The sequence below is a fragment of the Equus asinus genome, chromosome 15 (genome assembly GCF_041296235.1).
Source record: "Equus asinus isolate D_3611 breed Donkey chromosome 15, EquAss-T2T_v2, whole genome shotgun sequence".
In the NCBI taxonomy this organism is placed as follows: Eukaryota; Metazoa; Chordata; class Mammalia; order Perissodactyla; family Equidae; genus Equus; species Equus asinus.
In genome coordinates this window covers 49,677,856-49,738,803 of record NC_091804.1, presented here as the reverse complement: position 1 = coordinate 49,738,803, position 60,948 = coordinate 49,677,856, and the positions used below count along the sequence as shown (strand labels likewise).

The window sequence follows — 60,948 nt, the reverse complement described above, 5'->3', positions numbered from 1 at the left end:
GCTCCCCCATGGTGAGCGAGAGAGTGTGAATGGGGAAGAGGATGGCCCAGCACTTCCAGGGTGGGGTCTTGGCTCCGGGGGCATTGCCTGGCTGTGGTGTGTGTGTGGCCGAGGATGGAAAATGTCAGCCACTAGCGGTACAGGAAGTTCCCTGTCCAGCTGCAGACACTTGGGCAGTCCCACCTGGCCGAGGTGAGCCAGGTGACAGGCAGGGAGGGTCACGGTAGGATGACCACCCTGGTTTTCCTGGTTTTATTTATTTATTTATTTATTTTTTTGAGGAAGATTGGCCCTGAGCTAACATCTGTGCCCATTCTCCTCTATTTTACATGCGGGACGCCTGCCGCAACATGGCTTGACAAGTGGTAGTAGGTCTGTACCCGGGATCCAACTGGCAAACCCTGGGCCACTGCCAAAGTGGAGTGCACGAACTTGACCGCTATGCCACCGGGCCAGCCCTGGAACTTTCCTGGGTTTAGACGGGAGCTGCAGCCCCTCAGGAGGCCGGGCCCTGTGCCGTGGGGCCCCTGGTCCCAGGATTTTGGGCTCTGTCTCTCTGCGGACTGACTTCTGAAACAGACGCCTACTTTGCTTTTCTCTCTCCCCCGCAGGCCCCCTGCTCGCCTGCTAGGACCGTTTCTCACTTCTTCTTCCAAATCCCAAGTCACAGGAGGCTCCCTTCACCTCCTGTGGCCTGAATGCCCAGAATCTTCTAGTTCAAACCCCAAGCCCGCTCAGCGGAGAGCAGCTCCTCGGAACCGAGGCCCGCGTGTACATGCTCATTTCCTCCCAGCTCTGACTCTGCCTGATGGTCTGACTCACGGGGCCACCAAACATTTATCACCGCTCGCGTCTCTGCCGTCCGCCAGCCCGGAAGCCTCGCAGGCGCCGGCCTCTCCCTCCACCAGCAGGCGAGCACTTTGCAAGGGAGCGCACCGAGCAGGCGGGAGGGCCGAGTCCTTCCTCCGCTTCTCACCCCCCAGAGCCACCTCCCTTCAGCACGGAGCCAGGGGCTGGCCTGGGGCGCGGTAGGCGTGAGCAGCTCTCGCACACCAGGAAGGAACAGCTGGTTCTTCTCCCGCCCAGCCGGCACCCCCATGTCCGCAAGCCGCGTCTTCCTGGTGAGCCACCTGCCGTTCATGTGGTCTGTGTGCGTGTACAAGCACACGTGTCTTGGGCCCCCCGGGCACAGGGACTCAAGAATCCTCATTGGCAAGCCCCTCCCCTGCCCTGCTCTGAGACCAGCGGCTGGGCCTGTGCCTATGGGAGAAAGCCACGCCCAGAGCGGAGCGGGAGAGCCCCTGCCGCCCTGCCCGCCACTCTGCGTCCTTTCTACTCAGACTCCTGGAGCCCCGGCTCCATCCTCAGAGCACTGGCACGGTCACCTCCTGCTCGAGGCCAGTGTTTCTGTGTGAGTGAATGGGCTCCACCTGGCTGGGCAGAGGGCTCGAGGTCTGGAGTAGGACCAAGTGGCCGCGAATCTTGGCTTTGCTGTCTCCAAAGTGAGTGACCTTGGGTGACCCTGCACCTCGGTTTCCTCATCTGTGAAATGAGGACATTAACTGGGCCTAATGTTCAGGGTTGTGGAGACAATTAGATGGGATAATGCATGTGACAGGCAGAATGATGGCTCCAAAGGATGCCCACGTCCTTCTGCTCGGAAGCTGTGACCCTGCCAGGCTGCATGGCAAAGGGTCAGTGAGGCGGCAGATGGAATTAAGGTTGCTAATCAGTTGACCTTGAAATAGGGAGATTATCCTGGATCATCCGGTGAGCCCAGTCTAGTCACAGGAGTCCTTAAATGGGAAAGAGGGAGGCGGAAGAGAGAGCCGGAGAGATGGCAGTGAGAGAAAGACCTGAGCAGCCGCTGTGGGCCTTGCAGAAGGAAGGGGCCACACCCCAGGCATGCGGCACCACTAGAAACTGGGAAGGGCAGTAGACAGGTGCTCCCCTGGAGCCTGCGGAGGGAGCAGCCCTGACGACACCTTGCCTTCAGCCCAGGGGGCCCTGGGTCAGACTTTGGCCTCCAGAACCACAAGATGATAACTGGGTTGTTTTCAGCCCTAGTTTCTGGTCGTTTGTCACAGCCGCAGTGGGAGACGGGGACACTGCACGTGAGGTGCTCAGCGCAGTCAACACCCATAAACGTCGGCCGTTTGAAGAAAGAAGACCCAACAGAGGAACGGAGCTTCGCTGGAGGAGTATTGATGGGGGGAGGGGGATGGGGTGATGAGGGGAGGGGCACTCCCGGGCAGGGGTCAGCCCGCTTGGCTGGGCCAAGTGGGACACCAGAGTGTGTGCAAGGCGTCTGCGAATCAGCCCATCCCCAGGAGGGCGGGTGGGAGGGGACTTCGCAGGAGCGTGGGGTGGCTGCACAGACATCCAGGACCTCCCAAGTTGGCCCCCTGGGGGGCCCCAGGCAGGCACCTGCAGGCAGGTGGGTAGGGTGCCTGCCCGAGGACGCCCTGGGAACAAGTGTCCCCCAGCCCTGGGAGCTTTGTTACAGATTCCATCAGAGGGGCCCCGCCTGGCTGCAGACCTGTCAGCACCCTGAGGGTGGTGCCCACACCCAGCTGTGCAGGCTTTCAGTGAGGCTGCAGCTTCTCACCTGACTGTGTGTCAGAACCACTGTGGGCACCATCTCAAAAAGGTTACCCGGGCCCTGGGGACCACTCACCCTTGGATCTCAGTGGACAAACGCTGACAAAGAGATTTGGTTTCCATGGGCCGGAGGCCCTTTCCCTAGGGCCGCCTTCCAGGAGCTCCCAGTCCACTGCATGGGGGGCATTAAGGGCAGAGAGTATAGGGTGTGAGCGAGGAGGGCAGGGGGCCTGGCTGACATGGGGACATGATGCGCGGTCTGGGAAGAGTGAGACTGGCCAGTGAGGATGGGGAGGATAGCGCGGGCATGGGGCTCTAGCCCTAGTGGGCTGCAGGGTCCGTGCTGAGGATCCTGTGGAAGGCTGAGCCCCACAGCGCTGGTCAGAGGCTGGTCCCTCTGGGACCCCCGCCCTCTGAAGCAGGCAGGCAGGTGGCTGGGAGGAGGGGCCACAGTGTGGGGACGCCATTGTCACAGTTGTCACTTAGCCCCCCACAGAAGCACAGCCCCTTCCCCTAACCAATCCCTGCACTTCCCAGGTTTGCTAAGTGGAACCCGTGAGAGGACGGCTCCCAACAGTCCCTGTGGAGCAGGGCCGGGGCAGCCTCGCGTGCAGCTGAGCCAACATGAGCTCCACCTGGGAGCCTGAAGACTGCAGAGACGGGCCAGGAAGGCTGAGGTTTCCGAGGAGGCGGCCACGTTGGAGCATCCCCCAGGGAAGGGAGAAAATCCCATTTCCAAGCAGGATTCGCCACAGCCTGTTTCCTGGGAGCTGTTCTTGGAAAGGCTGCCCTGGGCGCTCGTGTGGGGCTGAGCAGGGCAAAGGATGCTTGTCAGACTTTCCTATGAAGTTGCAAACTGACTTCTCCGGACCAGAGGGTTTGAAGCTGATGTGATAAGCACCCCCCGGGGCCATCCCCACCCCGTTCATTTCCCTCCCCCTCCCACCTCTACTCTTTGCCCCTCCCCCCAGGTCATGCTGGAAGGAGGGTCCCGAATTTGCTCTTGGGCAAAAGACAAACGCACAGACAGCACATCCCACGCAGAAGGACAAGCAGTTCTGTCTGTTCAGTTTACAAGGAAAGCAGCATTTCGTCAGCTCTCATCCTGGGAAGCTCAGAGTTTATGCCTCATAAATTTTCGAATTTGCAGTTAAATTTCCAGGCACTGTGAACACATCGGGTGACTTAAAGCTAACAGGTCACATTTGGTTGATATTAGCCTCCGTGTCTTGTCAGGAGAGGTGGGATGGGAGGTTCGTGGACTCGAGCGAATGGTGGCTCTCGACAGCCAGCTGAGGGCTGAATGTCCTTGCAACCTGGTGTGGGGGCGTGAGCTGGGAGAGGGGACCCCCAGTGCGCCTTCCACCCTGGCAGCCCCTGGGGTGAGGCAGGAAGGGGCAGCTGTGTGTCAACGCCTCTTACGTCCCTCCTCCTCCGGGGGAGAATGGAGTTGCACAAACATGACTTCTGACGTTCCAGCTCCTTCTCCAGAGATCCGGAGCGTGCTCCCTTTGTCTATCATCAGGAGTTGTAGTTGCCTAGAAATATTTAAATAGCAAAAAATGCCTCTCATCTCCTAGTGACTTCATACGAGTTCCAAAAATAAAACCTGAACCAGTGCCTCCTTTGTCTTTCTTGCTTTGGAGCTCCGACGGCCGTTCAAGGCGACACCCACGGGGAACGAAGCCGGTGCCAGTGGGGCTGAAGGCAGGCGCCCAGCTTGCCCAGGGCGGCCCCTGCTCCTTGAAGCACAGAGCCTCTGAAGGAAGAGGGTGTCCTGTGGATTCTGACGCGCAGTCTCCACGGCAAGTCTAGGACTCCAGCGAGAGATGGCCGGGCTGGGACCGGGCAGAGGTGGGGTCAGCTGGCATCCCTGTGTCCCCTCTCCACTTTACCCAGACTTTCAGCTGTCTGCTGCATTCCCCTGTGGGCAGGTGTGTGTGGGAGTCAGTCTGGCTGGGGGTGTGCAGAGAATGGGCACCCGTTCCTGTCAGGCCCTCCTCTGGCTTCCATCACATGACAAGTGCTCATGGTGGCGGGACCCCCGAGAGGGAAGCTATGGGGGGACACCCAGCAGCAAGAGAGGAGCCCCTGCCTTGTGCTGGACGCCCCCACTCCCTAGGATCCCCATCTCCCCAGGACCCCCCACGTCCCTGCACATTCCTGGGGTGAAATGGAGCTCCCTGGGACACGGGTTGAGGCCCTGGGACACAGGTTGAGGCCCTGGCCGGGCCCCGGCTCTTCCTCCGGACTTTGTGGTAACATGAGCTCTTTACACCCATAGGCTGGTTGGACTTAGGTCTTTGCCACTTGTCCCCGAAGTGTCCTAAGACAGTCATCTGTGAGCTAACAAGACACCTCCATCCATTATTTACCTCCTATGGGACCAAGATGCTTAGCTGGCTGGGACAGAGGGCCCGAGGGGACCAGTCTCCTCTTGGGGAAGCTGAGTCCACTGAGCACAAGGCCAAGGCCAATGCCAAGCACAAGGGTCTGGGGCCAGCAGGGCGGAACCAGCCCAGGCAGCGATGGGTCAGCCTCTGGGACAGGGCCCCTGAGGAGCGAGCAGAGGGCTCAGATGAGTGAGGTGACCCTCTCTGGCTCGCCCCCTCCCCGTTTAGACACGGAGTCTCTCCTCAGGTGGTAGCACCTGGAAAGAGTCCTTTTCAGTGGCATCATGTGTACGTCCATGACAGCCTTGCCCCTGTAACACGTGCTCCCAAAGGCCGGCTGGGCCCTCTCCCACCTGTACGCTCTGCCCCCGAGTTACTGCTCGCTGAGGGCTCCAAAGCCAGCTTTCCTGTCTCAGCTGTGGGGCCGGAAGTCCAGTGGTCCAGCCCAGGCCTTCTCTCTGGGGAGAACGGCCTTGGCTCCCCCAGGTCCCTGTGGCTGTAGCACTGAGCCCGTGTCCTGGTTGGTGGTCAGTCAGGCCACCCCTAACTTTGGAGGCCTCCCTGTCCTTGCACAGAAGCCTCCAGCTCTGAGCCAGCAACGCCACTTTGCAAACTTCTCATGCTTCCACTTGCCCAGCTTCCCTTTAGCCACATCTCTGACCACAGTCAGAGCAAGTTCTCTGCTGTCAAGGTGTCCCGCGGTGAGACGGTCCCACCCGATAGGCCAGGAGGGTCTCCCTACCTTAATCACATCTGCAAAGTCCCCTCGGCCAGGTCTCACTGCATATGCACATTCCAGGGCCAGCATCAGCACACCGGGTTTTTCGGCTGAGGCGGTCTTCAGAGAGCTGTCTCTGGAGGTGCCTGGGGTTTGTACCCCTGGGGCGATCATATCCTGTGACCTCCTGGTGCCCATTCCTTGAGATGGGACAACCTCTGAGCTGCAACTTACGCCCCAGAGCTCCCCGTGGGCTCAGGGAAGAGGCCCCCCCCCACCGGGGTGCCCTGCTTGCACACGGCGTCTGCTTCCGGGGACCAGAACTGAGACAGCAACCCTAGGGTAGCTGCCCGTTGGCCTTGCTCAGGGCAGGTGAGGGGTGCCCTGGTCATCGGGGAGACAACAGAGTGGTGAGGACTCTGCTGTTTTGAATCAAAACATCGGAAGAGCTAGAAGATTTTAAGGGACCCTTGGCCGCGATGGACCCAAATGCAGACACCTCCCACACACTCAGAGCCGGGGCGCGGGCTGGGGCGCAGGCAGAGCCAGTGCCGGTCTAGCAGGACCCAGAGGTGCTTCTCTGAACTGCTGATTGATGGCTATTGAAGAATGTCTCATTTGGGTCATGTGAGTGTCCAGGGGCTTTGTAACCCGTGACCACAGCCTGGGGGCTGTACTCTCTCGGTCAGCGAATGCAGGGTGTGCACGAAGCCACCCTTTTCTCTGGGGCTCAACGCACAGCAGCGGAGACACACACTCACTCTCGTCCCACTCGCAGGAAGCCCTGAGGGCTCTCGGAGGATGCCCCGCTGGCAAGGGCGAGCGTGGACCTTCTCTCTGTCCGGGTCCTGGGAAAGCCCTTTCCTGGGGAGGGCCGAGTGCTCTGCGGGCTCGCAGACCATCCCCCCGTTGGTGTAATTCCGTGGGGAGTATGCAATGGCAGCACACGGGGGCCAGCTGGTTGTTTTTGCCTCGGAAATCTCTTTTAGTGCACAAGCACAGCTCTGCAATCTGGCTTTTAAAAATATCATCATGGGGGGGAAAGGAGCATTAGCATGCTTGAGGAAAATGTGTTGCAGTATAAGTGAGCAGTTAACATACAGTCAGACCGCACATGCCTCACAGAGGAACGGGATCCGCTGAGATTGCTCCCTCTCTCGTCTCCATAAATACGCGAACACTTGCCTGTGCATACGGGCGATATCGTGGCCATCGTACCAGCTGAGACCTGCTGGACACTCTGTGCTTGCACCGTTCTGGGGGCCTTAACAGGCACCGTCTCCTTGAATCTGCACGCTCCTCCTCCCTCGGCCTCCTTCCCCGCCTCTCTCCACAGGCATGCACACACACACACACACACAGAGCCATAAATTGTATATTAAATCTATGCCCGCATATCATGGGTGTGATAGCTAAGAGCGATGAGCTGTTATTCCATTTTTCTTGAAGAAGAGCGAGGCTGCTAGAAGTCGCCAAGTGAGTAATCTTGCTGTAGACATCCTTAACGGACCTCGAATCTCGGCGTCTGGCTTCTGTAATCTTTTCTCAAATGCCACTTCTGTTTAACAAGCATGCTCCCTGGATGGGAAAAGGCTGCTCCTTTGTTAGTCTTCGCAACAGGCTGAACAGCACTGCTCTGCCGTGGACAGCTGGCCCGGACCCATGGGGGCATGTCTGTTGGTTTTGCTTGTCCAGGACCACGGCGCCCCCTACTCCAGCATGGTGCCTTCTGCTGGGTCACAGGGGTCTCTGTTCCTGAGAGCCCCCCTGTATGGCTTGGGGAAGGCTGGCCCTTGCCTCCCCTGCCCCAGGCAATCAGAGACCCCATTCCCACCGTCCCAGGAACACAGGTGGACACTCAGACTCCTCCCTGCTTGTTGGGAAGGGTGGCCCTGCTCACTGGGTGCTAAGCTGGTTCCAGGCAGATCTGGGAATGGCAAAGGCACAGAGCCCTGATGGCATTTCTCTAACCCCTGATCCTGTGGTGCCTGAAGCTTGCACTGCCTCACACTGCTTTTCCTCCAGCTGGTGTGACTGGAGTTTCCATCACCTGCAGGCGAGCGTTGTGACCATGGGCATTTGAGCACAAATGGACACGCTGAGCCCCAGCGTGGGACATTTCAGACATCGCTCGAGGGTTCTAGCGCCACTTGATTCCCAGATGTTTTTGTCTGTGAAGATGGAGAAATGGCAGAAAAGCGGTGAGAGCAACTCCGTGGTTTCATTTTTCTAAACCAGTTGGAAACGATGACAGTGTCACCTGTGAAAGATCTTGTCTTCTCTGGGAATTTCAAGGCTTGATAATAAAGACATTAGTGCCTGAGACTCTCGGGTCCGCCGGGAGCCGAGTGGAGCTGATGTGCTGCTTCCTGTGACAGCTAATGATCAGCTTCATAGCAGCACGCCACCGTCGCAGACTGATTTGCCTACACAGCCAAGTTACTTAAAGAAAACTATTTTTTGAGAAAACGTAATTCTAGGGCCTTAGTGCTACTTCTTTTGAGATATCCCAGAAGCTTCCCCCAGCACGTTCCTGCTCTGAACACTCCTGAACAGCCCCGAGTCCAGTTCCTTCCTCTGCTCGGGACCCACGGGGTGGCCATTAATTCCTGGGCTTTGTCATCCGGGTCCACAAGGTGCCGGGGTGCTGTCAGCCCATCTGTGGGCCTCCTTCAAAATCAGCGCAGTGGGGAGCCAGCTCTGATGGCCCCGTGGTTAAAGTTAGTCGTGCTCCACTCCAGCAGCCTGGGTTTGGTTCCTTGTTGTGGCCCACACCACTCATCTGTCAGGTGCCATGCTGTGGCAGCAGTTCAAGAAGAAGAACTAGAAGGACTTACAACTAGAATACACAAAAAAGAGAAAAAGAGGAACATTAGCAACAGATCTTAGCTCAGGGCAAATCTTTCCCAGCAAAAAAAAAAAAAAAAAAAAAAAGCACAGTGGAAAATTACCTGGATGCCAACATTTCACTCCATTCCTCTTTTTTTTTTTTTTTCTGGTGAGGAAGATTGGCCCTGAGCTAACATCCGTGCCCATCTTCCTCTATTTTGTATGTGGGACACCACGTTGCCATGGCTTGACGAACAGCGTATAGGTCCATGCCCGGGACCCAAACCCGAAAACCCCAGGCCGCTGAAGTGGAGTGCAAGAACTTAACCACTACGCCACTGGGCCAGCCCACCAATCCACTCCATTTGTAACCCACCAATGGATTGATGAGGGATTTTTGACTTTGCCAAATAATGTTAAAAAAATAATTTGGAAGAAGACAGCAAGTTGATGAGTGTATGAAACCAGATCATGCGTGAGTTGGAAATTGCGGCAGTGAGCAACGGGTTGCACTGGGGTGGATGGCATCTCGCTTGCTCCCTTGTTGGGGCTCTCGCTGCTCCCACAAAGCCCTCCCCGGGCAGAGGACAGAGTCAGCTGCCCTGGGGTCAGGTCCTGCCTCTCCACCAGGTGGCTGGGAGCGTGAGTGCTCACACCCTCTCCTGAGCTCCTGATCCCCCTTGGAAAAGGGGGCAGGACGCTGACCCTCCACACGGGGCCACGGTGGGAACTGGTCAGATCCTGGAGCACCGGGGGGCCGTGCTGTTGCCATCTGTCTCCCTGGGGGTCCCCCAGAAAGAGAGGGGGGACAGGGAGTCGTGTGCCGGCTGTGTATCAGGAGGATACTTGGAAGCAGCACTGGGGGGCAGGCAGGTGAGGCCCGGCTGGAGGCAGCCGGTGAGACAGGCAAGTGGCCACAGGTACCTGAGCGCAGTGCAGGTGGGACCCGGGATGTGTGGACCCCACCTGGGCTTGTCCCACTGTGGCGACTCCTGTCGGTCGTGGATGGAAGGCTGCTCCCGGTCCGATTCACCCGCCACACAGGTACAAAGCAGCCGTGTTACAAAGGGACACAGGTGCTGGTGGAGACGCCAGCTGAGTGCGGGAGGGGGAGGTGTCTGCCCCATGGTCACCTTGCTGCTCCTCAGTGTGGGACGTGCACGATGACGGCTCCCTTCCTAGGCCACAGGACACCCCCCAGTGCCCGGGGGAGCCCATCCTCCTCGCCCTGCAAGGTGCTGTCACCCTGACCAGAGAGGGCAGGGTTGGTGTACACAGGCTTTGGGTGCTGACAGCGTAAAATTCCCTCTGCTTGGAACACAACAGGTGTCCCTGTGGCTTGGGGAGCATCGGGGTCCCCACATCAGCCTCTGTGACTTTCCAAGGTTTGGAGATGGCCTTCTGGAGAGTCCTGGGGGTCTGAGACCACAGGACGTCTTAGGAAAGGACCCAACCTCACAGGAGGGGAGAGTGTGGATGTAGATGCATCTCAAGAGGAACTGCTGAGCCAGGGGCCCCCTCTGTCACGTCTCACCCTCTGCTTGTCCACTGGAGGCCTTTAGTGTCTGTGTGTCTGCACGTCTGATGTCCTTGGTGCCTGGGACAGCATTCGCCCTGTTCCAGCTTCTCTACAAACCCTCCTGCAATGAAATGAAGGACGGATGGAAAAGAAGACACGCATGTGCATGTCCTGTCTGCCCAGGTGACGTCCCTGCAAGAGATGCACCCAAGCTGGCCACGGTCCAGGGAGTGGCTCCAGGTCAGGAGAACCAGGCCTCGGCTTGCTTCTCTGAGGACCCCAGCTCTGTCACTTGTGGGAAGACTGGGGGCATTGCGACGAAGCTGGTTTTCTAAACTCCTAGACAGATGCGCTTTCACACTGAGAGAAGTGCTCCTTTGGGTTATTTGAAGGAATTCATGTTTCTCAGGAAGCAACAACCCTCCCTCCCCGCCAGCCTGGCCCCCAGCCGCCCCCCAGACCCTGAAGTCGTGTCTTCCCTACACTTGGTGCTTTTGTTGGGAACACCGGGGTTGCCCACTGTTGGCATCACATGGGGGGTCCTTCTGTGTGGCAGCTCTGGCTCTGGGTGCGTGTCCACCTTCCAGGCCTGGGCGCTATGAGCACCTGCACTGAGCGCCGTGCGGGTGGGGGCCCGGCAGAGGTGCAGGAGGCGGGAGTCGTCCCTCCATGTCCAGGCGTCCTCCCAGGTGGCCTGTGATGTGGCTTAGACTCAGCCCTGCCCTTGGGGTATGGAGTCTGGCCGAGAGGTGGCCGCGCGCCCAGGGTCCCCGAGAGGGTGGAGGAGGGCTGGGGAAGGGCCTCCTTTCTCCAGGGCCGCAGTGGTTCTCACCGCTGCCTCCTCACCTGCCCCTGCCTGGCTCACTGGGCTGTAGGAAACACTCCCTCAGTGGACGGTGGGGCCTTGTCCTCAGCTCCCCGACCCCCCCACTGTCCTGGCCCTGGGTGGGCATTGCACTGTTTCTTTGCTCTCCTTTTCCGGCTGCCTCCTTCCCAGGTCTCGGCTCAGATGTCACTTCCTCCCCAGGCCCCCCAACCCCTGTGGTGTACCCCTCCCTGCCCACCCACTTGGTGGGTGTCAGCATATGCTCTTGTGTCGGTCAAGGGCGCTAGGGGCCAGGGGCTCCCCCATGTGGCTCACGGCTCTGTTCTCAGCAGCAGTGCAGGGCCTGGCATCTAGAAGACTCTCGGCATGTGTTTGTTGACTGACCGAGTGCACTAAGGCACACTGCCTCCTGTGGCCATCTGACCGCAGCTGTCTTCATGGACTTCTGCAGCACTGTGGGGCGGAGCCAGAGCCCAGCCCAAATTAGGAAGCGAAATGAAGACATTTGTCTTCCAAGGTTTCCAGGTCCTGTTTTGGGGACTCTTCCTGTAGATGGTACCCCCTCCATCTGCCTTTTCTCTTTGGCCCTATGTACGCTGCCACCTTCCTCCCTCCCCCTGCACTGTCCAAATCTGCCCTTAGTGAAATTAGTGATACTATTTCAGACTAAAGGGTAAATGACTGCTAAGGCTTAATGTACCCTCTTTTCCTTTATATCTTATAACAAAAAGGCTTTTATTTAGAAAAAGGAAACAAAATAAAAATCTGACTGTGGAATGATGGCCAGCTGGCAGAGAAGGTGTGCTGGGGTCAGAAGGCCCCCAGGGCTCAGAAATGCTGCTTGCTCTTCAGGCCACATCTGCCCCTTCCCACAGCTGGTGGAACTGGCACCATGTCTTCCACCTCTCTCCCCGCCTCCGCCCTTGGTGGAGCCGAGTTTTCTTCATTCCAAAGCCGTGGAACACGACGTGCCATCACAACTGGGATGCGAGAAGAGTAATAACCCCCAGCCGTGGTCCACGTTGTCCTCGGTGCACAGCGGGAGGCGCCTGCCCCGCTTCTCAGCTGCGAGGGGGGAGAGGCGCATTCACGCGGGTCGTCCTGGGAACAGCCTTCCAGACGCCACCTGTCGTCCCTGCCCGGGAGCTCCTCACGGGCCGCACTCAGACTGAGACAGGGCTTTGCATCCCCATCATCAGCTCAGTGTTGGCTCTACGCCCCCAGCACAGACCACTGCCAGAGGCGACTGGGAACGTGACCCGGGCTCTCGGAGCCCAGAAGCCCTCTCACCCCCAAGGGCGAAGGGCGCCGTCCCCACAGCTCCGGCCGTGGTTCAGGAGCTCTGCCTCTCGGCGGTGCTGTCGTCAGAGATCGGAGGGGCCGGGCAGGAGACAGGCAGCGGCCCCATTTACAGTCCCCACAACTGCAGCTCGGAGGAGGGGGAGGGGACTGGGGGGGAGGCAGGCTTCCCCAGGGGCCCTCCTTTCTGGGCGAAATTGCCCAGCCTTCTGGGGAAGGCTGCGCTGTCCTTCCTCGTGAGGGAGCAGGCTCGTGTGCACGTTCCCTGTAAAGCCTTAATTTTCAACGAACGCCCTGGTGTCCCAGGACGCGGACTCCAGCCTCTGCCATCCTCGTCTTTGTCTTGCTCTTTTGTGCCCTGGGCCTTGCAAACAGATGCGTTTCTTTCCGGAGGAGAAGGCAGGTCTTCATCCTCCAGAGAAAAGCTGGGGCTTGGAATGTGGACCAGACGCCCCCCATGGCCTTGGAGAAAGTCCAGTCAGAGAACTCCCAGTGAGCCTCCCGCTGGGTCTTCAGCCGACTTCATTCTTTCTCCTTGAGACCAAACAAGAAGACGCCTTCATTCTTTCTCCTTGAGACCAAACAAGAAGACGCCGTACTCTGTGAGGCCGTGATAGACAGAGAGCAGAAGGGGACCCTGTACAAAGTGACCCCCATGGGCCATCTCTGGGGAGCCAGGCCAGCTAGGGGGGGAAGGGGGCAGCAGTCAGGTCCCCTCCCCGTCCTCCCATCCTCCCTTCCCCCACCACATCCCCTCCCCCCTCTCCATCCACCCTGGCCCTACCCACCTTCCCCACCCCAGCTCTGACCCACCTCTCAACCCTCACCCAATCCACTCCCTCCCGGCATCTGTGCCGCACCCCTGTTCCCACCCCTCCCCCAGCACTAATCTCTCATTCTCTCCGACCCACCCTCCTGCCCCCTCCTCGGCAGCATCCTTTGCTCCAACCATCCTTGTTTTATGATCGTTGCTAAGAGAGAAGAGTGGTCACACACGCCGCGACCTGTGTGCCCTGGCCTGACCACTGGCTAACCCTGCACTCATTTCCAGCCTCTCCCTGGACGGTGCCGCCAGAACCACAGGGGCTTGTGCGTGCTGCCACTCCAAGCTTTTCTGGGGAAAGTGGGAAATAAATACACAAAGCACTTGTCATTTCTGTCGTTGTGCTTGTTGCAAAGACACAGTCATTAGCTGCAAACCAAATTCACGCCGGGCCTCGGTCGAGAGATGGGGGATGGGGCTGATTAGATCCTAATGAGTGACTCCCAGGTGTGTGATTGCGCTGGCTGGGCTGCTGTAATTAAAGGCGGAGGGCCCCTACGCGCTCGAGGAAACAGTGACTCCACCGCGTGGCTGAGGGCGTAGGATTCGCCCGCGTGCTCTGGAGGTTGGAGGGCAGGGGCTGGGTACGGATCAAGCAAACACCAGCAGCTAAACCTGATGACAGCCCAGCTGCCTGGGCGCCTTCAGTGCAGGCAGCAAAGACCCTCTCAGAGATTCTGCAGCGGCTGTGTGAGGGCCGTGGATGCTGCCTGTAAAAGTGGGTCTGAGTGGTTCTGGTGGAGGTGTCGCCAGACCCCGGGAAACACCTGCCTGGCAGACAGACTTCTGGGGAGACCTGAGGCTCCAAGAAGACCTGAGGCCTGGAGGGATGTGATGTTCTGGGGGCCCAGACGGAACGTTATTCTGGGGGTGTCTGGGAGGGTGTTTCTGGGGGAGCTAGCGTTTGACTCGGTGGCTGCAGAGAAGCCGATGGCCGTCCCCCATGCAGGCGGGCCTCGTCTGACCCGCTGAGGGCCAGGATAGAACAAAGTGGGGAGGAGCATTGTGCCCTGCCTGCCCAGGAGCTGGGACGTCCGGCCTGTCCTGCCCTGCCCTGGGAGGGGGACTCACACCATCGCCCCCCCACCCCGTTCTCAGGCCTTCAGACTCGGACTGAACCACAGCACCGGCTCCCTGGGCCTCCAGCTCTCAGACTGCAGATGGCAGGACTTCTCGGCCGCCAGCATCGTGGGCTCATCCCTCGGAGTGAACGCGTCTGCACGTCTGCACAGCCTCTGGGCGCCGTTCCCCTGGAGAAGCCCGACCATGCAGGCTGGTTTCTCAGCTCTGCGTGCCTCAGCTTCCTTCCCGGTTGAGCAAGGATGGTGACGATTTTAATTGTTTAATAAACACTTTCCTGCCCTTGCTATAAGCCGGGTACCCCAATCCTCTTAAGCCCCAATGAAATTGGTACTGTAGTGTCACCTCCGTTTCAGAGGCGGGGAAACTGAGGCACGGAAAGCTGAGGTAAAGCGCCCAGGGCCACATGTGTCTGAGCCCACAGGGTCCACCCAGGCCCTTTAAACGCGCTGCGGGCCAGCCCCTGCCTCGTGGGCATGTTGGAAGTGAAGTGTGAGCACTTGTCGCTCTCTGAGTTGTGGAGTTATAGTAATAACTGTAATATTGTAATAATTCACCCGATGTTAGATCAGCCTTCGCAGTTTTCACTGCCACCCTCAGGACCCTTCCGCTGCCCCAGAGCCCGCTCTGCCGGCTTCCATCCTGGCCCAGAGTGGGGAGCTGCCTGCTGGGAGCCCCCCGAGCCAGAGCGGAGGGCACGGCTCCTTCCGCGCAGCGCCCGAGAGCCTGCCGTCCGACCCAACACAACTTGGAATAAATGATCAAGTAATGAATTAAACATCGCGGAATGTAATTACTGCAGGAGCCCGCTGAGAACAAAATGGATTAGACGTGTAACAGTCATTAGACGGTTATCGCATGTGCCTCAGTAATGTGCTGCCGATTAAAACAAATCTGCACATTACCACGGGGAGCGACTGCTCTGCATGGTTCATCTCTGTGCCCTGAGGAGCCGGCCTGGAGAGGAAGTGTCTCGAACCGGGAGTCTTGCCTGTCAGCACAGCCGGTCCTCCGGCTCCAGCCTTAGACCGGAAGGCGGCCACCTCAGGGCCTGGAGCTGCCGGATGACAGCCATCGAGCACCGCTGTGGCCAGGGGCATCCTCGGAGCTCCGCAGAGACGAAGCGATTCATCCTCACGCTGCCCCCTGAGCCCGGTCCCCGCCGGGGCCCCTGACGGATGGGAGAGCCGAGGCAGCAGGGCGACATGACCCGCCCAAGGTCAAGCCACTTGCAGGTGCCAGAGCCGGGATGGGAACCCACTCCAGGATCAGGTTTGAACCCACCCTTCACGGGCACAGAACTTTAAGAGTGAGTGGGTGTGTGTGTGCACGGTCACGCGTGCACACACGCACATGTGCACACACAGGCACACCCGCCCTATGCCTCAGTGGGGTGATGCCCCAGGTTTCAGCAGACGCCCCAGAGTCCTGTGAACTCGTGCAGCTTCCCCCGAGTCCCCTGGGGGAGACCCTCTGCAAATAGGAGGCAGGGAATTATGGGAAGGAAGAGCCTGGCTCCCAGGACCCAGGAGCCCCACCCACCCCAGAGGGAGGTGTCCTGTGAACAGTCTGCTCGTCCCCGACCCAGGGCTCCCACCAACGTGGCTGACAATGGGGTGCCCCCACAGAGCCTGCGAGACACGGGCTCTCCAGGTCACCGGTCACACGCCAATGCCGTGTCGTCACACACAGCTGCTGCAGCAGAGAGATTCGTAGGAGAGGGGTGACCCCCAGCCGTGGTCCCCCAGTGTCTCTGTTCACCTGGGGCCTCCATCACACAACGGACCACTCCACCACCTGCCCTTGTCACTCATGATGTATCTTGGGCTGTTTTCCACATCAATTCACACAAATTTACTGGCGGTTTTTGACTCTTGCGGAGACCTCCATCATGATTCCTTTGACCCTCTCTCATCAAAGGACAGTCGGCGGTTCCGCCTTTTCAAAATTATAAGCAAGGTGGACGCCAGCGTCTTGGGGAGGGCGTCCTCCGTTCTGTCCCGCTACTTCCTCTGGCGGCATTTTGGGAATTGACACCCGGAATCTGTGCCGGTCTCTCCTGGAGAGCCCCATGTTTAACTCCCGGCAACGGGCAGGACCCAGGACAGAGCTGCTGGCCGGGGCTGGTAGGGAGGCGAGGGCTGCCCCCGCCCCATTGAAGAGCCAGCGGAGGCTGGCCTATCCCCTGGCAGTGGGGCAGCGGGTCATCTCTGGGCGACAGCTGGGTGGCATGCTGGCCTTGACGTCTCTCTTTGTCTGAAAGGTCTTTTCTCCATCAGAGGTGTGGACGTCACATGCCTGACCTTTCACAGACCCCCTGGGAGTGGCAAAGGAAGGGCAGGACAGTGAGCAGCGCTGCCCGAGGTGGAGAGTGGGTGACAAATGTCAGTTCTGCTACCAGCGGGCCAGGGTGGGACACGGTGGGTGGGGAGCCACCAGCCCCCGTCAGCTGCTCCTCGTAATCCTGGCCATTGGGCGGTGCTGGCTGCCGCCTCACGGGTCCCACTCATCATCTAACAGGCACTCCTGAGCGCTGGCTGTGAGCCAGGCGCTGTTCTAGGTGAACAAACAGATCCCAGCCCTGCGGGCACTTGCTTTCCAATGACAGACAAGACAGTGAATTACACTGCAGTTAGAAGGTGCCGGATGCCTTGGAAAACAGAATGACAGAGCCTGGTCAGGGAGTGGAGTGCCAGATGAAGGGGACATTTGATCAAAGCCTGAGCGGGAGGCAAAGGAGGAGCCATGGGGATGTCTGGGAGGAGGGAGATGCCTGTGCAAAGGCCCTGGGGCAGCGGCGTGCCTGGTGTGTGTGTGGAGCCTGTCTGTCCAGGATGAGGAGTCAGGGTGTGGCCGGGAGTGTGAGGGACTGGTCTTTAGTCCCTCCTTTCTAAGAGGAGGTGTGAGACCTGACTGCGTTGACAGATCCTCTGGCTGCTGGTTTTCAGTCCAGATGGAGGTGGTGGAAATGTTGCGGATCCCCTCCCACCCCCAAAATCTGCCTGGTTCCTCCTCCTGGTTTCTCTGGGGTTCACAGGAGGTGCGATAGAAAGCCTCTCGGCTGGACATCTTTCAGCGGCCACCAGACTGCTCTGTCGCAGGGAGTTCTCCCCGAGGCGGCTGAATCCTTGTTCTCAGACGCGCCGTTGCTGCGAGAGCCTGGCTCTGGGTCTGCCTGAGGCCCCCTGGCTGCGTCTCCCCCAGCCCCTCACCGCTGCCCGTCCGGCTGGACAGGCACAGAGGCTGAGGCGTGGCAGTCTCCGTCACGACGCTCCCCGGGGAGACTCCGGCTCGGTGGATGTGTGTGATGTTTGGTGAGTACTACCTGATTTGGACTCTCAGGATTTCTCTGCTTGCTGTTTCAAACACAGTTTGTGCCGATTAAGCGCTGACACTCGCTGTCAACAAGGAGGGGCTGTTTTCTGCACTCTAGGAAATATCCTGTCTTCCAAATTTGCTCAAGTCTCAACTTTGTCCACAAATGGGGCCTTTCCCTCTGCATTTTGGTAAACAGACAAGCCCATGGTGTGTTGAGTACTCTTTGCAAAAAGGGATTTGCTCCCTTCTATACCGGCCCGGACACTGCAAGGCTGAACAAGGGTTCTTTGACCGGGGGTGGGCTCCAGGGTATGGTGGGGGTCTTCTCCCCTCCAGCCCCCTGGGCACTGCTCATGGTGGGTGCGCAGGCTTTGCCATGAGGGTCCCTTGCTCCCTCTCGAGGGCTGTGGTGAGGGAATTCACCGTTTCTCCAAGTAGGAGCACTGGGGTGGGGGGTGGAGGCCAGTGTCCAGATGCAGGTTCCTGGCCCCTGAACCCTAATCCTGAGCTGGCTCAGATGTCGGCCCCTCAGTGCTTCTCAGGTGACACTGTCGTGCTGCTGAGCACCACGCAGTCTTGGGAGGAGAGCCACTGGAGACGGGCTCCGTCTTCAGGTTCTGCTTAGGGAGGAACAGGGAATGTTTGGCTCGGGGACAAGAAGGACGGGGAGCCCGACAGCTGCCCATGGTTCCCAGAAGGGCTGGCGAGCAGCAGAAGGGGGCTTTGTGCCCCAAGAGCAGGGCCAGGGGCCAACGGGAGGAAGATGTGAGGTTTGCTGCCTCCAGGCAGCCTCGAGAGTGAGAGGCCAGGATAGCCGCTCGCCTCTCTGCCCACCCCGTGAGCGTTTTCTGTCCTGACAGTGGTGGTGGACGCATGAGCCTGCACAGCAGCAGAGTGCCTGTGACTCAGTGCACACTCACACACAAGAGAGGGAGACGGAAGGACTCTGAGCAAGGTGGACGGATCGTGTCAGGGTTGATGTCCTGGGCGTGGTCGTAAAGCAATTTTGCAAAACATCCCCGTTGGGGAGACTGGACAGAGTGTGGGGATTTCTCAGTTATTTCCTAGAACTGCGTCTGAGTCTATAATTATCACAGCTGAAAGACAAGAGGAGGGAATATTTCCCAACTCATTCTGTAAGGTCAGCACTACCTTGAAACCAGAACCAGAGACAGACAGTACAAGAAAATGAAACTGTAGACCGATATCCTTCACGAACACAGACACGAAAATCCTCAGCAAAATATTAGCAAATTAAATCCAGTAACGTATGAAAAGAACATAGTACCTGACCCAGCGGGATTATTCGGGAACGGAAGGTTGGTGTGATATTCAGAAAGCAATCAGCATAATCCACCACATCCACAGGCTGAATAAGAAAGACCCTATGACCATATCAACTGATGTAGAAAAACCATTCAACAAAATTCAATGTTCATCGTGATTAAAAACCAACAAAAACCTCAGCAAACTACAAATAGAAGGGAAACTACTCAGCCTGCCAAAAGGCTTCATACAGCTAACATCCTAACGGCAGGAGACTGACCATTTCTGCCCGAGATCAGGACCGAGGCAGGGACGTCCTCGTTCCCCACTCTTAGCACCGCAGTGGAGGTTCTGGCCAGTGCAGTAAGGCAAGAAAAAGAAACACAAGGCATATCGATTGGAAAGGAAGAAATGAAACTGTCCCCCTTCACGGATGACGTGGCTGGCTGTGTGGAAAATCCCAGGAAATGTGCACAAAAGCTCTTAGAGCAAACAAGTGAGTTTAGCAGGTGACAGGATGCAAGGTCAACAGGCAACTATCAATTCTGACTCTGTGTACCAGAGAAGAACACCAGGAACCCGAAGTTAAAACACAATGGCAGTTATCTGTAAACATAAATCAGTTGCTGCTGACAACTCTGTGGGTCTGACCCTTGTTGGGGTCCCTGTGAGCCAAGCCCCAGTCCTCCCGTCATGCCGGGATGAGCCCTCTGCCCCGCGGGCTCCCTGCAACGGGGCTCTGGAACAAGCCCTTAAGACCCTCAGACTCTTGGTTTAACGTAGAGGCTCCCTGAGGTGCACCTTAAGACCCGTTGGGGGCGTCTTGTCTGTTTTAAAGGGTCTGCGACCCCCTACCTGGATTTTTTCTACCATCTTAACAAAGAGTTTACAGCCGTGTCCTTGGCTCCACTTTGGGCCGTCTTCTCCCGAGTGCTCTCTGGCCTGAGGCCCTTTATCAGCTTGAGACCCTTCGCCACCTGGAGACTCTTGGAATAGGAAACAGTTGATTTTAATTTTACTTTTTAAACTATCACGCAGTAAAATTTATTTCCTTTTTGGTGTATGAGTGTAAGAATTTTAACACATGTGGATTTGTGTAACCACCACCACAGTCAGGACTCACGAGCACCATGACCTCCCCCCAAACTCCCGTGTGCTGCCCTTTTAAAGTCACACCTTCCCTCGCACCCCGACCCAGGGCAACCGGTGGTCAGTGCTCCATTCCTGCAGCTTTGCCTTTGTTGAGGATGACGCAAAAGTGGAACCACACAGCGTATAACCTTTTGAGTCTGGCTTCTTTCACTCAGCATAATCCCTTGGGATCTATCCGTGTTGTTGTGCATATCCTCAATTCCTCGCTTTTTACCACCAAGTAGTATTCCACTGTATGGATGTACCACAGTCTGCTTATCCATTTGCTCGTTGAAGATATTTGGGTTATTTCCAGTTTTTTGATGATTATGAATAGAGCTGTTATGGACATTTGTGGACAAGTCTTTGTGTGAACGTAATTCTTCACGTCTCTAAGGTAAATACCTAGGAGCAGGATTGCTGGTCATATGATAAGTGTACGTTCAACTTGATAACAACCTGCCAGGGTGTCCTCGAGTGGCGGTGGCATTTTTCCTTTCCACCAGCAGCAGAGGAGCGTTCCAGTCGCTCCGTATCCTCATCAACCCTTGGTTTTGTCAAGAGTTTCTTTCTTATCTTAGTAAGTCCTGGCTTCTTTATATTTCCTCTAAATTTTGCTTGAAAACTAAAGTTTTTTTTTTTTTTTTTAACTCATCTTGCTCTCTTTTTGTTACTTGCAGCTAAGAGAAACCCGTTGGCACTTCTGTGTGGAAATCCCCTCAGCTGGATCGCCTGGGCACTTGGTACGTTTTCTACTTTCTATGTCACAGGAGGCCACAGTGTGGCCTGACTTTCTGCTGCTCTCTTTGCTCTAGTTTCCGTTAACAATTTATTTCCCTTCCAGCTTTCACTGATAGCGAGGCTCAGGCTTAACCAGCACTGATGATTTATTTTTCTCACGAACCTGCAGTTTGGGTGTAGCTCAGAGGGGAAGGCTCATCTCTGCTCCACGTGGCATCAGGTGGGAGCAGCTCAAGGCTGGAACATCCAAGATGGCGCACGTCAATGGCTGGTGATTCACCTGGGGCCATGGACGTGGCCTGGGCTCCTCACAGCACAGTGGCTGGGCTCCAGGGCAAGCATCCCCCGCAGGCCAGGCCAGCTGGAAGTGGCATGCCCTCTACTCATCGAAGCAGAGTCACGAACCCCTGCCCAAGTTCAAAGAGCGGCACAGTCCACCTCTTTATGGAGAAGTGACAGGTGCTGGAAGGGCACGTGGGGTGAGACATATTGGGACACATCGTTGTGGCCATTATTGGAAATACCGTCTGCCACAGTGGAGTGGGAACATATGATCTCAAAGGCTCCTCCTAGGGAAGTCGGGGGGCATCGTCAGGCAACTGGACACAGGGCCCACACGTTTCCCTTCCACGGAGGTGCGGTCACAGAACAGAGTCACGGCACATTAACAACAGGAGGCCAGGGCCCCTGCCTCATCTGCTGATATATCCCCAGGGTCTAGGGCAGTGAATCACACATGACAGGCGCTCAGTTACATTATTCATTTAATAACAGCTTTTTGAGATATAAGCCACATACCAAAATATTCTCCCTTTAAAGTGAACAACTTAGTGGTTTTTAGTATCTTCACAAGGTTGTGCATCTATCACCATTACCTAATTCCAGAATCAGAATTTTCGTCACTCCCCCCAGAAAATCCTGTCCCCATTAGCATCATTCCCCACTCCCCTCCCCAGGCCCTGGCAGCTGCTAACCTGCTTTCTGTCTCTATGGATTTTCCTGCTCTGGACATTTGGAATCACACATGTGGCCATGTGTGTCTGGCTGCTTTCACTGAGCACCGTGTTTTCAAGGTTTATCATGTTGTAGCACGAACCAATCTTTTGTTTCTTTTTACGACCAGATAATATTCCATTGTGTGGATGGACCACTGCTGTCTGCCATTCATCAGTCGATGGGCGTCTGGGTGTCTCGGTTTTTGGCTGTTACGAATGTGCTGCTTTGAATACTCTTGAACGAGTTTACATGGTTAGATGCTTTCATTCACACGAGGAGCGGGACTCTGGGGCACATGGTGACTGAATGCTTAACTTTTCAAAGAACTGCCAAACTGTTTCCAGAGTGGCTGCCCCGTCTCACCTCCGCCCAGCACTGCCCGAAGCTTCCAGTCTCTCCGCCGACACTCGTTTTCTGTCGTTTCGGCTTTCACCGTGCAGGGGGTGTGAAGTGGATTTGACCTGCATCTCTCTCAGGGCCTATGACGTGGAGCTTCTGTTCACATCTTATTGGCCATTCAAATGTCTCTTTTGGAGAAAGTTCTATTCAAGTCTTTTGCTCATTTTTAAATTGGGTCGTCTTTTACTTGTTGAGTTGTAAGGGTTCTCCATATATTCTGGACTCAATGACTATTTTAAAAAAGCGCAAAGATAAAAGGAACACAGTCCCCAACCAGAAGACACTGAGCCATTTCAGATCTTTACCTGTGTCTGACTCTTGGAAACCAGCTTTTAATTCCTGACCCACAGGAAGGCTCTTCGTGGTCCCGATATTTCTTGCCCCTGCAGCTTCTCCAACAGAGAACCAAGCAGGTCCCGGGGACCCTGGAGATCCCGTCTGTCCTACCACCAACTCCCATCTTTCTTCTCCCTGTGGGCAGCATGGCCCTGTCTGCTGTGCCCTCCTGCCCGATCTGGGTGGCTCACTCCCTGTCCCCAGGGATGTTGGAGGGCTGCCCCCAGAGCTACCAGAGGGGAGGGGAAGCCACAGGAGGAACCAGGCCCACGGCCTGAGTGGACCCGCGGGCGTGGGCAGCGTGCACGTGCCTGCCGGCTGCACGCCTGTGATCCTCGAGACGCCTGCAGGGCTATGGTTGCGTCAGTTCTGGCCTCTGTGGTAGGACTTCCCACACCGTGAGTCACGCAGCCCCTGTCACCATGGCCCAGGGTGCCAGGGCCAGAGGCAGGCCTGCTGTAACCAGACTTCTCTCTCCCCGTGTTCCGGCTGCCTCTGCAAACCGTCTGCTCCGTCCCTTCACTGGATCTGGATCTGGAGCCCAGCGAGCTTCAGTGAGGAAGGCAGGGGGTGGCGCAGAGGCGGCCCGGGCTCCCCCCCACCTGGCCCGGAGTCAAGGTGGGGTGGTGGCACTTGGGAGCTTCAGAGACCCAGGGCTGGGGCCGCAGCGCAGTGTCGGCTATGAGGAGGCCCTCCTGGGACCGTGGGCAGGAAGCTGGGCTCGCCCACCTCGTCAGTGATGGTGAAGTGTCACCACTGCAGGAAGGCGGACTGGACGTCATAGCAAATCAGCTCTCTCCCCAGTCCCTGGCCGCTCTTGCCCCAGTCCCTGGCGGGCCAAGCAGCTTGTGTGTGCCCCTCTGCGAACCCCCCGCCCAGGTCGTGTGCACTGAGTCAGATCACTCAGAGCCTCTGCCCGCTGCCGTCTCAGCTCAGAGCTTGGGTTCACTGTGCAGACATGGGGCTCTCATCTCCCTCCCTCTGGCCTCCTGCATCCGGAGGGCAGGGCACTGGACCAGGACTGGACGGGTGGGCCTCAGAGCCGGCAGACAGGGGTTGAAATCCTGCTGCCTTATTCGGCTTGAGGTGCCACGACTGCAAACAACAGACACTTGTCTCTCACAGACGGGGGGCTGGAGGTCGAGTCAGGGTGCCGGTGCGGTCGGGCTCCAGGGAGAACCCTTCCTGGGTCGCAGGCCGCTCTCACTGTGTCCTCACGTGGTAGAGAAAGAGAAGGCTCTGGGCTCATCCTCTTCTCATGAGGGCTCTAATCCCATCATGGGGGCCCCACTCTCATGGCCTCATCTAACCCTGCTCACCTCCCAGTACCGTCTCCCTGGGGGTCAGGGGTTCCGCACAGGACTCTGGGGGCGGGGACAAACATTCAGTCCGTAACTCGTGCCCCAGCCGATTTATCGCTGTGGGACCACAGGGAACATGGCCAGGGCCTCAGGCTCCCAAAGAATGGGGACAATCTGACCACCTGCGGCTGGGAGACAGACGGCCCTCAGCACAGTGTCGCACAGCAGGGTTGGGGTGCCAGGTGCTGCCCCTCCGCCCTCCCCGTATGCACTGGCTCCTCCCCGACCCCTCACTCCTCCCCATTTTCACGTGAGCAGCTTCCTCCTCCTGCCCCTTGTCCTGGGGTCCCCCATGGGACATCTCCACCCAGAGCTTTGATGCCATACAGCTCCTGCGGGACTGGGGTGACCTCCAGTGGGGACTAGGCTGGTTTTCCCGACTCACTCCTGTGATGGGAACACGTGACAGTTCGCATCCGTGTGGTATGAACAGTGTCACCTGCGTCTGTCTCGGGAACTCCGGGAGGAGCTGCATGTGTTCTGCCCAGACCTTCCTTCTCCTGTCCTCGGTCCAGCTGCCAGGAGCCGAGGCTGCCACTTGGAACAGGGGGCGAGAAAGCTGAGCCTCAGGATTGGGCTGCGATGAAGCTGGAATGGCGAGGTTGTCCGGGCCCACAGCGCTCCTCCGGGGTTTCTCGTTGGAAGCACGCTCCTCTCCAATGGAGGCTGCCGTTCTTCTTCAGCACGGAAGCTCACCCTCCGTGCCGACCCTGGCCCTGCCCCTCTGGCCTCGTCTCTCTCTCTCTCTCTCTATCTTGCCCACAGCCGACAACTCCCCTGGGCTGCCTGCAGGGTTTCCAGCTCCACACACCAGCCTCACTTCTGTCCCGAAGCTTTGTCTCCTTTTGGGCCCCGGTGACTGCTCACCACCCGCGCCACCCTGCTCCTTCCTTTTGATGTCACCTCTCCAGGAAGCTTCTCCTGCCCCTCCGGGCATCTGCCCCTGCTGTTTGCCTCCTCAGCGTCCTGTGCCCCGTGCCCCTCCCTGGCTGGCCCGGCCCAGCGGTCTCAGCAGTGAGCTTGGCAGGCTCCCCTCGTGGACCTCACCGCCTGGGAGTGCAGCCGACAGGGCGGGTGCAGATGCAGCTGTTGGGACCGGCAGACGGAGGGGGAGTATGTGCGTGTGTGTGTACGTGTGTGTGTGCTGTGTATATATGGGTGTGCATGTGGGGGTGTGTGCTGGGTGTGTATGGGGGTGTGTGCATGTGCATGTGGGGGTGTGTGCTGGGTGTGTATGGGTGTGCATGTGGGGGTGTGTGCATGTGCATGTGGGGGTGTGTGCATGTGCATGTGGGGGTGTGTGCTGGGTGTGTATGGGGGTGTGTGTGCATATGGGTGTGTGTGTGCTGGGTGTGTATGGTGTGTGTGCACATACAGGGTGCTGGGCATCCTCCCGAAGGACCCCCGGTTTCACCAACCAGGAAGCACAGAGGAAGCCTGAGCCAGGTGCGAGTCTGACCCGGGCACGAGGCCTGCCTGGTGGAACCTGGAAATGGAAAGCGGGTGATTCCTGGGCTGAAAGGGCGTCCTCCTGGGCAGGTGGAGGACGCTCGTGTCCCCCGTGGACACTCCAGTGTGGCTTATGGTCCGAGTCCTGTTGGAGGGTGTTATCCTAATTCCAAGGCCCCAGCGCTCAGACGTTTGCATTTCAGCCTGGAAACAGCTGGGAGACGCCAGGGACCTTTGCTTCCTTAAATAACGTGATCAGCAAACGAGGCCTGTCCGCACGGTGGGACATTACTTGACCTTAGAAGGGACTGAATGAAGCGCTGACACACGCGACACATGGATGGGCCTCAAAACAGGAGGCTCAGGGAACGTAGCCCGACACGGAAGGCCTGAGTGCGATTCCATTTATAGGGAACAAATGCCCAGACCAGGCACAGAGACAGAACGTGGACCAGCAGTTGCCAGATGGCCATGGCTCAAGGGGTCCGTTTGCAGTGAATAGAGCATTCCAGTCAGCCGTGGTGATAGTTGCACAAGTCTGTGGACATCTCACAGCCCCCGAGTTGTTCACTTTAAATGGGAGAATTATGTGGCGTGTAATCTATTTCAATAAAGCTGAAAGGAAAGTGGGCTTGAACAAGCACTGCCCAGCTCGGACCCTTTTCAAGGGCAGAGACGAGAGTGAGGGGACCCAGGAGCATCAGCTGCTGCCAGGTCCGGTCCCACCCCGCAAGCGGGCCGGGGGATCCTCCGTTGGACGAGGGCGTCAGGGGTGCCTGGTGCTGCCCGTGGGTCAGTCCCAGCAACCCGGTTGAGCCGTGAGTCCCGGTCCCTTTTGCCCTCCCGCCCGGCCTGGGTGTGCTATCGAGGCTCCCAGGGCAGGGCCTCAACCGTCCCACTCGCCCAGCACAGCCATGCAGCAGGTACTGGATGAATCCTTGAACATCGTGCACAAGGCCAGGGAGGCTGTTTGCTTCCTGCTCCCAGCGTAGCCCCAGGCCCTGCCCAGCTCCTGGCAGGTGGACACGGCCAGGTCCGACTTGTAGAAGGACTGGCATCCAGTTCACGTTCACAGAAACATCTCCTAGGGGAGAGGAAGGAAGCAACGCCCCGTTTTGGCTTGCATTTAGGGGGACAGGATGCTGCTGGGAACAGGGACTTGGGTCCACCAGGGCCCGCGGCAGGAGGGAACCCTATGCCCAGGACGTGTCTGTGCTGCCCCCCAGTGCCCACAGGCTGCAACTGCGGATGCTCTGGGCTCCCTGGCCGCACCAGAGGGGCCAGAGCTGGGGTGCTGGGTTCAGGGCCCAAACCCAGGGTTGGTGCTGGGGAGCCCCCAGGTCAGGGGCTGGAATCCAGCCAGCTGATTCGGCCCCATGCTGGAGAAGGTAGGGCACCTCCCAGGATCCCCCACAGCCGTGATCCTCCGGTCTTCATAGACCAGCCCCAGAGGACAAGGTGGCAGGTGGCAGAGGAGCCCGACACTCTGGGCAATGAGACAGGACGGCGTTTGCTCAGGGTACCTGGACGGTGGGGTGGACGGGCACGGCCTTTGGCATTGCAGCAGCTCGGGGCCGGCATTGGTCAAACTGGACCGAGGCCCTGGGGCACCTCAGCCGGCAGTGCCACCAGAGGATCGTTTCCATTTCGCTTCCATCATTGCTTCTCCCCAGAAACGTCTGGGAGCCTCGGATTGCCACGTGTGACCTCCAGGAGACGAGCAGACAGGGCCCTCACCCAAGCAGACGCCATGCACACTGGTCCTCACCAACGTCACGTCCGGGACCCTGAATGGATCCCAACACTCCAGGTCATTCACAAAAGGGGCGGGAAGGGGGACCCTGGTTGAGGACCCAGGCCTACCTGGCGCTGGACCCAGGAGGGAGGAAGCTCCTGGGTGACAACGAGGGAGGGGTCCTGCAGGGGTGAGGCAGGGACACCCACCCGGGAGGACCCGGGCCAAGCGAAGGCTCATCCTGGGGCAGCCAGCTGCAGACTTCGGGGCACAGACTCACGAAAACCCATATGAAGGATGTGCAAATCAATGCTTTGCAAATTAATGGAAATAAAACACACTGGACAGGCACTGTGCTTTAAATATTAAAATATATTAACATACACGCAATTTTAGCTCAGAATGCCCACAAACACACAGTCCAGGAAACTCCTGTGCCCTCCAGGCAGAATTCACAGGTGCCTCTGAGTTTGCTGCCATGCCCACCACACCAAAGGTAAAACAAATTCTATAAATAAGTGTTTATGCAAAACACGGGTCTGTAATCACATGCTTATGTGCATTGCTCCTGTCCCACTGCGGGGCCGTGTGGCTTCCAGGACAGCAGGTTGTGAACACATCGAGGAGAAGGCTCCAGGAGGAACGCGCCCTGGGGATGGCCTCACACCCAGCTTCCCTTCACCAGGAGGTCAGGGCCAGGTTGGCCACCAGATGAAGTGGACCGTTGAGAAGCGCCGGCTGGCCTGCCAGCACCCCGTGGTGGGGTCAGTGCTCTGTCCCTTCCATAGAGCGGCCCCCACAGCACAGTGCAGCATCAATAAAGACCATGGGCCAGGCCTGTGTGTGCATCAAAGGTCGTGGCAGGTGCTTCTCCGTCTCTCGTGGGAACAGCAACTTCTAAACCAGCAGGCGGCCGCCAGATCCACACATCGGCCATTTAGAAAAGAAACCAGAGATGGGAGCCTCTCACGTAACCCCACAGGTGGCTCTGCTCTTCCACAAGCCCTGAGGGAGGTACGGAGAGATGGTGTGACTGCTTCAGTGTCCCTTAACGTGTCTGGGGGGTCCCCAGGCTCCAGTCTATGCTGTTCGGCTGCGTCCGTTGGGTAACAACCACTGTGTGTGAAATGAGCAGGAGGAAGGATGGAAGGTGGCACCGCCTCGGGCGCTGTGGGGCCTTGCGCCTTCCTAGCGGGAGAGCGGTCATCCCACTGCCCAGGGGCCAGGCCGGTGGGGCCAGGAGGGTGGCGTGTCCACTTTGGGTGTGTCTTGCATTCTTTTTCCTTGGCACCTTTGGGCTGGGACACACCCCCTTCTGCTCAGTGCCCCCCAGAACCCAGTGGGAGATTTTGGAAGGGTCCTCAGTGCTGGGAGATCAATCAGCAGGGTCAGCCCTTTTGGGGAGAGATTAGGCAGTGTTGCGGTAAGTGCCAAGTGGCTGGCCCATGCCCCTGGGCGGGGGGTGGGACATCAGACATCACTCTGGAACTGGAGGTCTGTGGGGGCATCCTGGAGGTCTGTGGGGTTGTCAGAGCCTGAGGACTGGCTGGGCAGAGAAGCTTCCAGGCCATTGGAAGATCCCGATGGGGGCTTGTACAGGACGCAGGCAGCAGCAAAGAAGAGGAAGCCCAGGACCTGGGGAGAAAGGAGCCTGCTGGACTAGAGCGGCCTGCCTGGAAGCCCCGGACACTCACAGTCCTGAGCCCCCCTGGACCCCAGCCCCAGGCTCTCAGTCCTGAGGAACCCCTGCTCTGGCGAGAAGACTCATCTTTCCTGCGTGGCCAGCCCAGCATGGACACCAACACTGTTAGTGAACGAATGACAAGTACCATTTGACTAACAACAGAAGCATCAGATGAGGTGGGGGGGCTTGTCATGGGCTAAACAGTGTCCCCCCCCAAAAGATATGGCCGAGTTTTGGCCCCCAGAACCTGTGAACAGGACCTTTATTTGGAAATAGGGTCTTTGTAGGTGTAATTAAGTAAGGATCTGGAGATGAGATCATTCTGGGTTAGGGTGGGCCCCAAATCCAGTGACTGGTGTCCTCATAAGAGAAAAGAGAGATTCAACAAGAAACACACAGAGGAGACGGCCGTGTGAACGTGGAGGCAGAGACCCGGACAAGGCGTCCACAAGCCGAGGACAGGAGAGCTGTCAGCAGCACAGGGAGCTGGGAGACGCTCAGCCCCCAGCAGGAACAGACGCCACTGAAACCTCAATTTTGGACTTCTGGCCTCCAGAACTGAGAAAATAAAATTTATGCTGTTTTGAGCTGCCAGTTTGCGGTCCTTTATTGGGGCAGCCCCAGGAATCTAACTGGGAGCTGGTGAGCACTGGCTGGTACTTCACCTCCAACCACCATGCTGAACTCACGGGTCATTGCAGGATGACCCTCGGCCTTAAAGATCACAGCGTGGGCCAGCCTGCAGGCCTCTGCATAGCCGTGCACGTGTTTACCGTGTAGACGCGGTTTTAGCAGGAATGCCCACTGTTTCCTGGAGCATCAACGGGCTGATGGGCCTGAAGCCACGTCAGTGAGCGAGGCCGTGTCTGCTCTGGGGCCTGGTGATGGACTGCTGGCATAGCATTTGGAGGGCATACCTGTCTGCTCCCCCTACTAAAATTAGCAGGTACTTTACAAGCCAGTCCTGACCACTGTGGTCCACGCTGGCTATGCTGAGGTCACCGGTCTTTATCTGGGCAGACAGACGCCGGGGGGTACCACCTGCTGCTCTGGGCAGAGGTCCACACTACACGGAAGGAAGGGGAAGCTCCCTGGCGAGGGCGGGCTCTTTACAAGTGACCCCTTGCTAGCTCAGCCACACAAATCCTTCTCACACTCGGCTATTTTTATGCTAATCCTCGGGAGATAAACCAAAGGGGCCGAGAATCCTCAAGGCCCTTCAGGAAAAGGCTGAGGCAAGTGGCTCCTGCCAGTGGGACATTCCTGAGTCCTCCCTCCAAGAAGAGGACTGGCCCTAGGATTTCATTGTATTTGGAAGGTTTTGTGCCTTTTCCTCTATGGGGAGAAATTCAAAATATAGATAACGTACTTTTCCCCACGTAGCACAAGAGATGCAGCATGAAGTTTCTCTTAACAACCTGAAGACAAGGTCAGGCTAAGAAACAGGATGAAACTCAAGGCTCATTAAGATTGGAAACAGAGCAATATCACATGTGGATCCACGGAGCGACAGCCCAGAAGCGAGCCGCCTGCCAGAGCGGCTCCTGTGGGGAGCAGCTGGCTCTTACTTCCCCAAAGCCTCAGCCAACAGGAGCCACAGGAAACCAACAAGCTGTGCTGGGGAAGGCCCTGGGAGGCCAGGGAGCCATTCCTGACGCCTGGGGCTGCGAGCCGGGAAGGGGGCCCTGTGGCCCCGGGGCCTGCTCTCCCACTGCCCCCTGTACTGTCATTGCATCATCAGGGCATGACAATGACGGCCCTAAACGTGGAAAGGATGTGTTTCTGGAAACCAGGCTGTGGGAGTGACCCCTACAGCCACCAGGCCCCAGTGGGGTTTAAGCTGTTGGAAGGTCCCAGTGGAGTGCCCGGACACCCGAGCCAGCTGGAGAAGGCTCTTGGCCTTTTGGAGTAGACCCTCGGACTCCCTCCCTCCAGTGCCCCGGGAGCAGATGCTGGCCCCGCTGACCTTGTACACCAGCCCGGCAATGAGCATGTACTGGCTCATGGCTGCGTTGTGGTACAGGAAGCAGGAGCCCCGCTGGCCGCACTGGTCCTGCCAGAGCAGGCACGCCTTGTCGATCAGCCAGCCGAAGGCGATGGGCCCCGGGATGCTGCCTGTGGAGAGAGGCTCCCTCAGGACTCTGCCTGACATGCCCCGGGACGACAGGGCGGTGTGGGCAGTGCCAGAGACGCAGAATGCACCGGCTCTCAGAGAGGTGACATCAGCCAGCGGTGCTCTCAGGCGACACCAAGGGGACTCAAATGTCCCTTCTTCTGGGGTGGGGACTCAGCATCATCCCTGGGAGATTCCTCATGATCTCCGACTCCCACGGAGCCTTTGCTGCACCAGGTAAAGGCAGCCTCTGGACAAATAAATGACCATGGGTCCCTCTAGCAGATGGCCAGGGAATGCGCCTCCCCCAGGTGGACACAGCTTCCTGCCGGGGCACACACAGGCATGGCGAGGAGACTGCTGCTGGGTGCCCTTGCACAGTGGACACACAACAACACTGTGCGTGGCTTCCTCCCGTGGCACAGTACCTAGAGTTCTAACCACAATCCACTGGATTCCCAGCGCAAAGGATCTCTGCTGGTCACAGACGCACCTGAAACGGAAGACCATGGCGTCAGCGCCCGGGCAAGCATGGCCGCTCGCCACGTCATACCCCACGCCAACGTCCGAGTCCCGGCTGAGCCCCAGGCCGCACGGCCGCCTCCCCAGGTGGCAAGCACCTCACAGAGGTGTTCGCTCTCTCCTGCTGCAGCTTTCTGGGGGCCTGGCGTGGACCCCACAGGACTGCGAGCTCCACCTTAGCACCCTGAAAGGGAAGCTTCCAGACAGAGCAACCCGGGCCCATGGCTTACCGTAAGGTGGCAGTCAGCGCAGGGATGCTGCTGAGGAAGGTAAAGAGAATTACAACGAATATGAAAACCAGAAGGAGGGGCTTTCTCTGACAAGTTGAACTGCATTTCCCTGCAGTGGCATGGCCAAAACCAGAGGAAAAATTCTGAGGGACACAGCTACAGTCTCGGTACACCTGAGGGGCGCAACAAGAGCGCTGATTACAGGAGGAAGGGACAGGGGCCCGCCCAGGTCCGGGCACCAATGGGGACGGGAGCAGCGGCCGCACTCACCTTCTGGCCGCCCGGACCTGGCGCGGCCACCTCGGGGCACCCCGCGTGGCAGGGCGAGAAGTACATGAGGTCGTTGGAGCCGCACACGGGGCTGTAGTGCTCTGGCCGGCAGCCGCAGGCGGCGTTGCAGGCGGCCGTCAGCTCCCAGGGGTCTTGGGGCAGGAGGCTGCAGGTGGGAGACACGGTGGCGATGGGGCCGGGGCCAGAGTCCCACAGCCTCCAGTCTCATCCCCACCAGCCCACATCTGTGGGTTCATGCTGCCCCGAGGAATGGCGCTCTGCACATCGCCTTTGCTCAGAGACTTGTCAGAAATTCTCACAGCAAGGCGAACCCAGCCCCCCTGTGCCTAACCCTACGGCTGCCCCTAACTGGTTTGTGTGGCGCACAGGCCACACGTTCACGTGGCTTAAAACACAACGACCACAAAAGCGTGCCAGGTATGAGGGCCCCATGGCAGGCCTGGTCCTCTAGCGCCGGCTGCGGCCGCGTGTTCGTGCAGATTGCTATCCATGCACACACCAGCCATGGCAGACGGCACCCGTTCCCTGTTTCTACTCCAATCCGGCACTCTGGGCCCATTGTTCTGCTCCTTCGGTTTTTCCCGTCGACACCGGGTCTCAGAGCTCCCTCCTCCACTGAGGGTGGCCGAGCCTCCGAGAGGGGACCCTGGCAGGTCAGCCCGTCCACCTGCCACCAACTCCTAGGTGCTTTCCAGTCCTGGCTGTCTCCAACAACAGGACAACGGCACCTCTGTACTCTGCAGCCTCGCCCTGTCACCTCCACGGGCATTCCCGGGGGAGGAATCCCCGGGCCCAGGAGCAGGAAGCCTGCATCGATTTTAGAAATTCCCAAATCACCACCTGATGGGCCATTCCCCGCATTCCCAGGACATAGTGACTCACGGGGCCGATCCTGGGCCACTTTCCCCATCAACATGTAGTGAGGAGCCGGGGCAACTACGGTCCCGTTTTACAGACAAGACAATTGAGGCTCAGGTGCCATTTATGTGTGACCATCAATTGGCGCAAGGGCACCCCACTGAGGGGTCTTCTTTGCTGGTGTCCAAACAGTGACCTCATTCCAAGTCCTGACCCGGTCTCCCCCCGCTGGGGCCACAGGTGTCCCGACATGTATGCTGGGGGTCTTCCTTCTGCCCAGGCACCGCCGGGCCCTCACCTGTTGCCGTAGCTGGCCGTCACGCCGGCCATGGGCACATTGGGGCAGTGCATGGAGAACACAGAGGCGGCCAGCAGGCTGGTCAGGGTGCAGAGCAGGCAGAACCTGATGGTGCCCGAGCCGCGGAGCTTGAACTTGTTCACCAGGAAGCCGCCCAGGAATGTGCCGCCACCGCCTGCTGGCACCACCAGGTACCCTGCCAGAGACGGAGTGGCCGGGTGAGCCCTCGGAGCCTAGGGGCGGGGCCGTCAACCCACCGGGTGTCACTGTCCCACTTTGCAGGCGGGGAAACCAAGCAGGGTGATCATTCCCCATCTGGGTGGCATCGTTGGGCTGGGCACTCACCACGCCCGGCCCTGACCTGAGCCCTCACCACCACACGGGCGGGGGGTCCGCTGGGAGAGCCTCGGTCAGGGGACTGCCAGGAGGCCACCGGGTGCCCAGAGGCCGAGGGATGTGGGGGTGGGGCAGGACTGGGAGGAGGGAGGGTCTGCGGCCCACCACGGCCTCTGCCGAGTCCAGCGTGAGAGGACATCTGGAGACCCTGTGGCCGCCGCCATTTAATGAACAATTGGGATGAGTTGGTACATGGCTCCCAGGCCATCCCGGGGCGGGCGCACACGACAGTGGGGGCTCTCCAGGGCCAGTGGAGGCCACCTCAAAGCCCCCAGGGCAGTGACGGAGGCCAGCTTTGGGGGTGCAGGAGGGGGGACCCCAAAGGCTGCAGCTGTTCCAGGAGGGGGTGTCGGCAGAGAGAGGGGGTCACTGTGGGGAGGGGAGGCAGTTGTTGTAGGTGGGGGTCCAGGCATGCGGTGTCAGCCAAGCAGCCAGGCAAGGTGGGGTGTCTGGGGACATTAGTCCGAGAAGGGGGTGGGACCCTAATCTGCCGCCCCTCTCCCTGAGGGGTGGGGCATGGCGAGGACTAACTCGCGGGCTGCACAGATCACCCACTTTCCACATGTGGTGCTGACCCCCACGGCCAGCACTAATCCCACATCTGCGATGACCCCCACATACCTCCTGCCTGGCCTGTTCTTGGTGAGGCCGTGGCTGTCCCCCCAGTGCAGGGATACCCCGTGAACAGTGGCAGAGGGAAGGGTCTGACAAGGGTCCTCGCTCTCCCGGGAGGACCCATCTGCCTCTGGCCACAGACGGCCTCCAGCTGGGCAGGTCCGGGGTCTCCACCCTCATGGTCCCATCCAGCTCTCAGGGACAGCTAAGCCCAAAGGTGCCCCATGGGTGTCACCACCCAAACCCTTTCTGCCACCAGCCAGGGACGACAGAGGCAGAGGTCCTGAGTGGTAAGCGGGTGGTGAAGCGAGCAGAGCCCACCCCCGGCCCCCCAGCAGGAGCGGGTTCCCACTAGGAGGGCGAGGCGGCTCCTTGGGGCCTGGGGAGAGAACCGGTCAGCCCCGGCACACGCTGTAGTCAGCTTCGCAAACCGCTAGGAAGGACGGCCCCGCGGCTGTAAATACCATCAGAGGAGCAACCTCGCCTTTTGTAAAAGCCCGATGCTGGCTCTCAGGGTCTCCGTGCCCCCACGCGCCCACAGCCTGCTCACGCATGGACTAGCTGTCCAGCAGATACTCAAAGACCCCCATCCATCTGAGAATGAACGAGAAAGCAGAAGACCCCCAAGATAGGGGCGTTTTCTCACCAAACAAGGTGGCAGCTTCTGAGGCGCTCAGGCTGAACTGGGACTCGAGGAACTTGGGGCCAAACGTGGACATGCCTGCGATGAGTGTCGCCTCGGTGGCCCCAGCCAGGCAGAGCAGGATGAACATGGGGTTCTTCAGGAGGAGCCAGATGGAGCTGGACAGCAGAGGGGGCAACAGAGACCAGAGAGGAGACAGAGGTCAGAGTGGGCCAGAGCCAGCGTCTGAGGAAGTCGCGGTTCCCAAGGTCATGGCCCTTCCCGCCCGAGGACACAGAGCCTCGGTTTTGAGAGGAGAGTGGGGTGGGGTGCAGGTGAGCTGGGGGCACCCCACAACTATTCTAGAGAAACTGAGAGGGGGTCGACGCTGGGCTGTGGCAGGTGGAGAACTGTCGCCTTGACTCTGAGCCTGCGGCTTGTGACGGCTGCTGAGTCTGATGACGGAAGGACCTTATCCTGGGCCAGCGTTCCGGCTTCGGCATGGGGAGAGACCCTGAGTGGCCGTGACTCTGTTTAATCACCTCCAGGGGCTGCTGGGAGGACCAACAGAGGGGCCTGAACCAGGAGCCGGGGGGCTGGAGGGAGGCAGCTGTCACCAAGTCCAGGACTGGACTAGCCCCCTCGAAAGGGGAACAGGATGCTGAGGGGGGCTCCTTCTCAACCACCAGCCCTTGAGAAGGGGGCAGGAAGCCCTATGGATTTGGACAGAGAGGCCCCTCCAGGGAGCCCCTGGGGGGCTTGGCTGGCTCCCCAACTTCTCTTGGTGAGCACTTGGTGGGGTGAGGCTGGGGGCCCGAGAAAGGGGTCCCCTAGCGAACCCAGCCAGGACCCCCTTCTGAGGCAAAGGGGACTCCTGCCAGCCCGGACCGGGGGCACCCGGCCTCGGTCTCGCTATAGGGTGTAGGGAGGTGGAAGCTCGCAGAACAGGCTCCAGGAGCGGTGGCCGCAGGCCATGAACCTGGAGGTGCTGGGTCACCCCGCTGCCTCCACTTGCTCCCCCAGGGTCACAGCAGGGTGGGGGCTCCCCGCCAGGCCCTGCCCCACGTCCGCCCGCTCGTGGATGAGCAAGAAGTCTCCCTGAGGGCTGATCCTCGGCCCCACGCTCTGGTTCGTCAGGGTTTGGAGGCCGAGCAGTGTCAGCACTGAGTGCGCTGTTTAAACGCGCAAGACGCCAAGCAAGGGACCATCAAAACATCACGAGGACACAAAACAAGACAAACAAACCCCTCCTTTCTGGGCAGTGACGGAGGCTGAGCTCAGAACGGGAAACACTCGGGGTCTGGAAGGGAGGCGGCTCAGCCTTGGGGGGGCAGACACTCCTGCGGCAGGTGGCTCTCCCGCACACCTGCGCTGGGCCAGCGCCCAGGAGCTGGTGGAGGTGGTTACGCCTTGTCCCCAGAATGCGGGAGTGATGTGGGCGGGGCAGAGTTCTTTCTGGAGCCAGGTCAGGGCGGGACAGGAGCACTCTCTCAGTGACCGCTGTCCGGCTACAACGACTACTACCGGACGGCGCGGAGAGCGGCCCTCCCTTGTGCACGTAATCTGAGTGGACAGCTCTCGGCTCTTCTATAAGGGAGGCAGTGCTCGTCTGTCCTCGTGCACCTGCTGCCCCGAGAACCGGCTTCCACAAAGCCCAGTCATCCTCACGGCAGAAGGGAGCCCTCCTGTCTGTCCAGGGGTCAGAGCTGACACCTCCCAGCACTTGGCAAAGCAACTTTGGCTCCCCTGACTCTCAGACTCTTCCTTTTGAGGACATAGGCCAACTGTAAATTGGGTTCTGGAAAGTACCAATGCGCAGCGTGGCTGCCACCAGCCTTCGGGCCCCTCCCAACACCTGGAGCAGGTGGCCGGGAGGGAGCTGCTGGTGGAGGAGGCTCCACCCGGCTTTTCAGACACAGTGGCTCTGGGAGTCTTGTCGACTCACTCAGATCAACTGCAGAAGAGCACTCACAGTCTCGTTCCCGTCCTGCTTCAAATGGGGGGACCTGATTCCGTCAAAACTGACTTTCAAACTTGAGCCCTGAAAAGGCTTCTTTCTGGTCAACTAGTTGAGTCCCACGTCCTTGAAGGAAAGACAATGGCCGTGGAGGAAAAGCCCCCCAGAGTGGGTGCTGGCCGGGTGGGGCCTCCCGTGGGCTCAGGGCATTGGCCTGTCCCCAGCACCTTCTCCAGGGTGGGGCTTTAAGGTCCTGTGTGAAGGCAAGGGGGTGCCCTGGGTGTGGTGGTCACTTCCCCGGGCCTTGCCCAGACCTGCCCAGGCCTCGGGCGCTTGGCCAGGCTCGGTGGGGAGATAACTCTCCCCAGCGGCATGCAGACGGCCTCCTTTCTTAACCCTGGCCCTCAGGCTGCTCAGCTGAAACTCTTATGTTGAATTGCTTGGAGAACTAGTTATGACCTTAGTAAAGGGCATGTGTGCCGGGATTTACTTTATTACCAGCAACTGGTTTGGTGAACTGAGCCTGGCTGAGCCTGGGCATAAACCTCCTTATCTTGGCCATGGTCCTGGGTCCCATGGGGACCAGGCTGTCACGTGCTCAGGGCCCAGAGCTGCATGGAGGGAGCAGGTGGCCTTGCCCAAGCTCAGAGCAGCTCCACTGCAGGCACTGGGTGACACCTGGCCAGCTTGGCCTCCCTGGGGGCACCTCCTGAGTGGGCAGCTCTTCTGGGTGGTCTAACAGGAAGTGGGCAACTGGAGAGTGAAGTCCTAAATGTGGGGGGCGTGCAGCCCTCCACCCCCAGCAGCCAGCCCTCCTTCCCCTCTGCGGGGAGCAAGGCCTGGACAGCATGGGGGCTTCCCTGGAGGCCACCCTAGGCCCTGATGCCCCTTCACCCTCCCTGTGTTGAAGACGGACAACAGGGGCTCATTTCTGCCACTAACAGCCCTGACCCTACACGTGGCCAGTTAGAGGTGGCCATTCAGACTCGAGGGCACTGCAGAGGCGGGCAGGCGCTGGAGGAGGCCAAGGACTTGGGTGGGCAGCCATCCAAGGGCCTCCTCCCCCAGCCCTGGGAGAGCCCCCCGGGGAATGCCTGGTCTGTTAAGAGGGGCACTTGGCAGCCGGGAGCCCCAGGCCCCACGTCCCTGAGGCCCCGGCAGCCCAGGACTCTTTGTCTCAACAGTGTGCGAAGACCACGAAGCCAGTCCGGGTCATGCACAGTGAGAGAGAGGAGAGCCGGGAGCGAAGACAACAAACAAGACACCTGTGTGCCCAGAGCAGGGCAGGTGCAGGGTGGGAGGCAGGAGGGATGCACTCGGTTCGGCTCCTTCCACGTCCTCAGAGACCCCGAGGCAGGGAGGGCAGCGCCAGCGCAGAGCCCCTGTGGGCCCTGCGCACGTGGCACTTAATGAAATGGTCAGAGGATGAGGCAGAGTGAGGCCTGAGGTCCCTGGTGGCTACAGCCCCAGGAGGTCAGTCCACTGCTCCTCAGTCTTTTAGCCCAAGGTTTGGGGCCAAGACCTAAGTTTGCTGGGTTGTGAGGAGGGCCAGAAGCTGAGCACTCACCACTGGCCCTGGAGGGTCACGTGGACTCTCCTAGTTCGTGGTCAAGACTCAGCATGTGTGGGACCCCCAAAGGATCTTTGGGGCACACGGGTGCAAGCGAGAGGCACATCCCCCCCAAGGTCCTTACAGGGGCAGGTCGCTGATGGTTTTCCCGAAGTCGGGGTTGCTGGCCACCTTGTGGCGGCTGTCCTTCAGCTGGTGTGTTTCAGACGCTCTCATGACCACGTAGCGCTGGGAGCCTGGGCAGACACAGATGTCAGCGAGAGGCAGGGACCAGAGGCCAGCGCGAGGCCACACCTGACACCCCTGCCCTCCAGTATGGGGACGTCCGGTGGACAGAGGGTGAGAGGAGAGCCGTTGCGTGGGGATGCACCACAGGGACGGGCCCCCAGGGAAGGGGAGGTGGGAGAGAGCCAGCGGGGAACAACCTGGGGCCACAGGGAAAAAGAGGCACTGAAGGAGTACCCCCTCCCCCCCACAGCTGAAACAAGCCTCTTTCGGGGCCCCAGCGAGAAGAGGCTGCAGGGGTCGAGGGAGACCACCAGCCAGCCCCGCAGCATGGCAGCACCTGCCCCCAAAGTAAGGTCCCAGACTCCCCTGTGCTCCTCGCTGGCCCAAACAACCAGGAGGGGGAGCAGGACTTCTACACGCGCAGGGGGAGCACCCACCTGGCAGCTGCCGCGGGTAGCCGAGGATGGGCACCGCGATGAGGAAGGCGGCGACCCCAGCGCCCAGAAAGCCGACCCACCAGGCGCCGACCCACAGTGGGCTCTCCGTGGTCAGCTCCGTCCTGTGGGAAGAGGCGCTTGGGGTCAGCGTCAGACCTACATGCGTCCAGAGCACACACCACATCCTTCTGCTCGCCAGTCCGTGCCGGCTCACTCTGCTCTGGCCTCAGGTCCTGATGCTCCTCCGTGGCCCCGAGGGGCTGCCTCCTGATGAGGCCATGCGGAGGCTGCGGGCCCAGGAGCGGCAGGCTCTCCCAGACAGAGCAGGACGAGGTGGCACCCCAAAGCAGCATAGAGGGGCACGGATGGTGCCCGGGCCTCGTGAAGCTCAGGGCACAGAGGGCACAGCTGGGGCGCACCTGGGACCGCGATCTGCACACAGGCTCACTTTCAAATTCAGAGCTAAGTGGGAAAGGATCATGGATGAGGGAAACCCAGGGGCGAGGGCAGAGGCCAGCCAGAGGCCCAGAGGGGCGAAAAGGGAGGTGGGGAGCACCGATGCCCCATGTGGCCACCAGACAGCAGTGCAGCCCTCCACAGGGTGGGCAGCGGCTCTGCCTTGCTCTCGCACTGGGGCGCCACACTGGCCTCGCTGCCTGCCTCCTCTTCGTGCCAAGCGGCCCAGATCCCGGCACAGGGAGAGGGTGTGGAGAGTGAGGGACATGAGCCCCACTGATCTCCAGGCACTCTGCACAGAACATGCACATTTGACGCCCATATCAGTCAGCCTGAGGCCAGAGGTGGCATTTGTACCAGGTCAGAGCACTAGACACCTCGACTGGAGGGCACCATCTGCAGAGAGTCCCACGGTGCCGCAGTGCCCACCACAAGTCTCAGCAGACAGCGGGGCAGCCATCCAGAGGGGAGACCTAGGGACGGGCCCCCGTGGAGGATGGTCCGGGCTCCAGAGCCTGCTTGGTCGGAGGGTACGCTTCCTTCCTTCCCCACCTCTCCCCCGCCATCTCTCTGTTTCTTCCTGTCTCTCTGTCTCTATCTCTGTAACTCTCTCTCCTGCTCAAATTTATAAAAACCAGCGTCACAAACGAAAGATACAAGGAAACGAAAGAGACACCACGTGACATAATAAATAAACATTTGGCCTCTCCCCAGTTTCCTGATGCAGAGCTCCTGAGTCCCCTGTAATTTCCTGGGTGACAGGAGCATCTTTTGTTGCAATGTGGATACTCTTGGTGGGACCCTTGAGGGCTTCCGATGGGGCTGGTCACAGAAAGACCAACATGTGATTAGGGAGTTGCAACTGTCAGCCCCACCCCCGGACCTCTGGGAGGCTGTCAATCACTGATGGACAATGAGTCCATCAGTCGTGCTCACATAACGAACCCTCCACAAGAACCCTGACTGAAGGGATTTGGGGAGCTCCGGGGGGCAAGCACGAGGATGCTAGGTGGGTGGCGCACCGCCAGAGGGCGTGGAAGCTCCCACCACCCTACACCTTGCCCCGCGCATCTCTTCCATCTGGCCGTTCCTGAGTCGCATCCTGTATAATAAACTGGTCACCTAGTAAAGTGTGAAGTGCCCTCCTGAGTTCGGTGGGCTGTTCTGCAAATTAGCGAGCCCAAGGAGGGGGTCGTGGGAACCTCTGATTTGTAGCCAAGGTGGACAGAAGTTGGGGGTGACCCAGGACCCAGTACTTGCGGCTGGCGTCTGAAGTGGGGTGGCCTTGTGGGACTGAGCCCTTAACCTGTGGGGTCTGCACTGACTTCAGGGAGTCAGTCTCAGAACTGAGTTGAATTTAGGGCACCCAGCTGATATCAGGAGTGGAAAACCCCACACAAAATAATCTGATGCTGGCAGCAGAAAAACCGGCTCTTGGTTACACAAAGGGCGTTAGAGATGATGTGGCCTGGTCCCGCCTGGTCCGGGGAGCTGTCTGTCCACACTGCCCCTCCCTCAGGCCAGTTCTCAAAGCCACCCACAGACTCCCAGGTCCCCTACAGAAAGGCCAGCCTGCACTTCCTCCTGCTCAGGGCTACGGTCCTCGGAGTGCAGACACTTTCACTGTGCACCCTGCTCTGTAACAACACCGCCCAGGGCCACGCGGGTCCTGCACAGACAGCGCAGGGTTTTCTCTGCGTATCAAGAGTGCCACAAGGCAGGATGGGACCCAGACACTCACCGCTGGCCTATTTCTGTGTAAATGTTCAGCAGGGCGCCTCCGATCAGGTAGCCGGCTGCGGGGCCGAGGATGGCCGCCGTGTAAAAGATGGCTGGAAGGGAAGCAGAGTGCTGGGGGCTCACAAGCGTCTGACACTCAGAAGACACGTGGGGCCCGCCTAAGAGAAGACCCCTCCCTACACCTGCGTTTCTGCAGCTGTCTGTCCCCTGGCACCACCTCCACCACCTGAGGCGCTGCAGGTGGAACAAAGCCTGTGCTCACCTGCTGCCTCGCTAGGAGCACCTGTGGCCACATGTGACCATGTGTGGCCAACGGGGAAATGCATGTAAGGGCTTGGATGAGGCCAGGCTCCAAGGAGGCGCCAGGTCAGTGTCAGCTGCCACCATCACACCCTCCCTGTCCCCTCACTGGCCCCACTCACCGATGTAGACTGGCGAGTAGCTGGACTTGACGTTCTCGTCCAGGTAGGTGACACCCAGAGTGTAGAGGGGCGTGGCGCCCACGCCGTGCAGGAACTGACCCAGCATGAAGACCAGCCTGTAGCTGGACAGACCTGAGGTGCTCTTCCCACACGCCACGCTGCGGTTGGCCTGACACGTCCCGATGCCTTCGTCCACCTCCACCTGGTAGGGGCCCGAGGTGAAGTGGGGCAGCGCGAACACCAGCGAGCCAGCACCCATGACCAGGACACCCCAGCCCAGCCAGCGCGGCTTGTGTCCACTGCCCCCGAAGTAGCTGACGAAGGTGAGGCAGAAGCAGGCGGCCACGTCGTAGGAGCTGGCGATGAGGCCGCTCTGGTAGCTGAGCAGGTCGTAGCGCCGCTCGATGGAGGTGATGACGGTGTTGATGAAACCGTTCACCGTCATGCCCTGCAGGAAGGAGGCCACGCACAGGAAGAGCAGGAAGCCCCTGGGCGTGTTGAAGGCCTGCAGACACTCAGGGGCGAAGGCCCACCAGCCACACGCCAGGCGCTTGGGCCCTGCCGACACGTAGCGCACCTCACGGGCCGCCGGGGGCCCATGCTTCTCAGCGGGCAGCTGGCACAGTGGCTGGCTGCAGGAGTCCAGGGGGCTGTGGGCGGCGGAACGCAGGGCGCCGGGGCTCAGAGGCGAGCCGATCGATGCCCGCCGGCTGGGGGGGGTGTGGCCACACCCGCTGTCTACGGCCGAGGGCAGGCTGGGGAAGACCAGCTGCGGTGTGGAGAGGAGCGGCTTGTCCCCCGTTGAGTGCTGGGGCATCTCTGCCGAGGGGGTGACAGTGCCAGCAGTGGAAGTCGCCAAACAGTGTCCCAGCGGCCAGTTTGTTCTGTGAGAAAAAGTTCTGGTGAGCAAACGTGCACCCCCCTCGAACGCATTCATGTCCCAGCGAGAACATTCACGCACGCCCTGTCCTTCAGGGCCGCCAGTGGCTCTGCCTGCCAGGTACCATCTGGGGGGTTGACCCGCCCTGAGCAGCCCCCTCCCTGAATCCAGGGCCCCACCTAGACCCACACACTCAGGGTAGCACGTCTGTGGCCACAGCTCGGCGGTGGGTGGGCATGTGCCCCGGCCTGGTCACAGGGCAGAGCCAGCCCAAATGAGGCCACAAAGGGGAGAGTGGAGCCGAGACACAGCAGGACCGAGTCAGACGCCCATGGGACCCCCTGAATCACCCTGACCTTTGCTCCCCCAATGGCCTGCTCGGCCTGTGTGAGCTGTGTGTTCTGCCATTTGCAGGTGAGGGTCCCTGAGAGCCCCGTGTGGAAACTCTTCACGCGGAGCATGGAGTGCAGTGGGCTCTTCCCTAACTCACAGCCTGCCAGCCGTAGCCGCCCTGTAGTATAAAGAAGAAATGTATCCTAGGCCAGAGCTTGGAGGGTGTGGGAAATGAGGCGGGGGCATGAGCAGCGGGCCTGGACCCCAGCCTAAGCGCAGCAGCTCTGGGATGGCACCCAGCAGGAGGGTTGGCGGCACTGGGCCTCACTGGTTCCACGCAGCTGTGTTCCGTCCTGCGGCGGTTTTTTCAAAACAGTAAACCAAGCTGTGGTCTGCAGCCCTGTGGACCAGTTCACAGGAAGGCGTGCTGGCCCTCCACCTTCCTGCTGACCTCCCCACCAGCCCGGTCCTGTCGCCTGCTGGGCCCTCACTTCCCATTCCTGCCCCACCATCCAGCAGGAGCTCGGCTGTGGTTGAGCCATGACTGCGTGGCGAGGCTCCCGGGGGCTCCCCGCGCATCCCGAATGCCCCTGCCCCCGACTCCTACGTTTAGACGGGTGGCACTTACTGCCAGTAAACAGCTCCTCCTGGATGCCCCAAGGCTGCCTAGGACTCCAGGAGCTACAACCATTCTGCATCTTAAGAGGCAAAAAGCTGGTTTTCTGCCAGAAATAAACCGGTTAACACACGAGCACACGGTTGCCGCGACAGAAAGCAGTTGGTCTTTGCTGTACTCACACGGCTCCGGGGCACCCTCGGCCGAGGGGCTTCCGCAGCCTGCAACACACTTCCCATCGGAGGAGCTGCGTCCTCCCAGCAAAAGAGACTGTTGGAGCCCAAAGCCCGCACTCAGAAAGTGAGTGTGTTTGGAGACAGGGCCTCAGGTAACACGAGGCCATGGAGGGGGGCCCTGGTCCGCTAGGACTGCTGTCCCTTCGAAAAGGGAAATTTGGCCACAGACGCGCACGGGGAGAGCACGGTGAGAAACGACGACGGCCGTCCACTGGCGAGGAGCAAGGCCTGGAGCCGATCCTCCCTCACGGTTTCGGAAGGAACACCCTGCCCACACCCTCGGCTCGGACTCCCCGTCTCCAGAACAGAGACAATAACTGTCTGGGGTCCTTTGTCCGGCAGCCCCAGGACACTGACACACCCTTTGCCTTTCAGGTCGGGCCACTTCACGTGCAGAGGCTCCAGTGTGTCTGAAGCACCGTCACTCTGGAGACGATCACGTCACAGAGGCACAAGAAGCACCATGGGTTTGCGCTCAGAGGCGGGGGGGAGCTGCCTGCTGGCCTCACCCAGGGCTGGGCCCCCTTAGCAGCAACACGGAGCCCCAAGGGGTCCTCAGACCCAGACGCACCTGGCTCAGGGCTTCACTTCCACCCCCACCCTCACCACACGCAAGGACACTGGGGCGGACCGACACGGAGATGCTGCTGGAGGGGGCTGGCGCCGCCTCCAGAGTTGTATTTCAGACCAAATTTCTAGGCTGAGATTCCTTCAAGGAGACTAGGCATGGAACATGGCTCTGCTGGGCCCTCACTGGGGACCCGGAAGGGGGCAAATGACGGCCCCCGCAATAAGGCACTTCCACCCAGACGCCCTGAGGGTGACCTTATCTGGAAACAGTGTGTGCAGCTGTGATTCAGGATTTGGGATGAGGTCATCCTGGACTGGGGCACCCAAGTCCAGGGACAAGCGTCCTTAGAAGAGGACACAGAGAAGCCACGTGGTGACGGAGGCAGAGATGGAAACCATGCAGCCACAAGCCAAGGGACACCTGGGGCCCCCAGAAGCTGGGCGAGGCAGGAGGGAACCTCCCCGGGGCCTCTGGATGGGGCGCCACCCTGCCCACACCTGACCTCAGCCTGCCCATCTCCGGAACTGGAGGAGGACACCTTCCTGTTGTTTCACACCCTCTGGCTCATGTGCTTTGTCACAGCAGCCCTGGGACACTGGTACCGCCCCCCGAGGAGGCAAAGAGGAGTCACATACTGCCCCCGGATCCAGAAGGTGGAGTCTGAGCAGAACAGATGCTCAGAACAGGAGGTGAGCAGGGCAGGAGGCACCCACACCCGCTGGGCTGCGGGTGGGGAGGGTACGTCGGGAGGGCTGCCCCCAGCAAGGGCCTTTGCGATCCGAGAGCAAAGAGGGCTTTGCAGCTGCCAAGCAGACACTTCCGTGCTCGGAGGGCAGGTGGCTGCTTTAGTTTGTTGCTTTTTTTTAAAGAAAAGAGCATCGTTATCCTGTGTCGTCCCTGCAGACACACTGGGAACCAACCCAGGCTGATAGCAGGGGTGTCCACAGTGGCCGCACCCAGGTCTGGGATGTAGTGTGGCACTTGAAGAGATCTGACAGCGCTGGCTGCCCTCGCTCCCCACCCTCCGTGGACTGAGCCCAGGGGCTGGGGGTTCCGGGTGCTTCTGCCACAACCTCCGCCTGCTCCTGGCCTTCTCGGCACGGCCACATCACCGAGGCAGCAGGTGAGTGGCCACCGCCATGCTCCTCTGTGCAAGTAGAAGGGTGCGCCCGCTTAGCTGACGTAAGCCTCCCCCCGGGGCTCCTCTCTGGCCTTCCCTGGGCAGGGCTGCGGGTGCAAATGTCACTGGCCGGGGAACACGGTAAGCTCTGAAGACCCCACTCCACGGGATATCTCGGCACCATCCCACGATGTTGCCACACATTTCCAGGCTGTGTGCAGGTCGCTGGTGCACACCTGGCCCTGGCCCCACAGACAGGGAAGGGAAGCGGGCCCAGAGGGGTCATCAGCAGTTTGCCCCAAGCCACACAGCCGGCCTAGCAGCCGTTAGGACTCGACCCACACTGTCTGGCTCCAGAGCCCTGTGCGTGTGTCACAGCCGTCCCCACTGACATTTTATTGAAAGACCCATGACCAATTGCATTTACACATGGGGCCGGCTGTTTACCCTGGAAACTGGTGCTGCCAGGCGTCGGCCGCCGTATCTGGAGGCCGTGCGTGGGCAGCAGAAATTCTACTGCAGCCCTTCCCCGGGTGCCCAGGCCCAAGCCCGGCGTTTTACTTATAGTGCCACCACCTCTGTGCAAGCTGGCACGGCAGGCGAGGTCGCGAGAGGAGCTGGAAAGAGAACACCTAAGGAAGGGCGATGTTCATGTTAGAGAAGGACGGGCAAATCTTCAGGAGGAGCAGAAGGCGATGCTCCCCTTCACGGGACGGAGCCAGGACGGACCTAGTGCACATTTACCGCAAGCACTCGATGGCCACGTGCAGCCTGGATGAGAGCGACAAGCCCTGGGACAGGGCGGCTCTGCCACCCAGTAGCCTGCAACTCAGACGGGCTGCTACCTGGAGATGCAGAAAATACGAGAAACGCCCAACCTCACCCGAAATTCCAAGGCCCAGAGGCTGTGATGCGTCAACCCCGTGGTACGCTTTCCTCTAGCATTTTTTCTCAATGCACGTGCACATGAACACACACACGTACCAACATACATCTGTGTGCTTGCACACCAACATGTGCACACATAACCGCCTGCACCTTCACACACACGCAAAGGACGGGGCACTGGACCTCATCTCTGGGTGGGGACACACCCCAAAGGGAAGGAGCCGAAACCAGCCGAGGGGCTGGCCGGGGCAGCAGGGTATGCAGTGGCCTGTGGGGATGGAGGGTCAGTGCTGACGAGGACTCTGGAATCCCAGGTCAGTACTCCCAGTAAGGGATCCAAAAGCTGCAGACCAAGATATTGGTGGCGTCAAACCACTCCCCACTCCCCACTCCCCACCCACGCTGGACTCCTTTAACCCTCAGCCCAGCTGCTGCAGGAGAAACAGGTGACAGACTAGTGATGGACGGGAAGGGTCAGACCTCCAGTGGTAAAATGTTACCTGAACTAAATGCTATGGATGTGACATGAATATTTAAAGCTCAACTCAAAATCACACACCACATACACTTCAAGTAGCAAATTGAAAACCCGACCTCAGTTGTTAGCCGGATGACCCGCCGGCAGTTGCAGCCGTACAGGTTGAGTTCCATCAGGAGCCAGCCTCTGACGAGTCTCCTGAACCCACAGCCGTGTGACTGTGGGGTGCCCTCCCACCTCGTCTGTGACGGTGCCGTTTCTCCATCAAGTCGGCTTTCGGGTGACAGTGCCTGTTCGAGTGTTTATTATAATCTTTCACGACGCCAGAGCTCTGCTTCAGGTACCGCATTCCTGGCTGGAAGGCCGGATTCTCTCTGGAAGGCTTTGGCCCCTAACAGCAGAGTCAGGAAGCGGGAGGCTGGGCCCTCGGGCTGAAGATGGAGCAGGTGGCACCTGGGATGTACCCCCCCCAGCAGCAGAGGGGGCCGGATCCTGAGCGAGTCTAGGCTGTGCGACACTTGGAATCTCACAGCCATGAGGACGGTCCTGTGTCCACGGTCTTCCGGAGGAAAGTGCCGAGTTTGTACCAAGATCTCATGTGGCTGCGTCTAGGCAGCGATGTATGGCTCTGCTGCCCTTCTGTCGGGAAACTGGGGGAAGCAGATTCTGCTCCAGACGTGGTCCTGCAGTCAGTGGACTGACACAGGGCACAAGGGCATTTTGGTCACAGCGGCTGAGTCCAGCTTTCAGACTGGGATCACACCTTCCTCTCTCCTGGGCCCAGCTTGCCAACTGCAGATCTTGGGACTTGCTGGCCTCCAGAATCGCATGGACCAAGTTCTTATAATAAACCTTTATATGTGTGTATATCTCTGTCCTATTGGCTGTGTTACTCTGGGGCGCCCTGCCTGACACAGCAGCAGCTCTATTCCAACCCCTGCTGTAGGGGGGTCCTTGCTGGCATTGGGGTTCGGGGACCCCCAGGACACCATCGTATCCATGAGGAGCCGCAGCCCCTACCCAAGCTGCCCACGGCTACAAATCCGAACCGCACAGCCTGTGGAGAGCAGGTGGAGGTGAGAGGCAGGTGGCCTGGAGCCAAGCCCACATTGCCACCAGGCCCGGGACAGGGCTGTGGGGAAAGACATCTGACAGGATGCCCACCACCACCATTGCTGTGCACGAACATTCCGTCGGCCTGGTGCTGGCTGGGCCCTCTCCCATGCACACACAGACCCACTGAAATCCCCCATCAGGGGAGGTGAGTCCTTCACCCCACATATTGATGGTCACTCTCCCCACCCAGCCAGATGCTCCCCACGGCTTGTGCTCGACCGCTGACACTGGACAAGTGGTAAGGTCTCCTGGGTGCTCCAGCCACGTGACCCCCAAACCAAGACGGCACAAGAAGGGGGCCTCTTGGGGAGGGGACAGGGCTGGTGGCTCTGCCCACTGCCCCCACCCTTAGCCCTAGCCCGTTGTGGCCGCCGGGCCCTGGGGTACCTGCTCACCTCTCAGCCTGACCTCTCCCTGCCGCTTTCTCGTGGGAGACCATCTGAGGCTGGAGAAGCTCTAGTGAAGCCTGAGATGACTCTCCTGGCCTGAGAGGCGCACAAGCTGAAAATCCCCTCCTCACGTACAAGGAGAGTGCGACCCTCCTCGTGCAGCGACCTCCAGGACACAGTGAACACGCAGCCCTTGCAAGCAGGCAGGGCGCCCACTCTCAGGGGAGTTTATCCCATCCCCCGGCCTGTCCCCGGGCAGGGGAGAGGTAGGAGGAGGGCATCCTGGGAGTCGCCCTCCTATTGCCTGAGGCCCTCAGGCCCTCGGGAGAGTCACAGCCCTGCGGGATTAGGTGAGGGCGATTAGCGGGGAGGGTCATGTGTAGCCGGCGCCTCCAGCCAAGGGCTCTGCGCCTGGGGCATCAGGGGGAGGGGAGGGTGTGTGTGTGTGCGCATGTGCACATGCACACTCTTTTAGAAGGAGACCACAGTTCTCTTTCGACTCCCACACACTGGCCTGGCCCACCAGCTGCACCTCAAAGCACGCCCTCTTTTCAAACCTCCCCCCTACCTCCCCCTGCACCTCCTCCTCACGAGCCCCTGACAGCTGCACTGTGAGAAGCCAGTGGCCCCACTGGGTGGCTCCCCACAGCCTGGTCTGTGAGAACTGAGATCCAGCGTCAACAAAGGCCTGAACCAGCCGGAACACACACCCCGTCTCTGCTCACTGATGTCCAAGGGTGCTCATGCATGCAGGGCCCCATATATGGACTCATTTCCCAGTTGGAGGCTGTCCACAAAGCGGGGCAGGTAGGAAGGACACAGGATTACTGAGAGCAATATTTTAAGCCTTGGGTGGTGGCCCCTGGTCCTTGTCGGCCTGGCTCCTGTGGGATAGTCTGGCTCCAGCAGCTCCGGCCAGAACAGTAGGGCTGCTCCCAGGCTCCCCCAGAACCCCGCCCAGAACTCAGCAGGAGGGGAAGAATGACAGGTTTCATTTCTCCTTCTCTTTATGCTCCAGCCAGTAGGTTCTCGCTGCACCTGATGGCTCTGAGGCTGCCAGTGGCAACCCATGCCACTGGGACGTGCCTGCACCAACATGGCAGCCCCTGCCTGGGCTCCTGCACAGCCCCTGCCACCCAGGCCATTCCCTCCCCCACCCCCACCCTCATGACCTGAGTCTTTCCCCTCATGACCTGGGGACTCTGCAGGCAGCTCCCTTCTCTGGCCTCCTACATCCATCCTGGTGCCTCTTCCTATGAGTCCGGGAGTGGAGATGAGACTCAAAGCTATTCATAGAGCGGATGCTGGTGGCAGGATCTAGGTGGCCACTGCAGTGCACGGTACACCCGATTTGCATACCTGGTGACCATGAGCAGGTGAGCGGGTGGGAGGTCAGCTGCTTTGCATGGAGGCTAACAATGCAGGACTGTCTGAGAGAGCATGAAAGGGCCTGTCCCTCAGGGAGTGTCCTGCTGTCTCAGCACAGACATTCCTGCTCCCACCCTTGTCCCCATGGCCCGAGCCCAGGAGTGTGGGGAGGGCAGGAGAAGCCAGAGGGAGGCGTGTGTAAGTTCACTCATCCGTCTGACCCCTAACACTTGACCCCTGGGGCTGGAAACAAAGCCAGTCTCCGTGCCATGCAGGGGCATGCGCAGGGGGAGGACGCACAGGGGCTGCCTGGAGCCAGGCAGGCGCTCCCCCCTCAGTCCTCTCTGGGCCTCAGTTTCTCCACTGTAACAGGGGCGTGACATCATAGGGAAGAAGCAGTGGGTCCCCGAGGGGAAGACCCAGCCCCTCTGCTCACAGTGGGTCCGGACACCACTTGGGGCTTGTGAGAAACACAGACTTGCAGAAGGGCCCGCACGGGGCTTGGGGTGCTGGGGGGAGGTGGCTCTGTCCACAGGATGAGCCTGTGGGTCCAAAGATCAGGCCCACAGTGCCTGCTGAGAGGTAGACCCCACAATAAACTGCACGCCAGCCTGGGGTGGGAGCAGGCACCACCCTCAGCCCCGCCAGCTCACACCCGCTCTGGCTGGGCCGAGGGGCGAGGCCTCAGCTACCTCCAAGTCTTCCCAGATCAAAAAGCCATGGAGAAAGGCAGCCCCCAGGGCGAGGGTGCTCACTTGGAGCCGGGCCCGCGTGGGAGGAGAAGACCTGTTGACGGCCCCACAGCCCGTGAGCCTGCGACTCTCTGGGCACCGATAAGTGGAGCCGGCCAGGCCTTGGCCAGGAAGCCCTGCTCTGCCTTTGGTCCTTGGTGGGCCTCAACTGGCCACACCGTGAGTGGCTTTTGCAAAAGACATGTGGTCTGTGAAGGCATGCACCTGCCCCTGGAAATGTGGTCCGAGAGGCTAATTCTGTGTAACCCTGGCAGGAAGGGGCTGAGCCGCGGCCAATGGGGGAACATGAGGGCTGCCTGAGGACAGCAGGCTGAGGGCTGAGCAGGTCCAGCAGCAGGACGAGTCCTCACGAACAGCCTAGGGGGGATGCAAGCTGGGGTCCAGCGAGCTGGCAGCCAGGCCAGTTTCCTCTTCTTCCTCCAGCAGGGCCCGGGCTCCACTAAGTCACACGACAGCCCAGTCACATGAGGCCTGAGCTGGTGCCTCCCTCCTGCTCAGGGGCGGAATCCTGGAAGCCTGTCCGATTACCTGCCAGGCTGGAGACTGGGTCCTGCCCTGTGGTCAGCTCCCACACCCACCACGACCACACCACGGCCAGACAAGCAGCTGGATGTCCGGAACAAATGCAGCCTTCAGGTTCTGAGGATTATTGTATATCCCCTTCCAAAAGCAGACAATGAGCTCTTTGCCATGCCTGAGAGCAGGAGACCAGGTGGCTTCGGAAGGAATATTTTCATGGTGTCTGTCCACACCCAGCTGGACGAAACAACGGAGGAAGCAGGAGTAGGACTGGGCAGTCCTCTGGGTCCCCCGCTGGCCAGCTGCCCCAGCCCAGCTCCCTCTCATCCTCGAGCACCAGGCTCTGGGCCAGCGACCTGCCCGTGAGCCACGGGGAGGCCTCAGGTCAAACACCACAGTCGGCAGAGACTCGCTCCAGCGCATGAGTCCACAGAGCTGTGAATTTATACTGGCTCAGCAGTGCTGTCCTGGGAAATGGAGTAACACTCACAGAGACTTCTAGATGGACGGCATTTCAGAGACAATGCTAAGCTGGTCATTCAACTCAGATTTCACAAGGAGCTGAGGAAACCTTTGCTGTTCGGAAGCCAGATGTTGAGCTGGAACCCAAGCTGCAACCTTGGGTTTGTCAAGGCAAGGCTCCGATGAGGCCCGGGAGACCGACTCTGGGCTGAGTCGCCTGCAGTCAGGCCCTCTCACAAGGACAGAGGACAGTCCCAAGACCTCCACTCACACGACCCTTCTGCCCGACCTCCAGGCACCGGCCACCAAACCACGGCGGAGGGAGGAACTTGGCTGGGAGCCGCCTGGCACCTGCTCACGGGCCACACCCAGGGAGCTGTGGAGGAGGTCACAGCCACCCAGAACAAAGCGGCTCGGTGAAAAACTTCCAGGTAGTATCCGCCGGCCCTACCCAGCAGGACAGCGACACAGGTCCCGATGCAGGGCTGCTAGGAGCATGGGGCCCAGCAACAGGCCCTTCCTCCTCTCCCCGCAGCAGCACGTGGGAAAGCCAGCGCTGCACACTTGCTCCCCGAGAGGACCCTCCACGTCCCACGATACTGGCTATGCTGGCCAAAGGCTCCTGTCCCCTTAGCTGCGGGCCCACCTTTTGGGACACTGTTCCTGGCTCTCCTGGGTCGAATTCTCCCCACCAGAGACAGAGCTGTGAGATGTCTGGAGTCACACAAACCTGGATTCAAACGTCTCCACCTCGAACTAGCTGTGTGATGGTGAGCAAGTCACTTAATGGCTCAATGCCTCAGTTTACTCCTCTGTAAACTGGGTGGGACAGTAGCCACCTCCTGCTGGTGTTGTGCGGGTTAGATGAGATACTACTCAAGGCACTTGGCACAGGGCCTGGAATATGCTGACTGGTCAGTAAACAGCTCCTGTCGTCAGTAATGTGATGGCTATCGTCAGATTCATAAACGGAGTGGGTAAAACCAGGCGCTGGCCCTCCTCTGAAGTCCACGTGCCCGCCCTGCCCCAAATAAAAACTTAGCAGCGTGGCCGGGCTGGGGCTCTCATGTCCCAGAGCGGCTCCCCGAGCCCGTCTCTGATTAGACAGAGGAAAGATAAGTTCCAAAGAGCAGAGCAGGAGCCGGACTGGGAGGCTGGTGCCCTCCTGTGGAAAACTACCGCGGGCATTAGCGTGTCAGACCGACACAGGCCTGGCAGCCGAGGCTGACAGCGGCGCTGACCCACACTGCCCGAGCCAGCTTCTCCCCACGCGGTTCTGCCGGCAGAGGCCCTCTCCCAGGAGGTGCATGGAAGTCCCTGCGTCTGCCCCGGGTTCCTCGGTTTCCCGGTCCGGGGTCAAGTGTGTCCACCAGGCGTCAAGGGTGGGCCCGCACTCTCGTTTCCACCCTCCCCCTCCCCTTGCCCACACCCCGGGGCGCCTGGGTCGCCCAGCCAAGGCTCTGCGCCAGGCACGGGGCCCTCCGGTGGCAGGGTGGGGACAGGGGCGCGGCGGGAGTCTCCGCGGCTGGGGACCCGCCCCATGCGCTGGCCTGGTAGCCCGCCCCGCGAAGGCGGCTCCGCCCGCGCTCCCCTCCCCCAGGTGCCTGGAGCGCGGCTGGTGCGAACAAAGCGCGGCCGCCCACGAGAAACTTCTGTGCTGACGATCTTCTCCTTGACTCAGCACAGCCGCATACGCCGGAGGTGGGGGCCCGCCGCAACCCTGGAGCTCCGGGAGGCGCGTTTGTCCCCAGCCCGACTCACGTGGCCTGTGCCAGGGTGCGCGCCCCGCCACCTGCCAGGCTACCTGCCCTGGCCACTGCCTCCATCTCCGGCAGAGCCCCAACCACTGCTCATCCCCTTCCTTCTACGCCTGTCTCCTCGGAGGCTTCCCGCCTGGAGAGCTGGCAGCGAGAGGGGGATGCAGTTTGCGTCTGATTCCCCAGAGGCAGCCGGGCTGCCGGGCGCTGGTCCGCGCTTGGTCCCGCCCTCCCGTCCGAGGACGGCTCTGGGCACACTGCCGGGGCCCGGCCTCCCGCCCCGCCCGGCATCCCCAGCCGCGCCAGCGCCGGCGCCACCTCGATCCGGCTGGCTCCTGCCCAACATCCGCGGGCACCTGCTGCGCTCCTGACGTCAGCATGTCGGCCCGGCGAACCTGGGCGCCCCGACCCTCCGCGGCCCTCGCCCGGGGGAGCACTCACCGTTCCAGGTGCCCCGCCGCCGCGCTGCGCACCAGGCTCTGGCGGTCCTCTCGCAGCCCACTCCAGCTTCATTCATCCGCTCGCGGCCCGCCCCCGTCGCAGACAGTCGGCGGCCTGGCCTCCCCTGCTCGGGCCAATGGCTGCGCCTTGCGAGCGGAGCCCGGCCCCCCAGAGCATCCGGGCCCGCCCACTAAAGTGACAGCTGCGGGAGCGCGCGGCCTGGGCCAGGGCGGCAGCGGGCGGGGATGCAGAGGCGAGGGGCGGGGCCGGGGGGCGGAGCAGAGAGGAAGGGGCTTGCGACTCGAGCCGGCGAGGGGCGGGGCGGAGGGACTGGGGCCCCAGGCTGCGGCACCTCTCCACCCTCCAGGTGGCCATCGCCCAGGAACCGAGGGCGCCCTCGGAGCCGGGCACGGCGCCCCGCGCCTTCCGCTGAGTAATCGCTCCCTAGCCCCGAGAGACCCGGCATCCTGGAGCTACAGGCCGGGAAACAGAGAGCTGAGCGGTGAAGTCCGTTCCCCGGGCCACGCGGCGACTCAGTTTCGAACTGACTCACAATTCGAACCCAGGGGTGTGGGGCCGAGGACGTGGGAGGGAGTGAGGTTTCCCGCCCTAACCTCTTCAGAAAGGCCACCAATGGCCGCGTGGGGGCCGGGGCGGAGGCGCAGGGGTGCCGCGGGCGGGGCGGGAGAGCGGCGGCCCCGCCAAGCTCGCTGCAGGCCTTGGTCTGGCCCCCAGATCCAGCCTCAGACGCTCTACCTGCGCGCGCCCCTTCCAGTGCGCCCCCGGCACCCCTGGGAGTTGGGAGGGCGCCCGTGTGGGGACGCGCCCTGGGCGCATGGTGAGGCTGGCACCCGCTTGGGGAATCCACTGTTTCCCGCCTGTTGCCTTTTCGGTAAAATGGTCCTCTTTTTGACGTCAGCACTGATATCAGGCAGGAGCGGGGTACCAGGCCCATGGCCATCAACAGGAGGTCCTGTTTGAATTCCTGCCAGTATTTCCTGCTCTGTGACCCTGAACAAGTTGCTTGCTCTCTCTCAGCCTGTTTCCTCCCCCGGTAGAACCGGGGAGGCTGGGGTGATGATAAGGCTTCCTCAAAGGGCTGTTGAAAACATTAAATGAAATGAAACCGGGATGAGGTTGCTGCAGATAAGGGCTCATCAGGGTCATCAAGTTAACGTATCAACAGCTGATCACAATACCATTCCACAATTTATTTTCTATTTAGTTTCCATAAAGTGAATTTATCTTAAAAGAAGTCTACAAAAGTTAACTGTGTGTGTGTTTGAATCCTGAGATAAGTTGGGCAAGGGAGAAATGACCCAAGTGTGACAGCAGGCTGCTACCCCTGGGACCACAGAGGAGCTGCAGGGGCCGGCCTCTTCCTGTGGGGTGGGAGGGGAGGAGCGGAGGAGAGGCACAGCCTGGGGAGGAGGTGCTGGGGCTCATGGGAGCACGCCCACGTGCCCACAGCTATTTATGAAATGCTGTTCCTTCCAAGTGGGGCTTGTGCCCATTCAGTCTGGTCCTGGGCGTCCCTGGTGATGTCCTCGGGGCTCTAGGCTGTCTCCACGTGAGCCTCCATTCCCGGAAACCGGGGCGAGGTGTGGCTGCTCCTGGAATATTGGCCTCTATTCCTGGAACCTCCCTTTAAGAGAAGAAAACATCAGCTGTTGCTCCAAGAGGAAGAAGTTTCCTCCAAGAGGATGAGGAACTGCAAGGGGACCGGGAAGAAGAGGGCACCAGGAGGAGATGGAGCAGGCTCTGCAAATACTGCCCCGTGAGGAGAGGGACTCTGGCTGCCCTGCAGACCTGGCCTCAGTGGGGAACCTGCCGGGAGCAGGAATGCCCAGTGGAGCTGACCAGAGATGACTTTGATAAGTAGTGAGCTCCCTGTCAGGAGAAGCATGTGAGCAGAGACAGTTGACCTTCTGATGGGGATGCTGTGAAAGCATTTCAAATGTCGGAAGCAGGATTTGACTCAGTGTTTCCAGGTTTCATTTTGGATCATATTCCTTGAAACCATTATTTCACAGTGTTTTTCCTTTGAACAACACATGTATTTTACTAAAAGGGTAGGTTTATTTTGAAAAATGTAAATCTGTGTCATTACCATAGAGAGGTTACCATACAAATAGATAAGAAAAAACAGAAAGTGGTATTAAATCCTAGCCACATACAGCTGTGTACTAAGGGCTGTGAGCCTCAGACCTGCTCCCTGTTTGTTTGCAAAAGGGCATTGGCCAGTGCCAGACAGGTGTTAAGGATGGCCTGTCACTCACGGAGACTTTCTCCTGGATGTGATCAGCTCGGTGGAATGAAAAGGGAGGAAAGAACCCAGCTCCCACTGTGACTCGCTGTTGTTGGCAGGGCTGTCTGGGCACCGCCCCTTCCCCCACATGCCACAGGGGTCCTTGTCCACCTCCGGGAAATGCTGGCCCTGAGGCCCCTAAGGAGCCTGGGCCCGTGGCCCTTCCCCGTGGGCCCCACCAAACTGGCCGTCATGTTGGACAGTCTCCCTACCAGGGGTCCACAGGAATGATTTGAAAGGTAAATCGGGAGCAAGCATTTGAGGCACGTTAATGCAAAACGCAGACTTTCCACCTTCAAAGGCCCCCGGTGCCCAGGCACGTCCAGGGTCCCCGGGAGCGCCTGTGTGTCCTGAGACCACGCCCCCTGCAGCCCGCACAGTCGCACAGTCATGCCCTGGGCTGCGAAGGGGGACAAAAGAGCTCTCTCCCTGTCTTCCTCCCCTCGGAGGAATTAGGAGAGGCAGGGAGGAGCCCGAGAGGTCACCCACAGAGCACAGCAGCCTCTGAGCACAAGGGCAGCCTGAGAACGTGCCCTGGAACATTCCGAACTCAGTAAGTTCTATCCCGGCAGGGTTCTGTCTGCCGAGAAAATAATTAAAAGAAAAGAAAGAACCCAAGTCCCACTGCTTCCCGCCCCCCCCCCGCCTCCATGGTCCTGCGGGGGACGCTCTGCTGCCGGTCGGGGAATCTCTAGGAGGCTCGAATGGCCGCTTTACGTGTTTGTGGTCAGTCACTGCTCTCTGACATCATCTTTGGAGGCACCCCAAAGAGCTGAAGTGTGCAAGCTGGTACTGACACAGCCCTCTCCCCCGGACCTGCGGCTGGCTCTAAGGGCATCGAGCTTCCGGGGAGCGCATCCCCTCCTCAGACGGGAAGAGAAGTGAAGAGAGAGAGAAAGACTTTCTCCAGGGCGTGGGACGGGTTAATGGCCAAACCAGAAGTGCCCCCTGACCCTTGACGCCCTTGTCCGGGGGTCTGGCCTGAAAAATGGGACACCAGGCATGGTGTCCAAAAGTGACCAGCTCAGCTAGGAATGCTTTATTGAAGAATACTTAAAATCTCATGTTAACGTGCTGTTTTGTGGTCATTTCTGTTTTGGTGAGTTTTGCATATGTATTAGTTGAATCACATGAAACTGCCAATGTTCTTCCCTTTTTGATTTCCCAACATGGCCTTTCGACCTAATTACAATCGACACCAAATCTCACAAACGATGAAGACACGTTGCAGCAAAGTCGAGGCTGTGACTGTGCAGTGGAGGTTCCGGAGAAAGTTTAAAAAATACTTAAGGTTTTGATTTCACTGTTTTGCATGAGAAAGAGGATTTTGCTGAAGGATAAGGGGATTGATCTGGCTCAAGGCAAAACACAGCTTTGTGTCCTCAGGTACAGAGTACAGGTGTGTGAGCTCTCTCCATCTACTAGATGCTATGTTTAGGTGAGGCGCAGTCCGGGTGTGGGCTAACAGATGGTACATGGCTTATAACGAAGAGAAGCATGAGGTCAGAGTGGTCCCAGGAAGAGACTCAGCCCGGAGTTTTCCAAACTTCCTGGAAGGTGGAGTTTCATGGCAGGATTAAGATTGTCAGGCAAGGGGAGGGCATGGGCCACTGGGAGGGTCTTTGTTAGCAAGAGTCCACTGATGGTAAATAGCACTTCCTGCCCTCAAAGTCGTAGTTCCATCGCAGGAGGGGAGAGCCCCTTCAGAGCAGGGTGTGGCCAGAGGGCCCTGGAACCCTCTATGGCCACTTTGCTGACCTTTGCCTGGGACACTTTATTAGCTTCCCTGGGCCTCAGTTTCCCCCCCACCCCCACAGTTCTTGGCACTGTGCTGGTGACGCTTGTGCATAAGCCCTCCGTGTGAGCTGTCACGGTCACTAGCAGCAATCTCCATGTTCCACTCTGTGCTGCTTTGCTCACCTGATGTGAACTGAGATGCTAGCCTCACCAGGCCGGGACTCTGGCCAGCTCTCTACAAATGCCTGTTGACTTGTCTGGGTGACAGCCACCTGGCAAATTGTGAGTAGCTGACACTGGGCCACAAACAACCCTACTGTCCCTCCGTCTCTGTGTCTCCCACAGCAAGATGACTCTTGGGAGGCAAGGTTTCAATTCTTGAAAAAGACAAAAAAAAAATTAGCAGTGCTGGGGAATCTGATTCTGTTGCTCGGGTCCCGGGCCTTCTTCCAAAGCGCTGGTGGACTGCGCAGACTCTTCCTGGGGTTACAGATGCATGGAGAAGTCACTTGGAAATAACATGCGTTGAAGAAGCCAGCGTAGGCTGCCCTTCTCTGGGTAGTGATGGGAGCTCTGGGCCAGGGTGAACAGAGACCCTCAACCACAAGCTTCTGGATCTGGCTTATTCTACTGGTGACAGCTCAGGCTTTGGTGTCTGGGCAGCAGATGCAGCATCATGTTCTCTTTAGGCCACCAACTGACTGGTCCTTGCTCAGAGATCCTGGAGTTAGAGATTAGGTTTTGGGTGCAGAAAGAGGGAGTCTGGCCTTCTCTGCCTGGCCAGACAGCATCGAGCTCTGAGGGTACCATTCAAGAGCACCTGGGGCACCCTAAGTTCTGGGAAAGGCAGATTCAGTGGAGTGGGGAGAAGCTCAGCTGGGTGCGGGTGGCTTGGTGGCACGGGCTCTGTGGGAGCGATGGGAAGAGCTGTGCCAGGCTCCAGGGCCCGTAGAGCCAGCCATTGTCCAGACCCAGGGCCTCGGCTGCCCAGCATTTCCCTATAAGGATCATTTGAATTTAATTGTGAATCCACTTGTGTGGTCTTTCTGCGTTCGCTTCTATAAAGAGGCAAATGTCTTCGCCAGACAGAGGGCATTCGGAAGTGCCCAGGCCTGCCCAGCGCCTGCCCTGCCGGTCTGGGGGTGGAGGGAGGTCAGAAGGCCCATTTGGCGGAGACCTCACCTTCCGGAAGGACCTCACAGTGGGTGAGTGCTTACGTCAGTTTCAAACACAGCTCGGCGTGAGGCTGCGGGCCCTGCTGGGACAGGCCATCACACCCTCCTCCTGGCTCTCCCGCCCAGTCCGCCTGCCTGTGATGCACCGTACTATCCGCGAACGCGGTAACTGCCTTGTGACCAGCAAGATTATGTTGCATGGAGCGTATTTTTGAATTAAAAACATTAAACACAAACATTCAGATTATCGACACTTGTTTGCAGCCCTGCTTGGGCACTTCGTCATGTTTTATTTTGTTGGGAACTGCAGCAAACTGTGGGGGCTGCCACGGCCCTGCCCTCAGCATATTCTCCCCCAAGCTGCCACCTCCTCAGGAGCCAAGTGTCCTGGCTGCTACTCGTGGCAATCAACAAAAAGGAGCAAAAGGCCCAAGGAAGGGGCAGAGCTGGATACAGAGAGGCAGGCAGCATCTGCTTCTCCCGTGGAGCCGGCGTGGTCCATCCTGCGCCTGGCCTCTGGATGCCCCGGGCCCCTCCGGCCCTTGTTCAGTGTCCTTGTCCTGTGTCCCCTACTGGCCCGGGGCTGGAGCTCACACCCGCGCCTGGCTCTTGGCTCCCTTCCAGGCCGGCCCTGCTGGCCTTGTCCTCCTGGGGGCTCCACTGCTCTCTCCACTCCAGCCAGGACCCTCCCTGTACCACAGACACTCTCAGCTTGTCCCCCTGCCCCACACCTTGCCTCTGCTCTTGCTCCCTGTGTTCTTCGTGATAATATCCTCCTTTGCTGACTAGCAAATCTCCATCCTGCCTCTTCCAGGAAGTCCTCCAGAATCATGTCTCCTCCACGCCTAGAAGCCAGATCACTGGGCTCTGTAGTTCTTTACCATTTCATGGGCATAGGCCTTGCCGTGACCCCTGTCATGCTGCATGCTCCCTGGAGAACCTTCTAGCAAGCTGGTGGTCCAGTGTCTGACACCTAGCGAGACCATGGGGTTGGGAAGGAGGGGGTGCACCTTCACGAGACATGATTGCAAGGGGCTGCCTCAGTTTCCCCAGCCCTGGGAGATGTCCTGGACATCCACAACCTGGAACTGGCCTCCAATGTCCCCTCTGCTCAGACTGGCCTTATCACGGTCCCCGAACTGCTACCTGGGATGGCCCTTTCCTGCCAGCCATGCTCACAGAGCCATGGGTCTGGCTCAGCCAGGTCTGTCAGTGGCCTGAGCCCTTGGTCCACTTCCTCCCCAACTCATGACTTTTTCAACCTTCAGAGGGACAGCTGTGGCCAGGCATCCTGGACAACCTGGCTCCACACTGGCTGACGAGCTGCAGGGGCCTGAGAGCCCCTCTGGGGTGATCTGCCAGCCGCCTGCCTTCCTGGAAAAGGAGGGACAAATTCTCAACCAGGAGACCGAGCCCCAGGGCTTCTAACCCAGTGACGGAGCTGTGACAAGTCAGTGGCCGCTCCGTCCGGCAGCGCTCAGTAAGCACTGGGAGATAGCTGGGAGGGAGATGGCACGTCTGGGAGGGCCCTGCAGTGCCCATGAGAGTCGGTGGGCACTGAGGATGAAGGGTGGAGGACCTGCAGATCCACAGCCGGGCCTGTGTCCTCGGAGGGTCCACCGAGTCCAGAGGACAAAAGGCACTTGTCAGCTCACGTCGGGCAGAAGGAGACCCCGACGGAGGTCCTCAGGCCCAGGATGACCCTCGTGGGACCAGCTGAGACTGTGGGACTTTGCCAGAGGGTGTATGTGTCCCTGAAGAGCCTCGCCTCGGGACAGAGTGACTGATCTGGCCCTCTCCAACCTTTCCTGGCCGAGGTCACCGAAAGCCCCCTCCGCAGAGGTCAGGAGAGAGCCAGGGGCACAGAAGAGGCGTGCCCTCTGATCCTGAGGTTCCTTCCCGAGAAACATCTGCTGTCCACAGGGCCTGGGAACCGTGGCAGTCACTGGGACCCTGTGCAGCTTGAGCCGACTTGCTCTGCCCCAAACGTGCTAGTCCAGTGGGCCTGGCAGGCTCAGGTGAGTTCTCAGAGAGGGTTAATGGCAGCATCTAAGCCCACTTGGTGGTGAGGAAATCTTTTCAAAACTCTCCATTGGGCCGTGGCCTGTGGCCAGCGCCCTGTGGAGCAGCTGGGCACTTTCCCACTGGGGAGAATTTTCATGTTCCCATCCCAGGGTAGAAATGTGATTTTCCGGCTCACTGAGAGGCCTGAATGTTCTATTCAACCCCAGGAACATGGAGACCTGGAGGGCATTGGAAGAGTCGGCTCAATTTCCGGATCCCAGACGGCCCATTCCATCACAGGAAGCGGGGTGACTTGTGGCTTTGCGGGACCCGAAGGTGCCGGCCGGCCTCCTCAGCAAGGCCTTCAGAGACAACCCTGCCTTGCTGTCCCGCCTCCTCCCCAGCAGCTCCCCCTCACACCTGGGCTGGGCCAGGGCCACTGGACCCCTCTCTGCTGTCACACGGCTTGCTTCCCCCAGAAATGCTTCCTGTAAACGCTTCCAGATTCCCCCGGCTGGGCCAGCACACCCGCTGAGGTC

General features: G+C 59.4%; 1 protein-coding gene and 1 long non-coding RNA gene across 4 annotated transcripts; one reads left to right on the top strand and one right to left on the bottom strand.

Moving 5' to 3' along the window:
* Window positions 1-409: 409 nt before the first annotated feature.
* On the top strand, window positions 410-4,215 carry LOC139040279 (uncharacterized). The gene is made up of 3 exons (XR_011494453.1): window positions 410-1,121; window positions 2,088-2,201; window positions 3,139-4,215. It is a non-coding gene; the product is annotated as an uncharacterized lncRNA (long non-coding RNA).
* A 22,956-nt stretch (window positions 4,216-27,171) lies between these two features.
* SLCO4A1 (solute carrier organic anion transporter family member 4A1) lies at window positions 27,172-53,324 on the bottom strand. 3 transcript variants are annotated; one of them, XM_014849165.3, is made up of 12 exons: window positions 53,186-53,324; window positions 41,260-42,143; window positions 40,839-40,929; window positions 38,642-38,763; window positions 38,101-38,212; window positions 34,474-34,628; window positions 32,817-33,012; window positions 31,640-31,805; window positions 31,370-31,542; window positions 31,046-31,110; window positions 30,471-30,619; window positions 27,172-28,455 (listed from the first exon to the last, which is right to left on the bottom strand). In XM_014849165.3, the coding sequence occupies exons 2-12, from the start codon at window positions 42,074-42,076 to the stop codon at window positions 28,291-28,293; spliced, it is 2,211 nt and encodes a 736-aa protein (XP_014704651.3). In that variant the 5' UTR covers window positions 42,077-42,143; window positions 53,186-53,324; the 3' UTR covers window positions 27,172-28,290. The 3 variants fall into 3 exon arrangements, with proteins under 3 accessions (XP_014704651.3, XP_044604137.2, XP_044604138.2); XM_044748202.2 differs by lacking the exon at window positions 53,186-53,324 and adding an exon at window positions 52,749-52,943; XM_044748203.2 differs by lacking the exon at window positions 53,186-53,324 and adding an exon at window positions 46,498-46,619.
* Between the last annotated feature and the right edge of the window lie 7,624 nt (window positions 53,325-60,948).

Coding starts and splice junctions, on each gene's coding strand:
- SLCO4A1 (XM_044748202.2), bottom strand. CDS start 52,813: ATGGAGGCAGTGGCCAGGGCAGGTAGCCTGGCAGGTGGCGGGGCGCGC. Junction 34,629..38,100: donor ACCATCAGCGACCTGCCCCT/GTAAGGACCTTG, acceptor TCTGCTGTCCAG/CTCCATCTGGCTCCTCCTGA. Junction 31,111..31,369: donor GCGCTGACTGCCACCTTACG/GTAAGCCATGGG, acceptor CTTCCGTTTCAG/GTGCGTCTGTGACCAGCAGA.